Source organism: Meriones unguiculatus, chromosome 1, assembly GCF_030254825.1.
Source record: "Meriones unguiculatus strain TT.TT164.6M chromosome 1, Bangor_MerUng_6.1, whole genome shotgun sequence".
NCBI classification, from domain to species: domain Eukaryota; kingdom Metazoa; phylum Chordata; class Mammalia; order Rodentia; family Muridae; genus Meriones; species Meriones unguiculatus.
The window spans coordinates 134,869,070-134,941,158 of NC_083349.1; the positions used below are offsets into that span (position 1 = coordinate 134,869,070).

The 72,089-nt window shown below is 42.2% G+C and overlaps 1 protein-coding gene across 1 annotated transcript; it reads right to left on the minus strand.

Annotated features, from left to right (window-relative positions):
- Positions 1–426: 426 nt before the first annotated feature.
- On the minus strand, positions 427–45,308 carry Lrrc72 (leucine rich repeat containing 72). Its single transcript, XM_060380203.1, has 9 exons — positions 45,234–45,308; positions 39,051–39,124; positions 31,596–31,665; positions 14,890–14,971; positions 13,690–13,800; positions 6,586–6,675; positions 4,458–4,598; positions 1,520–1,547; positions 427–595 (listed from the first exon to the last, which is right to left on the minus strand). Exons 1-9 carry the CDS (start codon positions 45,306–45,308, stop codon positions 427–429), a joined length of 840 nt encoding a protein of 279 aa, XP_060236186.1.
- Positions 45,309–72,089: the final 26,781 nt, after the last annotated feature.

The following is a 72,089-nucleotide window of genomic DNA, read 5'->3' on the forward strand; positions in this document are numbered from 1 at the left end:
GAAGCCGCCCACGAAGCGGTCATCATCAATGACCACATTTACACAGTTTTCACGATCAAACACTATTCATTTTCTCTCTAGAAATCAGGACAGTGGTTAGTATGGAAGTGCAGATGGCACCTGCTAGCAGGAAGAACAGACTTTTAGAGAGTTGATACGGCTTTATTACTTGACCGATAGTGCCAGGTAGGTTACCTTGTTTATTTAGGGGGAGATGTGTTGTTTACACTTACAATTTTTATATATTCTTATACACATGAACTAGCTTATATGAAATCCCTACATTGTGGAGCCTAACGTGTAGGACTCCTTTTAATCACTGATTCTTCTATGTAAAACTTGAAGTTGCAATGAATGCATAATGTGCTAAGCCGCAGGGACGGTTTGACACATAAGCAAGCAGCAGCGGGATATCTGGACATGCTGTTATCTCAGAGAAATCATGACCATCTGGGCAGAGTCGATCCCTTTCTGCTCCTCGTGCCGCTCCTCTTGTGTTGTTGGGACAGTGTCCCAGTTCATGCACTTGATGCCCATCAGCGATCTCTTCATGGACCTTACAAACACGGCATCTTCGGGGTCAGCAAACACTGTCCTGCAAAGGCAGCAAAAAACCAAGCGTGAGAGCAGCAGGACTTCCTGTGTGTGTGTGTGTGTGTGTGTGTGTGTGTTTGTGGAGGGTGGTGACCAGGGCGTCTCATGATCCTGGGGAACTGCTTTCCATAAAGCCCTGAAGTTCTTATCTAAGTGAATTAATATAAATCAGATACATAATAAATTGCATGAGTTCCAACAAAATTATGGTCTTTACTGACATGACTTTCAGGCCCAGTGAAAAAAGTGGACTTTCTAGATATGTTTTAGGATCTATTATCAAAGTCTCACATGCTCATGTGCTCCTGGTGGAAAACTGGTAAATGACAAACTGGAGACACTTTTTGGTATCATGCATAATAATATTGTAAACATTTTATTTTGAAGTTATTTCCCCTACTTATTTTGTATATTAAGAGAATATTTTTTAACATCGGACCTAAGGAAAACATTCAGACTTAGAAAAGTAATGGTTTTTAAGTTCATTAGTATTCATGAATTTGAAATGTCCTCCACAGAATTAGCGAACTGTTTGCTTTAGAACATTGTAAATTCTAGTGGATGTAAAATGTTAATCTACATGATCATTCTTTTTACTGAAGGTATTTAAGGGCAAAGCAAACAAGCCAATTTCCTCATTTGGAATAGTTAATAGTTCTTAACAAGTTTTAATATTTTATGCATCTAATCATCTGCTTACTTACTTAAGATTATAATAACAACATTAAAATTAAAAGCCTGAACATGTCAAATATGAACTCATTTGTCAAAGAAAAACAACCGTTTTTTCCATCTATTGAAAGGCTAATACCTTTTAATTAATTAAAATCTACTAAAGATAGGTATGATTTAGAGATAAGACAATTATTCTAAAAAGTCTGACAGTTAAAGTAAAGATGTAAAAACAAAGACAAAATCCACTCACTTGTCAACATTATCCCCAAATGCAAAATCTGAAAATAAAATTCTAAATTAGTATTTTTCAAACATTTGATCAGCACTTAAAAATAAAGAAACAATGTTGGCTATTCTTTTCAAGTAAGCTGGCAAAACCACCTTTATAAACTAGAACAAATTTGAGAATTTCCCTCAGGTAATGCATTTTCCTAAGGCTTTGGAGCAGTCTTTAATATAAGACATCTCAAAGCCCTGAAAACAATGTACCAAATCAGCATGGCTGGACTCCATTGTCTCTGATATGTGGGGTTCATACACAGAAGAAACCCTGTTTTCCCTGATGAGTACATGCTTCTGTAAAAGTAGTCAGGACAAGTATCTCGGGCCATCTCAGCCATTTGGACTCTTGGCTTGGACTTCAAAGAAAGAACAAACAAATCCCAGATCACAAGACTCCCATCTTCCAGAGCTTAGTGCTGAAGGGCCAGACCTCATAGCCTGGAGCTCTGGGGGTAGCTGTCAGTCTGCTGTGGGTTTGTTTATTCCTCTTCAGAAGGCCTGGTGCAGGGCCAAAGACAGAACCTTCCTGCACCTGTTGGGCCACTAAAGCCTTGAGCGTGAGCTCTTGCCAGGCCTCAAGAGAGGACACAGCCGAGAGCTGTGGCATCATTCCTTTCCCAAGTGGCTGCCCAAGTCTCCTGGCCCTTCTTCACTTCCCAGGCAGTCCTCCCCCACCTCCACAGCGGTGCTGAGATATAATTGAAAAGTAACAATTAGGCAGATTTATGGTGTGCTACTCGATGTTTTGGCACACACACGCCTGGCATCTCATACAGCTACCGTTTTCTCTTTTGGGTGTGCGTATGATAAGTACATTAAAGGTACCCTCCTTCCTTTTTTTTTTTTTTTTTTTTTTTTTTTTTTTTTTTAGCAGAGTTTTAACCATAGTTATGTTCCATTAGATCCCCAGGAGTTGGTTGCCAAGCACAGCTGAGACTCCTCTTTGACCCAGATCTCCTCCTTTCTCCCTCTGACCAGCAAGACCACCGTTTCCATGGTGATCGCCCAATGCAGTAGAGGGTCGCCCAACACAGCAACAGAGGAAGACACCCCGTGTTCTGACCTAGTGACCATGCATGTGCAAGGACATTCACCACATACACTCTACTTTTGCCTTTAACTACTACAAATACATCATGAGGTAAGTCTATATTGGGGTAGTTTGTGTTGTACAAATGTCAGCTAATACAATATTACCCGTGGCTAACCATTAGAGGTCTCTCCTGCGTTTACTATTAAACAAAGACACTGCAATGAGCAGCCTCATGTTTTTCTTGCCCGCGTGTGCATATACTTGCTCAGGAGAGACTTCAAATTGCATTTTTATGTCATATACTTTGCAGATTCTACCTACTGAAAGGTACCACAGTTTGGTTTCCAAGAAAGTTGACCATGGTTTCAGAAACAGCATGTCATGTGCTTTTGCTTTCTCACTTTTATCCTTTAAAGGTTTTCCCCCTCCGTGTTGGATGAAAATGGTATTTTACTGCTTTGGTTTGTACTTTTTTGGCAATAAGTAAAGATATTCACTGTATCCATTTCTTATTTTCTAGGAATGACTTGTTTATATTCTTTGTTGTTTTATCTACAGGGATTTTATTTTATTTGGCTTTAATCGTGTGTGTGTGTGTGTGTGTGTGTGTGTGTGTGTGTGCACGCACATAGCTACACTCACCTTGCATGTGCATGAGCAGAGCCAGAGGCCTACTTCCATTGTCCTCCTCCGCTGCTCTCCACCTTTTCTTTGAGACAAGGACTCTCACAGGACTGAGCCCAGCGCTGCAGATGAGTGGCTGCCTGCGAGCTTTGGGGATGTATCTGCCTTTCTTTCCCCAGTTCGGGAGTCACTGGCACATGCTGGCACTCTGGGCTGATTTAGGAGTCCCAGCCCCCACATTTGTCCAGCAAACACCTTACTCACTGTCCATGTCCCCAGCCCATCGAGCATTTTGTTGTTACTTGGTGGTTTTACAGAATCATCTTGTCTAGCCAGGCTGACCTGGAACATGATGCTCCTGTCTCAGCCTCCTGGCACAGGAACCCAGCGTGCCCTGGCCTCACAGAAAGTTCCTGTTTTTGTTTTGTTTTGTTTTGTTTTTTGTTTAGTGCTAGAGATCAAACCTGGACTCTGGGCATGCTCAGCAAGCACTTTGCCCCTGGCACCACCTTAGCCCTGCTCCCGGGGTTACACTAAGTGAATTGTGAGAGTCTGTCAGGGTCTGTGAGGATCAGCTTCCACCTGTTGCTCTGCTTCTTCCAGTTTGTGTTTCAATGTTGTCCCCATGCTGCATCAGAGCTTTTACTTTTATGTAGACAAATCTGTCAGTATTTCTTCCAGTATCACAAAACTTTACAGTAACTCTGTTCAATTTGTCCCTGTGTCCTTTGCTGTGTGAGAAAAATAAATCTCTATTTGGACGTTACATAAAATATGTGCCAACTGACAAAGCATAACTGAAATTATCTGTAATATTTCTATATGACACCTTGGATGTGAGTGTAACCAAAATATTGATAGTGTTGATTTTTGGCTGGTAAAATTACAAATGATCTTCATTTCTTCTTAACATTTTTCCTATATGATAAAATGTTAGTCTACCCTTTATTGAGAAAACTGCCATTGGCAATAGCAATGGCAACTTACATTTTTTTTCCTCCTCTGCACTGGATACTGGAGACAGGCTTCATGGTATCCCCTTCACTATTATGGTACTATGTCAGGGAACATGGATGAGTGACGGTTTTACATTATTCACTTTATCAACAGTGGAAAATATGAAGTGAAAATGCAATCTTAGAAATTAATTAGAAGCTACTTCACTACACAAGAAAGTTGCAGTTCTTGGACAATCAAGTGTTCTTAAAGCTCACTGGGTTTTCATCTCATTTTCGTTTTTGCACAGTACCTGAAGGAAGTTTTTGGACTACTTTTTGCCTTGTTGGTGACTTGCGGTCCACTCTTCTTCCAAAGGCTATTGATTGAACAATATGAGCTTTCTTGTGGTCAAAAATGGTAATCATAGATCTTCTCTCTTTCTCTGTAACTTCTAATCAAGGCAGAGAGAGAGAGAGAGAGAGAGAGAGAAAGAGAGAGAGAGAGAGAAAGGCAGGGTATTTAGAATTAACACAAGCATACAGCATGATTAAAAAATTGATCTGAGCCATCTGACCAGCCAAATTGGTGAGGCTCTTGTTTAGGTGAGACCCCGACTCTATACACAAGGAGGAGAGAGATCAAAGAAGACAGACAGCCAGTGACACCCCCTGCCTGATCCCACAAACATGCGTGTGCAACAGCACATACGAGTGTGTCCACACAAGCATATATACATGCACTAACACACACACACACACACACACACACACACACACACACACACACACTGATGTTGGGGTGGTTTTTACGTCAAAATATATTTAAGTAATGTATGACTATTTATTGAAACAGATTTTGTGAAGAGATTTCAAAGGAATTAGTACAGTCTCCCAAGCACTCAGTAGATGGCTTCATGTCACTGGGTGCAGCTCAACCCTGTGGCCTAGCACACTCCTGAGACTCTTATGGCTGACATGGCACCAGGAAGCACCCTTCGTTCACTCCCTCATCACCGTTGGAAAGGAAACGGTCAGGTCTTGATATATCCTCATGGGAAGACTTCACCCAGTAACAACCCATGAGGGATAGTCTTTAAAGTTAGAAAGATAATGGAACACAGACAGATCATATTGTATGAGGGTGAAGTAGGCTTCAAAAGCGCACAATGGGATGCATGCTTTTATATGTGTGTGTGCTAAACATATATATATATATAATGCATGTCATATATATGTGTGTGTGCTAAACATATATATATATAATGCATGTCATATATATGTGTGTGTGTTGTATATGTATAACGCATGTCTTATATAATATGAGTGATATATATATAATGCATGGCTTATATATCTGTGTGCGCATTGTGCTATATGTGTATAATGCATGCTTATATATGTGTGTGTATAGACAAGTGCACCTAGACATGTATAAGAGGTAACTGTTGAGTATGCCAATTTTAATAGTGAACTTATAGAATTTTTAAGAAGATGACTTTTAGAGTTTAGATCTTAAAAAAATTTAGTATAAATCAGTTTTGAAATAAGAAACCAAGCGTCAAGCCAGGCAGTGGTGGTGGTGTACACCTTTAATCCTAGCACTCAGGAGGCAGAAGCAAGTGAATCTGTGGGTTCATGGCCATCCTGGTCTGGAGCTAGGGCTACACAGAGGAACCTTGTCTCAAACAAAAGAAAGAGAAAGAAAGAAAGAAAGAAAGAAAGAAGGAAGGAAGGAAGGAAGGAAGGAAGGAAGGAAGGAAGGAAGAAAAGTGTCCAGGGTAAACAGTTTGGCATTAAGAGCAGGAGAGATGGCTCAGTGATTAGGGAACTGGCTGGTCTTCCATTCCCAACACCCACATGGTGGCTCACAACTATGTGCAACTCCAGTTGTAGGGGCTCTAACATCTTCTGGCCCCTGGGGGCACCAGGCATGTCTGTAATACACAGAGAAAGAGGTAGACAAGCACATCTCCACATAAACATACGAAACCAAAATAAACAATTTGGCATCACCTATGCTAATATCCACAGCCTGACTTGAAGGAGAGGATGGTCCATGCATTAGGCAACAGGCCCAGCCTTGTAAAGTGAAACAGACCTGAGTTCCTGAGCTAGGGCAAGTTTCAGAGGGCATATGTGTCATAGTGGATAACAGAACAGTTCCTACTCACAGCTAACTGGCAGTATTCTTTCGCAAGGGTAAACTGTCACAGGTGTTTAAGGTTAAGAGCACTGGCTGCTCTTCCAGGGTCCTGAGTTCAATTCCCAGCAACCACATGGTGGCTTCCAACCATCTACAATAAGAGCTGGTGCCCTCTTCTGGCGTGCAGGCATACATGCAGACAGAAGATTATATACATAATAAGAAATAAATCTTTTGTAAAAGCACTGATTTACAAGAGAGGTTCTAATGTTTCTACAGGAAAGAGGCATCCTTACGTTTCCCATCAAGCAGCTCAACTTCCGGAAGGTGGTAGATGACATGCAGACGATAGAGGTTATATTGCGATAAAGGGTTTTTGTACAGACCTGCAAAGGAAGGATCCAAAATAAGATGCTAGGTTTTACAATAGTTCCTTTCACCACCTTTGAAGACAGAAGATGCAAGACTCACAGTGCAAAAGGACAATCAGCGCAAGCTGAGCAACTGTGCCAGCTCAGTCCAGCCACCGTCTCGCACCCGTTTCCTTAGCTAGAGCACCTCGCACTTTCTAATCTGTTGGATTCTTTCATTCAAGGTTTACTGGTTGCTACTGCCCATTAGAAATAGTGCTAGCTTGACCCAGACCTGGCACGAATGAGGACATTGTCAAAGTCTGTAGGTAGATGTCACAAGCCATCCCTGGGAATTAGTCTAGTCTCAGATAATGGGGAAGGGGCTGGATGGAGACCGGCAGTGGTACCTCGCTGTCGCTACGTCAGAGGATGCACACACCAACAGCAGTTAGGGACCTCAGAAGGAGCTACCCGGATGTGGATGCTACGGCCTCTCTGCAAGACTCCCGTGGCTAAGGGATGGGTAATGAACCTGACTTTGCAAGACAGTGGTGGGGAAGACGGGGCAGGTGGAGGGTATAGATCCTGGAGCTTCTGAAGTAATCATCCGTCAAAATCAGCCCGGAGGGATAGTTTTAAAACGCGTTAACTAGGAGTTTTGCGTGTTTTATTTTCTGGTGACATTTTTTTTCCTGTTCACTTATTGATAACACGAAATGAGACTGTTTAGATGCACTGTGAAATGAAGTTTTGTGATTTTTCAGCGCAGTATCAAGATGTTTCCTAAAGCAGGCGGCCGCTAGATGGCAGTAGAGCAAAGAGCTCCAGCTACCTCGCAGCTGTGCCACCAGAGAAAATGTGGCTGGTGTTCTCATTTGTTAAATTTAAGGGCACTGCTCTGTAGACTATTCATAACACACAGGGGGTTTTAATCAAGGGTCGACCTATCAAACAGCGGAAGCCCAGAAGAACAGATTAACATTTAGAATGCATAGTTTGTAGCGTAAAGAAGACCGGAGAGGCATGTTTGAAAAACAAGCTCATTAAAAACTGAAGAGAAACAATACCTGGACATACTACTCTCCATCAGTGACAAGACACTGAGATATGTATTTTATCAACACAAGCTCTTCTGGCTTGTCAAATCCTTACATGCGCTTTCTAGACAGAGGAAGTAAGCAATGGCAGAGCTCTCCTACACAATTAAGTGCAAGTTAAGGAATGAGGAAAGGTCAAGGAAAATGTAGAGCCGGTGGCTGGACAGTTAGGTATAGGGGGAAGGAAGGGGAGGTAAAGAAAGAAAAATCCAGACTGTGGCAGCAACAACAAGAGGTTTAAAGTTTGTTCTGATGGGGACCTAAAGTGGGAACAAATCTTTGTGGGTAGGGAAGAGGTACCTGCGTGGACACATGTCGTAAGGAGGCCCACCCCGTAGCTTCAGCCTCTCCTCACGCTCGTAAACACAAAACGCTTTAGTGAGAATTTTGGAGGAGGAAAAAGTCATGAATGTTTTAGAGCAGAAGTCAGCTTCCCAGTGGCTTTCCTGTGGAATCACACGCCCTGTCCCCCTATTCATATAGTTAGTAGAGCCCCTGGGTGGCCAGGCTGCCTATGCGGGCGGGGTGCTGACAGGAAGCCTCTCAGCATCCTTTAATGAAGGGTGCTTAGCGGTCCATATTGTCCTTACCGTCTGAGAACATTACTATTTCACTTGTTTTCTGAAATTTTCTCCTGATCTTTACTCAAATAACTTATTTTCGAAAGTTCATTATGCTTATGTGCGTGCGTGCGTATGTGCATGTGTGTCTCTGTGTATGTGTGTGTGCATGATGCCAGTCCAGGAGTGGGTACCTGTGTGTGAAGGTCAGAGGATAACCTTGGATATCACCCTCAGATATTCTGGTCCTCTTCCTTTGAGACAGGCTCTCCACTGACATGACATGACATGGGTCTGGGGACCCATGGGCTTCTCCGTCCTCTGCTGTCCCAGTGCTGGAATCGCAAGCACGCAGCCCCGCAGTGCAGTTTTCGGTAGGCTCTAGGGACCCAGGCCCTCATGCCCTCATGCCTGTAAGACAAGCCCTTCACTGAGCTACCTCCACCCTCAGCTAAATAAAGCACCACACTCAGAAGGGAACTTGTTCCCTGCTTGTGAGCGAGGTCTAGGTTGTGAACACCCGTGCTCACCGAGGCAGGCTGCCCCTCTCATCTTAAAAAGAAACCGTGTAGCAGCCACCAGAGCAGCCACCCCAGCGGCTGATGACATTGCTTGAGAAAAATAAGCTGGAAGCTATTTCCTCATTATCCCTCACTTTTTCTCTAGCTCCTGTACTTTAGAAGAAAGCAATCTCTTTTTCAGTTCTCCCCACCTACCCCATCCTACACTAGTTAAGTATTAAACATGTTGGATTTATGCATTTTGGATGGCTGGTCCCAAAATTACCATAAATTAACTTTCTGAGATATGAAATCAGTTTCCTGTGTCTGAGTGTTCTGAAAGCTTAGTGTGATGGATGGGCACATTCCTGCAGCAGCTATGAAGCAAAATTGCTTACACTTTCGCTTTCAATAGGTTAATACTATCTAATCCACCTTTCCCTCTAGGCTACTTACGGAGTACACCCCAGTGGCGCCAGCTCTGTCTTGCTTATCTTAATTTGGAAGTCAGAGTCTACGAAATTTGCATCTACCCAACAATATATCACAGTGTCTCTGCCACTGTGCCGCAGAGGCTTGCGTTGGATGAGTCACCGTGTGGAGCTTCTCAATGAAAGACAAGAGGAAGACAGAAAACGATAGAGTCATCTAAATAATTGGCTCCCATTGACTTTAAAAGTTTAACAAGAACTTAAGAGTCCTCATGGAAGCAGACTCAAATTGACTTGGCCTTTTGGTTGTGAGCCTTGGCCTTGAACAGCTGAGGCGTCTCTCCAGCCCAAGGACCCAACTGTCCTTAAAGGACTTTAGGAGAAAGCTGATATGGCTGGGCTTGTACGGAAGTCCTGTGTTCAGCCCTCGGCACTACATGAAGCCAGGTGTAGTGATAGACACCGGTAATAAGGCACAGTGGAGGTGGAGGCAGGACGAGCTCAATTTCAAGGCCAACCTTGGCTACATTTGGAGTTAGATGCCAGCCGAGGCTACATGTGAGACCCTGTCTGAAAGGAAAGGAAGTGCTATCATCGACAATGCCTCTGTTTTAGCAGATGGGGAAAATGATACTAAGGAAGAGCATCCCACGGAAGGACGTTCAGCTTGCTAATCAGCGAGCAGGCGTCTGGATTTTGCAGTCCTGCCAAGCTGGGCCACCATCTCTCCTGTTAGCAGCCCCCCTCCCCCGCTTCTAAATTTGTGAACTGCAACACAACACACGAAGGCAATCACCTTTGATTTAGCGGGAAAACTGCTATAGAGCAGAGATGGAAAGTGCAGTGGGCACAACATTCTCTTTCTCACATAGCTGCTGGGGAAGACCTGGGGGTCCCTTCTGCTTGGTAGATCCTCTTGAGCCCACCCTCAAGGGCATTCCAGATAGACTTAGAAAAAGAGGCTTGGAGGCCCACCTCTCTCCCAGCATCCTTCTTTTCCTTGCTCTTTCTCAACAGCACGGAATAGCGCATTGCTGATGACAGGAAGAGAAAATGTTGAAGGACCTGGAAGTCACGCTCTCTAACAAGGTTTGTCCCTGAAGCTCCAGTAGGAAGGTCTTGCCTGTGATGAAAGGCAAGTTGCTAAGTGTACTCAGGGAAATGAAGAACTTGTGAGAGCAGAGTTTAAGAGCAAGAGAATGGGCTAAGAACCTTGTTGATGTTTTTCGCTGTTGCGTGCTGGCTTGTTTTGTTTCAACCTGACACAAACTAGATTTATCTGAGAGGAGGGAACCTCAGCCGAAAAAATGCCTCCATAACATCAGGCTATGGGCAAGCATTTTCTTAATTAGTACGTAATGTGGGAAGGGCCAGCCCAGTTTGGACGGTGCCATCCCTGGGCTGGTGGTCCTGGACTCTATCAGAAAGCAGGTTGAGCAAGCTAGGAGGAGCAAGCTAAGTAAGCCGCACCCACCATGGCCTCTGCATCATGTCTGGCCTCCAGGTTCCGGCCCTGAGTTCATGTTCTGACTTCCTTCAGTGATGAAATATACATGTGAAAGTGTAAGCCAACCAAACCCTTCCCTCTCCAACTTGCTTTTGGTCATGGTGTTTGTTTCACCACAGCAGTGGAAACCATAACTAAGATAGGCTGCTAGAGGGGCAGGAGACCGATGGGGAGAGGAACTCGTTTCTGGTGCAGTGGATGGAGATATGGGAGGGTTCCCTTTTGCAGAGTTTGGAGGGCAGAAGTGGGGATGACAGAACTGTGCAGGGAGGGTGTGGAAAGGTAGACCTCCTGGAGAGATGAGGTGGGGCCCTGCCTGGCCTGGAACACAGGAATTCCAGGCACCAGGACCTCACACTCTGCTGCTGGCTTCAGGCCTCCCTGAAGCTCCCAGCCCTCTGTCTCCTGGGCAATTGCTGGCAATTTTTCTCATAAATGCCAGAGGAGGGTGCAGTGCTGAAATGGTTGGAGCCTTACCCCCAGGCTATTTTCTCACCCTCAGAAGAACTTGTGACTGAAGTAATAACACTTTAGATTTTTACATGGTTTTCTTACTTGAAAAGAGAGGAATTATAACATTTGAAAATGTATGGTTTTCTCATTTTAATGAGCCAAGTCTATTCTGAGATGGCAAACGAGGCTCCGAAGAACCTAGTGTGAGGACACCACTGTACAAATGTCAGCCGTCTGCTGAGAGCAAACTTGTTTCCTCACGGAGTGTCTGTAGCCGGAACCCGTGCACTGCTACCAAGCCCTTCCAGAAATGCTCTCTTTTTAACCGACTGCAAGGAAATGACCGACCCCACGACAGGCTTCTCAAGTTACCATAACTTGTTACCGAAACTTGAATGATATCACCCTTGTGTTACGTAGAGATGATTTTAACCATCACAACATGTAATAATACGGATATTTTATGACCAGCCTGGCCTCTGAAGAGCACGAGGGTTTCATCCCTAACTCAGGTCCCACAATTGTGTGCTCAGATGTTCCCTGACAAGTAGGACCTGGGTTGGATTGCAGGTCCATTGAGTTCTGAACAAGGCATCTTGGTTCAATGGCCAGCCCTGTTCCATACTAAGGCTAACATTGCATACTGTTTCATAACTGTACAAATAGTTTTGTACTGTGTTCCTTCAACAAATCTAAATAATGAGACTGCAAGTTATAAAACTGTAAACCCAATTAAAGGCCAGATCATGATTTTCTTCTTCAACTTGGGCATTTGTTAATAAATACAGAATCTGACAGTGAATGAGTGATTTCCTATACCCAGAATGAATTATAAACATCGAATGAATGAGTCCATCAATTAAAAAATGGATGTGTTTTAACACAAGTAATTGGTAAATCTCTGAGCTTTGCATCTTTACCACAGTTAAGAGAATAATACCTTAGCAAGAAAGACATCAGACATATAGGGATTATTATTTAAAACACCAGTTATACTGAATCTATTTATCTCTTAGCAACATTTCTAGACTCTAAGCAACTTCTTAATTATTTTATTTATGTCCGACTTATATAATAATTTTCTTTTCCTGTTTCATATTCATATCAGTAACAAGAACTTTTTCTTAAGAATTGCTTTGGATGGGGCTAGGACAAAGATGTAAAGTGAATAATGCTCTGGAAAGCTATCTCAGTGGCTGAAGGGATTCTGAGTGGTAGCTGTGAGCCATTTCATAGAAAAACAAAGTAAGAGGCCTGGATCTAACCTACCCCTTTAATTGCAGAAACATTCGATTGATATGGAAGGATTAGATAAGTAGGCAGACCAATCCAAGTCTCTGATGGAATATCAGAATTCAGAAAATTTCTAATGGCAGGTGGCCTTAGCACGTCTTTAATCATGGACTTACCAAGATCTTTGTGTAATTTTGTGATTTTTTTTTTTTTTTTGTATTTGGACTTTGCAAAATCTATTTTTTGTCACGAGTCATTTCTCCTTAGGCACCTGAGACATTCCTGATAACAGTGAAAAGCTTCGGAAACTTTAGTTCCTCTGTTGGTCTGATTAGAACCTTCACCATCAGCCAATACTAGTTTACGCAGATTCAGGCAGTTCTTAAAGTGGAATAAGGGAATGTCCTGTGTCTTGACCACCAGAGGTCTCCAAGCTCAGGTCTACAAACTTCCTCATTGGTCAGAAGGCCTTCTACCAGGGACACCTGGGATCGTCTGTCTTGTCTTCCAGGTCTGTGCGTGTTTATTAGCCCTTCAACCTTCAGCATATTGAGAAATGAACTTTACACACTGATTGTTTTTAATCATTTCCTAAATATGTACTGCTCTTCATTTCAGCAGTCAGTGTCTTGCAGGGCATGACCCAATAGATGTTAAAGAAGGTTGTTTCTCACACGTATGAAAACTTGGGCATTCTCTCTTTGATAACTTACTTTATAAGTATACACTATCTCCTGCCACATATATTTACCCACTTAAAATTAACAATTTATGCATATTCAGTCTAGGAAATGATTTGAACCACTTATCACCATAGTCAGTTTTTAAAACATTTTATCATCCCCCCCCAAAGAAACACCATACCTCCTTCATTTCACCCATCAACCCTAGGTCTCTCTTGTCCCCAGCCCTGCGTGGGTACACACATGCAAGAAGAGCCACCTCTCAGGTCTGCCTCTGCAGGAGGGTGTGTGAGGGATAGCCCTATAACTTGAATGCCACCACTCACTTCTGACGTAACATCGAAAGAGTAGATTTGGACACCCGCAACCTTATTTGTTACTTTTGTCATCTTCATCCTACGTGACATCCTACCAAAAAAATGTTTTCAAAAGCATGTGCAAAGAAAGAATAGAATCTAGTCACGTTCTAGGGAGCGGGCTACACACTCCAGCGGCAAGCCCACTTCTCCAGGCTTGAGCTGCGGAAAGGAGAACAAATGTGCCATGCCTCCCCCGTCTTAATCGATAGGCGCGCAGCGTGTACTTAGGATCTTCAGGCTGTGCATTCCCTTTAGCTCCTTCATGGTGGCATCAAGGTTGGTCAGCTCATTGTGGTGTAACAGGAGAGTGTGCAGCGAGGGCAAGTTACGCAGGCCTAAAGAACAAAAGTGGGTTTGCAAGATTTTCCACATTTGTGGATGAATTTTACTTTCTTTAATTGACAAATACAAATAAGAATCTTTTCATAGTAATTAGATATTATAACAAAGCAAGAGAATGCATTATGGCTGGTAAGAAGAGCAATGCCTGTTAATGATATCTGTGATTAAGTGCCTATTAATGATAATTGTGATTAAGCATACAACAATAAAAACTGACTGTCATGTGGGACCAGAGGGGCTTTTTTTTTTCCTGCTGCTACTGCTTTGGCAAACAAGCAATGAGTTCGCTTGTTTGAATTTCCAGTTTGTTATATTCTGTCTCTTTGCACATGTGAACCTATGTTACTTAGAATTATAATGCAAATTAAAGAGTAATTTCTCATCCATTCAATACATTCTTTTTAAATGGCTCAGCTATTTGTAGAATGGAAAACCATATATTCATTTTTTTCTTGAGCAACACATTTTAATTCATTTTAAAAAGCATAAACGAATGCAGAGTTAATCTGTGTGATAACCAAATCATAGTTAAATTGGAATGCTTTCTTCCTTAACAGTACAAGGCCTTATCATGGGTGTTAAAATGTCTGACATTTTCATTACGATGCATTATTTTAAAGCCTCGTGCGCCTCCAGCAGTTTGTTATGTCTCCTGATCGTGACCTGTCACACACTTATTCCTGACTGACTTGACACTGTTCGTGTAGAGACCATTATAAAATTAATTCAGTGGAAACAGGGACCTGGTTGATAAAATCACAACCAATAAGAAATTTTAAGGCAATGTGTAGTTTTTATTATTCTTATTCCTAACTATTTCTTGTTTTCTACAGTAGCTAGTTGTGTCCAACTAGACAGTATAATGGTGATACTATAAAAAAAATACTCCTCTTAAATTTTGGGCAAGACATATAATATTGACCTAGAAAGTGGTCTAACATATTTTTAAATTACATGTACAGACATTCACTTAAAATAAACATGATGAAATAGACTTTTATATGTTGTTAGTAATCATTACAGTTGAAAGTTATTACTTAATTGAAAAATCATTTAACCAACAAAGAAAGTTTGAGACATACCTTCTATCTCAAAGATTTCATTGTTGTTTAGATACAGCTCTGCCAGACAATAGTTTCTGGTTAAAAAGGCTATCCCATGTAGCTGAAAGTGAAAAATGACACATTATTTTTCTAGTCTCAAGACAACGTAAGTGTGGCTTTTAACAACCATTGTTATTTGTGGCCTTTTGGACTGAGCTACAAGTTGTACCTGAACTATTATTTTTCCACAGATGTGTGACAGGAAGAGTGTTTTGAACCAACTTACCAGCAAAGCTTTCTGAGCATTTCTGAGACAAACTGCTGGCTGCAGATCTTGTTCCTAACAGTATTTCCAGAGCGTGGTGACATCACTGGACATCCACTCACCAAGCCTTTATCTGTTACTGTGAGCCAAGGTCTCTCTGAGATAACACACAGCCACACCTGCGTCTGCCGGGGCGCTGTTTTCCCTCTGCCCCCACATCCTTCCTTTCTGGTACATTACATTTTTGAGTATGTATAGGAATTAGACCTAGACCAGCAAAACATACCAAACCATGCCATGGTGCATTTTCACAATTCTGGAGAGTGTCTAAAACCATTCTTTGATCTTCCTGCATCTTCCAATAAATCACTGTGGTTTTGGCCATCTTTTGTTTCTCTGAACTTCTCTCTGGTCAGTTAGTAATGGCCTAATGCCAAGCTTTCTTCTTTCCCTGTTGTACAAAACATCTCCTCTGCTGTTTCAATATCCTTTGCATCTGCAGACCCAAAGTCCTCTTTGGCCTGAGTAAAAGGCAAGTGTGCTAAGCAGGGCTGGGGCTAAGAGCTCAGCAAGGTCCCAGCTACAGCTGGAGCACCTCTCTCATGACGTGCTCCAGCTCCTTGTTTTGCGCTTTGTTGTTCTCCTCGAGGTCTTCCTGTGAGTCTGTCTTTTTGATCATGCCCACATTTAACAGGTACCATTAATCACTCCAATTCTGTGTCTTCTAATGATGGGGTTTAACTGCACCTTGGCTGTGTGCATGTACTCACGTGTGTAAGTTCTGGTGTGCCAGGACCCGCATGTAGAGAGAAGAGAACGACCTGTGGGGTCCAGTCCCACTATCTACTGTGTTTGCCACAGTCTCATTGTTCATGGTTGGGTTTCCCAGGCTATCATTCCTCTGAACTTCCTCTGCCTCCCATCTTCCACCCCTGAGCACTGAGGTCACAACTGTGTCCAGCCTTGCGTGGACTTCACCCCATGCAGCTGGAGTTACAGGATATGAGCCACCATGTGGATGCTGAGAACTGCACCCAGGCCTTCTACAGGAACAAGTACCCCAAACCACTGGGCCATCACTTCAGCACCCCCTCCCTGGCCCCAGCCTATATCTTACATTTAACATTTGTTTCAAAATTCAAAAAGCCAAAAATACTCTTGTAAATATCTCAGATGCACTGTTTTTATATGTATGTGTGTGTGTGTGTGAGTGTGTGTGTGTGTATATATACACACACACACATGTCTATATGATATGATATGGATACTCAGTACCAAGTCACATGTCAGGCTTGTATTATCTGCAAAGGGAACAGTGTTACTTTAGAAATCTCATTTAAACTTTTTCTCACTCTTTAATTAATTTTTGTGAGTATGTATGGGTGCATGTGTGGAAGTCAGAGGAGAACTTGTAGAAGTTGCTTCTCTCCTTTCACCATGTCTGCCCTGGGGACTGAGGGCAGATGGTCAGGCTTGGTAGCCTTTACTCCCTGAGCCATCTCACTGACCCCACTTATACAATTCCCCCCTAAATGTACTTCTTTGTTTGAATTGTGGTGAGATACAGTAGAGCCAATCCTGACACCTCTCCTGAACTGTAGAATTATAGTTTTCCCAAGAATATTAACATTTATGGGTCATGATTAACCAAGTTATTAAGAGGTTTCTGTGTTTTGAGGCGAGGGAAATAAAGTCGAAAGGAAAGAAACAAGGCCAGATAAGGATGATGCTGGGAAGCTAGTCAAAAACATGGAGGAGGAGAGCCTTGTCACCCAGTTTGGGGTCAAAGAAAATGTCCAGGTAAACAGTGTATCAGCAGGAGATAAATCAGGAAGGTGATTTAGAAGAACACATAAGAGCCAAAAGTAAACTAATGGGGCTGGAAGAAAATGAGATGGTTCCAAGGTATAATTCACGTAATTTAAATGATATGGAAACTTAATAGGTTGTTAAAGCCAGAAACTAAATGAGACAATTATGATACTGAAGTCACTATTAAAATAAACTGTTAGCACAGTTACTCATTAAAAATCTACACTTTTGCTTCTAAAGAATTCAATGATAATAAAATTTATATTTATTGCAACATTCACAAATCACAGACCTTAATTCAAAGCTTGGCATTTATATGTATTACATTATAGCAAGTAATTTTCCTTTGCGATTTAACCATTATTATTAATTCATATGAGCTCTTGCATGTAAATTACTTTTAGGAGGCTTCTGGGGAAAACGAAGACCAGCATGAATCTAACATGAAGCGAGTAGGAGAGCTGGCCTCACTCCTCCCTGGACAAGTGGTGGTGTGGGCATGGGAGAGATCCCCTTCACTCACTGGTGGCGTGGTTGTGGGAGCATTAATAGCGTAGCAGAAACCAGAGGCCTCGAAACAGATCAATGAGTCAATACAATGAACATTTACCAAGTAAAACTGTTTGTATGTGACACACTGTGACACACCACAGCTTCCACAGTGAGATTTTTAATTTTTTTATTATTTCATTTTATTGTTTTTATTTTTATTTTTTGTTTTCTTTGAGGGGGGAGGTTGCCAAGGGCAGAGGGCAGAGATGGAGGGCAGAGATGAGTAGGTATAGTTTGAATAGGATATTCATATTCATATTCATATCCATATCCATGGATTTCTGTGTTTGAAAGCTTGGCTATGGGGGTTGGCACTATTAGGAGATGCGGCCTTGTTGGAGGAAGTGTGTCACCGTGAGGGCAAGACTGACGGTCTCCCATGCTCAGGCTCCACCAGGTGTGGAACACAGTCTCTCCTTGCTGCCTTCAGTACAGACATAGAGCGCCCAGCTGTGTCTACAACACTGTGAACGAATGTCTGCATGCCACCGTGCTTTCCACCGAGGTGACAGTGGATAGATCCTCAGAAACCGTAACCAGCCCCAATTCCATGTTTTCCTTTATAAGAGTTGCCATGGTCACAAGTGTCTCTTCACAGCAATAAAACTCTAACTAAGGCAGAAGTTGGTACCAGGAGTGGGGTTTTGCTGTAATAGGCCAGACTATGCTTTTCTTTGGAGGAATGTGGATTTGAGATTTTGGATTAGAAAAACACTTGACCCCTTTAAGCATCGCTTAATGGGCCGTACTGGTAGAAGCATGGAGCAGTATAGTGCTGAGGGTGATTTGAACTGGGGGAGCCTGCAGCTTGTCTCAGATGCCCCCTCCCACCAGTTCTTATTTCTCTGCAGGCCTTCTGTCCCCTCATCCCTAATCTGCCTGCACACTGCCATGTTTCCTGCCATGATGATAATGGACTAAACCTTTGAACTGTGAGCCAGCCCCAGTTAAATGTTTTTCTTTAGAAGAGTTGCCGTGGTCACTGTGTCTCCTCACAGCAACAGAAGCCCCAACTAAGACAATGGGACTAGAGAGCATGATGTGAACTTCACAAAGAATCAATAGAAAGTTTTTAAAAAACATACACACAAAACTCTTAGTAGATTGGATTTTCACGGGATGAACCTCGATTTACTACATACATGATGAACTCCAGACATCAAAAGCTGAAAGCTTGTTCTCAAGTATGAAAGACCCATGTTCTTATCACTTCCCACAAACTAACAGAAGTCCTAAAACAGAAGGCCTCTTCATAGAAGAGGAAGAAATGACATTATCTTTATAGGCCGATGACAGGATCTTCAGTGTGGAAGTACTGAAGACCAACTGCAGCAAACCCCTGTTCAAATCATTCATTACGTACCTGTGCAAAGACATCATATTGAAATCCAGCATTATGTATAATTAATATATACTGACAAAAGTGTTTTAAAAACCTGGTAAGACTGGTCAAGGGGTTTAAACAAAGTTATAGGATACAAAATAACCACACAAAGCTAGTTAGACTTCTACGTACTAATAAGGCTGGAGATGTGGCTCAGTAGTCGAACATTTGCCTGGCATATACAGGGCTCTGAGCTCAGTCTCCAACACTACAAGAAAACAAGACAAAATCAACATCTGGATACTAATAAGAAACTATCCCAAAGGGAGATTAAGAAAATAATAGTACGCAAAGTAGGAAAAATAGTAAAATAGTTATATATAAGTTTAATCAAAGAGGCAAAAATAACTTTTTATGGGAAACTGAAGAAAACATGACAAGAGAATTAATCGTGTGAAAATGTCCACACCACCCAAAGCAATGCAATTTCTATTAATTTCCCATTGATGATTTTAAAGATAGGAAAAAGAGAAATGTACCATCAAAAGGCCCCAAATAGCCAAAATCTCTCAAACAAAATGATAAAGGTGAGACATTGTACCCCTTAATTTAAAACACTACATAAAGCAACGGTCACCAACATAAACTGAGAAACACTGAACAATTAAAACAACCCAGAAATAAACTCGTATATTTATTTCTATTAATATTTTAAAATTAATTTATATTTTGTGTGTATGTAGTTTTGCCTGCATGTAGGCCTGTGCGCCCCTGCATGCAGTGCCCCAGAGGCCTAAAGAGCACATCAGATCCCTTGGAACTGGAGTTATGGAGGTTATGAGCCGCCACATGGCTATTGAGAAGAGAAGCCAGTGCTGTCAACTGCTGGGCCATCTCTCCAGCCACTCAGCTGATTTTTGAGATGAATCCAAAAATACACCCCGGCAAAGGGTAGTCCCTTTAATAAATGTTTTTGGAAAAACTGGCTGCATACCTGTGAAAGAATGGGACTGAATAACTCATCTCAAACCATATACAAATATCCTATCAAAATAAAGATATACTTTTAAGATCTGAAAATAAAATTACTAAAAGAAAACATGGAAACAGCCACTTTCACTGATCCCAAGAGTCGGATCTTTGGTTATAATTTCAAGGTACAGGGAACAAGAGGAAAAACAGACAAATGCAGCACATTAGAATGCTCCACTACAGCAAAAGAAACAATGAACAACATGAACAAACCGCCCACAGTACGGGAGAGGACATCTGAAAATCACAAATCCGATGAAGGGTTAATATGTAGAACATATTAGGAACAAAAAACTAACACATGAGCAGCTGGACTGAACGTGAGCGAGGTGAGCGAGGAAGCGTCGCTGAGGGGCCAATGGAGCGCTACTACAGGAGGCACCCTGTTCCCCACTGGCCCTCCTCAATTGCAGGCAGCCATCAGCTCAGGAACATGGGGGTGGGGGCGGGGGCGGTGGGGGTTGGGGAGAGCAAGGACCTAGAATGAAAGCCACTTTTGGCTGAGCACACCTACATGACAACTACAGGAGTGCTGGCACACCAGGGATGGGCGGGGCCAGGCTTTTGAGGCCATCAAGGTGGCCACCATTTCCAAATGTCCCCCCAGGCCACCTCCTCTGCACAGATCCATTGCAGGCTGGCACAGCCATCTCAGCCATCTCCAGCCTGTTCTTATAGGCTTCCCCTACCCCCTTCTCAATGTGTATCCAAAGGAAGGAGATCAGTATGTTGAAGCATTAACCTGCACTCCCACATTCACTGCTGAATTATTCAAAATAGCCCTGAGGTGAGAAACAACCCAAATGTCCTCGGACAGGGAAAGAAAGGGATTAAAGAAAAGCTGCAGCTTACACACAATGCAACATTAGTGGAATATAAGTCTTCGAATATACAGAAATCCTACAGTGTGACACGTCTGAACATGGAAGATACCATGCTAAGTGAAATAAGACAATCCTGAAAGGACAGAGGCAGTAACACTTTACTCATGAAGTGTCTAAATAGCCAAAATCCCAGAAGCAGAAAGTAGACAGAGATGATTGCTGTAGCCTGGAGCAAGGGAAACAGGAAGTCACTGATCGATGTGTTTAAGTTATAAGACATAAGTAAATTCTAGAACTCTACTGTACATTTAAATATCTTCTAAGGAGGTAAATTTCATATTAAGTATCCTTTGCCCAAGACAAGTAAGCACAACCCACAGGAGCTCAAGGCGGCTTCTTGAGCAAGGTAACCTGGCTTGTGGCAATGGTTTCATGAATTTCTTTCATGTATTTGTTGAAAGTTACTCAGTTGTCCATTTTAAATGTACTTTTTTTTAAGACAGTGTTTCTCTGTGTAGCCCTGGCTGTCCTGTAGCTCTCTGTAGACCAAGCTGGTCTGGAACCCACAGAGAAACGTTTGAGTCTGCTTCCCAAGCACTGGGATTAAAGGCGTGTGCCACCACCACCACCACCAGCTATACATTTTAAAGGTATGCAGTTATTTGTGGATCAGTTATATCTTCATAAAATCGTTAGAAATCTGGGCTAGAGAGATGTCACAGGTTAAAATCACTTGCTGCTCTTGCAGAAGACTGCAGTTTGGTTCTGAGCACCCGTATCTAACAGCTCACAGCTACCTCTATCTCCATCTCTTCTGGCCTCAGCCAGCACCTGCACATTTGTATACATAGATATACACCCATAAAATTAAAATGAATCCTAAAAATATTAAAATGTACAGTATATAATCATGTAACGATCTTTTACATAAAGTACGTTATATAAATACATAATTTTCTGGATTACATATAAGAAGGTATATATAAAATAAATATTTAGGGGTATAGTACAATGAGTAGAGCATTTGCTTTACATGCAGAAAACACTAAGTTTGAACCCAGCACCACAAAAAATTAGGTATGTAATGGTACTGAGTTATTATTATAGGAGACTTGTTTTAAAAAAATAAAAAAAATATGAATAAGAAAATAAATAAACATTTCTATAAAAAGAGCCCTTGAAAATTCAAGATGTAAAAGCAGCCTTTAAAGATTTGCGAGCTGGGGAAAGAAAGATGAAGGGCTGTAGGAAGAAGAATAAAGTGAAGAATGAGAGGAAAATGCAAGCATGCCGACCACAGTTCAGCAGCTGCGTGTGTGTATGCTGAATGTGTATTCATATGTATGTATCCATGTGTGTGTTTGTGTGTATATGTTTATGTGTCTACTTGTCTTCATTTATATATGTGTACATTCCAGAAAGAGAAAGATATACCCAGAAGGGGAAGAAATGAAAATACTTAAGAAAAATTTCCCCAAATCAAAAGACCAGAGGTTTTGGGATTAAAATATCCTCCGATTCAACACAACAGATAAAAATGGGTTCACGCTTCCATAGCTTTCTTCCTGCTGCCCCCTGACAGCCAGCGACCTAAGGGAGAGAGAGGTTATTGTATCCCATGGTGGCAGGGAAGTGGAGGCCCAGGAAATTAAAACAGTTATTCCCATCACCTGCATGGGTAAGCGCAGAGAGAAAGGAGCGTGTGCATACTTGGTGTTCTGCTCCGTCGGTATACCTTGCGGAGGCCACGCCCGGGGACTGGAGCTGCTACAGTGGACCGAGTCTTCATGACAGTCAACATGGGCGGTACAGCCCTCACAGACCTAGGTGCGGGCCAGCCTTCCCAGGTGAGTCCAGCTGTGTCAGATTGAAAATCAAAGCCAGTCGCCACACTTGTCAACACACATCATCGTGAAATGTCAGAACAGTTGAAGAAGAGTATGGGTGGCCAGATCTTTTCAGCCATGTGCACGAGCGCACATGCGCATTACCTCCACTCTCCCCTTCCCACGTCAGGACTCATACGGCTTCAAACTTTTCAGGGGATACATTGGAAAATAAGAAAACAACAAAGGGACATCTTAACAGGAACCCAGAATTCTGCTGGTGAAATATTCCAAACTCTGGGCATTCACCATAAGAAAACACGCATGACCTGCAAAGCCGTATCCAGGTATATGGGGGGGTGGGGGGGGAAGGGGATAGAAAGATGTGCATTACAGGAGATAGGAGATCTTAGATTTCCCTAAGCTGGTGGTGAAGGGGGCAGGAGCTGTACATAGACACCCAGGACAGGCAGCCTGCAGCACACCCACACAGCCTGGGCGAAGGAAGGAGCTGAATGCATGCAGGTCTGTTCATTGACAAAAGTTGGGGTTGAGTAAGTAGTGCTAGGGTCTTAAGAGCACATTAGTTTGCTAGAGGACATTATGGAATGTTTGTCCGAAAAAAAGAAATAAAATCTTCACAGTTGTAGAGGCTGGAAGCCTGGGGCCGAGGTGCTGGTGGGAGTTGGGTGTAGTTCTGAGACCTCTCCGGGCTTGTAGGGGCCACCTTTTCCCTGTCCCCACTGGAGCTCACCCAGTGCATAATAGTATCTCTTTGTGAGCCATAATCTTCTCTTTTATAAAACTGCAAGCATATTGGATCGGGGCCCACCTTGAATACCCCATCTAACTTAATTACTTCTAAACACCCTATCTCCAAAGCAGGACCAGGGATCATGGCTTCTACATATGAATCCAGGAGACAGGATTCCCTCCTTGGGGGAAAATCAAACAAACCAGAGCTCCAGGGAACCAGGAGTACAATAAAGGAAAGCGGGAGTCTAGTGCATGCCTAGCTCTGAAAAGCACACTCTGTCCTAACAATGTAATAAGCGAATATTGATTTAACTGAAATTACACTAGGACCACATCAGGGGACTGGGAAATGGAAAGTATGTATGTGTGTGGTACAAGTGGGAGCGAGAGGAGAAGGAACTAAACTCTCATGCTCCTTAGTGGAAACAGAACAACTGTTGTGCAGAAGAGCAAAATCAAGAAACAGCAGCACCGACCAGGGCTTTGCAGCAGCGCTGGCAGAAATGCTAGGTAAGCAGTGAAGTGCCAGTGCGAACAGAAAGGCGTCGGAGGGCAGCAGATGGGTGAGCTACTGCTCCCCTTGCTACTGCACAGAACTACCGAATTCTGTAAATTTTTGTTATGTGAGTGCACAGTGCTATTAAAATTTGAAAAAAAAAATGCAGAGGGGTAGAAGGCTGAGTCTTATTTATTCTGTTGCTGCGTCTGCGAGCGTTTTGCACTAGTGCTTCACCTATCCCATAACATTTCTTCGTCGTGAGGAACGTTGAAGCAGGCAAGAACACAGCACGTTGCGCGAGCTGTCTAAGGAGCCTTCGGTTCAACAGCTGTTCGCTAACTACTCTTTCCAGGCTATTCGGTCGGGAATCATCATTTCTTTCATTTCTGTTCCTTTAGTGTGTGTATGTGTGTGTCTAAACATTAACGAGTAAAACTTGAGAGATACCATCATTTCTCAGAAGTTGAACCTCTTCTCTCTAACTCCAAAGACCTCCTCAGTGATTCCTAGTAGAAATTAGAGCTTGCTTTCCGTCAGACAAAGCGTTTGCTTTCCCAGCCTTTTCCCAGGTAGACATGTGCAGCATCCAGACCAAGCCATCACAGCCTACCTGCCCTGTACCTCAGTCTGGACACAGCAAGGCAAAACACCCACGGCATCCTTTTGGCAGCAGAGAAGAGACAGGGTTGTGCATAGCAGTGAGCGTGATGTGATGTCAGTGTCGAGAATCTTTCCACAGCGGCTGGTGCTGCTGACACCCACAGGACAAGCGTGGGCTCCCGCTGCTCTGCTAGTGGACACTCATTCTACAATATGGTTTTTAGTTTTTTACTAAGGTTGCATTTGATCCTGGGAATTTTCTCAACTTTATTTTTAAACCTCATAGTATCTACCCAATGTCTGTTCAACAAATACTTTTCTGCTTCTATCAGGAGGACAATACTTCTGTCTTTTCTATTACTTAAATTGGGGACTACATGAAGAAAAGTTCTACTGTGGTGTCTAATAAATAGGAACTAGCACATCAAATTAACAGAACCAAAATGCTGAGGAAAATATCCCTTGCTTTCCTCAAGTCTATAATTGATGACCAAGTACTTGCCATCTGTGATTCACTGACAAATTGGAATTTTTGTATTTATGAGAAAATTCTAGGGTTTTCATTTACTCATCCTTCCATTAAATAGGCAGTGCAAGGCTGCTGAAGTCTGTTGGCACAGCAGCGAGGAAAAACAGACAAAAACCCATTCCTCCCAATGGGTTCCTGGCTTTGTTGTAGTTGAAGAGGAAGATTGAATAAAAATAAAACGCACACACATAAGTAAATTGCCCATTATGGTGTAAGTGGATAAATGCTGTGGGAAAGGCCTGCAGATGGAGAGGCCCTGGACAATACCTCGGGAGAGCTGGCTTCCAGGGAGAGATGCTTGAAAAGGCTCTGTGAAGGAGACAGAGTGGGCGAGTGTGTAGGAGCTGCACTTGGGAGGAACCAGGGCTAGACGGAGAAAGACAGCATGGTGGGTGGGATGGCGGGAACAGAGCTGCGGGGCCGAGCAATAGCTGGGGCCTCTGTCAGGTACTGAAAGTCGCAAGAAGACATCTGGGTTTTGAGCAGAAGGGTGACTTGTTTGCACTTAGGTTTCCACTTGTTTGTTTGTGCTTTTTGTCATATTGAGTGGTTCTTAGTGATTGGGGTGGGCACAGCAATTCCTTCCCTGGCCCAAGGAGTAACTGATAATGTGGAAACCGTTTTGGTTGTGACTCTTGTCAGGGAATGTTCTAGAAACCCATGGGTACTGCAAAATATCTTAAAATGGCCAACTCTCACCATCAAGAACCAAGTTCAGAAAGTCAGTAGCATCACGGCTGAGAAACTCGGAGCAAAGGCACCCCCAGACCAGGGATTCAACAATGCTGGGACAGTCTCAGAAATTCTACATTTGTGTGTATATTAATTGTTTAAGTTATTTATGTTTAATATTGAAATACCATATTTCTTAAAATAGAATTTTAAGTATTAGTCAGAGAGGATTCCTTTTAAATTTTAATTAATTAATTAATTAATTAATTTCATTTGCTTCGAGACAGGGTTTCTCTATGTGGCCTGGGCTGTACTGGACTCACTTTGTAGACCAGGCTGGCCTCGAACTCACAGAGACCTACCTGCCTCTGCCTCCCCAGGTGCTGGGGTTTCAGGTGTTTTATTTATTTATTTAAATTATTTTTAAGTCAGCATGAAAAGTAAAAGGTTTCATCAGGTTATCTTCATACATATGTGTTGTTATACTGTGCTGGTTAGTTTTATGTCAACTTGACAGAATCTGGAGTTATCTGGAAGGAGAGACCTCAATTGAGAAAATATCTTCCTAAGATCCTGTTGTAAGATGTTTTCTTAGTGATTACTAATTGATGGGGTGGTGCCCAGCCCACTGTGGGTGGTGTCATTCCTGGGATCATGGTCCTGGGTTTTGTAAGAAAGCAGGCTTAGCAAGTCATGATGAGAAAGTCAGTAAGCAGCACTCCTCCATGGCCTCTGCATCAGCTCCTGCCTCCAGGCTCCTCCTCTGCTTGATTCCTGTCCTTGACTTCCTTTGATGGTGAGCTGTGATGTGCACATGTAAGCTGAAAGAACCCATTCCTCCCAAGTTGCTTTGGTCATGGTGTTCCATCACAGCGCTAGTGACCATCGCTAAGACACATTGTTTTAATTCATTCCCTTGCCTTACAGCCTTCCCCTTCCTTCCTCTTCCACTCTAGCTGCTCCCCGGCTTTTCTCCAGGTTAGTCCCCATTTTTGCTTTCCTGTCATGCGTATTCCATTACTTTTTGTTTCCCAATTTTCTTAACAACTCTTTTTTTTCCTATTGTGATCTTTAAAAGCATGCCCTTCTCCACAAACCCAAATTCTGTAGGTTAGTGAAAACGTGTAGTATTTCTTTCTGAACCTAGCTTATGTCGTTTCATATATTGATTTTCAGTTCCGCATAAATGTCATGGTTTCATTTTTCTTCATGGCTGTGTAAAATTCCATTCTGCTTATGTAGCACATTCTTTATCCATTAATTGGTTGACGGACATTGAATGGACTCCACTTCCTGGCTATTGTGACTAGAGCAGCAAGGAACACGGATGTACACGTGTCTCTGTAGTATGCTGACTTATGCTCCGTGGGGTGCATACACTGGAGAAGTACATCCGGGTCATCTGGAAATTCAATTTTTGTTTTGTTTGTCGACATTTCACACTGATTTCCATTCTCACTTAGCAGGGTATGAGTTTCTCTTTCTCAACATCCTCACTAGCATCTGTTGTCATTTGTTTCCCTAGTGACAGCCATTCTTGCTGGAGTGGGATGGAATCTTACAGCAATTTAAATTTGCATTTTGCATGGGAGAATTTTAGTAATATAACACGGAGGAATGGGAAATAAATTAAAAACTAATATTCACCCTCTATTTTTAAGTTCACTTCTGTGGTGTTTCTGCCTAATAAATCAAAACGAAACTTTGTACTAGCTTAAACTTGGTGGGGTCCAGTGGTACATGCCTATGATCCTAGCGTTCAGGCAGGCAGAGGCAGGCAGATCTCTGTGAGTTTGAGGCCAACCTGGACTACGTACGAAGTGAGTCTAGGACAACCAAGGCTGCAAAGAGAAACCCTGTCTTGAACCCACGCCACTAAAACAAAAACAAGCATACAAACTTAATCTCTACAAACTAAACTTGAAAATTTTCAGAAATAATTGTATTTAATCAAGTAGATTTTCCATTACATGTTTCCCCTTCCTATTTGCAAATTACTCAAATTTTTATGATAAATTGAAGTTCTTTCTTTAAAAATCACAATCCAAGGGCCGTGGCTCCACAGTTAAAAGCATTGGCTCCTCTCCCAGAGGACGTGGATTTGATTCCCAGCTCCTAACATGGTGGCTCACAACTTCTGTTAACCCCAGTTCCAGAGGGTCTAGTGCCCTCTTCTGGTCTCTGCAGGCACTGCATGCATGTGGTACACCCACGTAAATGTCGACAAAAGACACATACATATATGTAAAATAAAATTGAAAAAAATCAAAAAGTCAAAACTGGGTATATACTGTTCATATCCTTGGATTTCACAGCCACACAGTGAGGTTTATGCTGGTTATTTGTGTTGATTTTCTTTCTATGTTACAAACATTTGGCAAAATATAAGACTTTCAACAAAGTCGATTAAGTGATATAATTAATGCTGCCCTGAGGTAAGAGAGAGTCATCATAAGTGCACAAGTTATGTGGGAGTCATACAGTTAATTTTGTCCATTAATAGCTCTTATATTCAGCATGGAGAAAGGTAAGGTGTTTCCAAATGGATAAATACATATATACAAAGTGATTACGAACAAATCTGAGCGGTATATCCAAAATGTCCGCACTATGCTTACCCAGTCAGTCATCCACCAATAGAAAAATTCATGTTGGCTTAGCTCATTTGCCCATTCCAGGAGCACTTAAGGGCCAGGTGCAGTCACCTTTCCATTACAAGCTACGGAAGAGTGTTCTTTCAAGACAAAGCAAGTGAGGGCTTTATAAAATACACAGTCTGTTGCACGTAAGAAAAAGTCAAGAGAACAGAACGCTGTGTCTCCTTCCATCCCTCCCCACTGCACTCTCTTCAAAAGAAAGGATTCAGGGTTGATAGGCATGAGGCCCCTTGCTCTCTGCACAATCCCTCTGTAGGCCAACTGTGTGGGGAGTCAGTGGGTAGCTGAGGTCGGGCAATCCCCACTCACCAAAAGCCAAGCTCCCCTAATCACGCCTCTTCACGTGGACATGATGCAACAATAGCACATGTTATTCCTTTCAAAAGTGACCACTGCACCGAAAACTAAGATGAGTCAATCTTGCCTGGTCTGATGGTTTCCATCTTGTTTTTAATCAGAAGTCGCTGGTATGACCCGGGGTAATTTCTGGCAGGGTGTTCAGAAGTGTTTTGAACTCTAATACCCTTAAGTGGCATGTGTACTTTCCATTTCAGTTGTTAGTTGCCTGAGCCTTGAAGGTATTTGTATTTTCTTTCTCTGTAGAAATTACTTCAAGATTAAGAGACAGACTGATGCTTACAGTTAATACTGAAAGCAATTTCATTTTCCATTTCTACTCAGTTGGATAAAAAAAAATTGCAATGACATACTGAAATGTTTTCATAAATATAGATGTTTAAAAATTCAGTGTGGTGAGTATATTCTTCTGCATAAAGGCAACTCGCTCTTAGGAAAAGATTGTTATCCTCTGAGTGCTGGTGTTTGGAAGTCTAATTGCAAAATGCTGAGGATGAGTTATCGATGCTGAACAAAACCCAGGCTGTTGGAAAGGCACAGTGAATGCTGAAAGCCATCTTCTAGCCAGTGAACTGTACTTACAGCCTGGGCTTGAGTGCCAGTGTTTTTTTGCTGGGGAAGAGCTGGGAGCCCCTTCCTGAGGCTGTGACTTACAGGCCAGGATGGGCGGCACTTGAAACCCACAGCCTGGAAGGGAAGCTTTGCAGACCGTGGTTCTAAACTGGAGAACGGGCCCCCGAAGCTGGGGACACGGTGGCTTGGTGCCTGATTCTTCCTGAAGAAGCAAAATTCATCTCACTAACAACTGGACTCGCTGGCATCCTTTTGCTTTGACTAAAGCACAAAAGATGTACACATCCGGGGGGGAGGAGGGAATTGAGTGTGAGAGCATATGTAAAAAGCTGATCTGGTCAGAGTTCTTAACGTAAAATCCCTAGGTGACTAGAAGAAAACACCGGGAATGTATTTTAAGACCGGGGCACATGTTTACACAATTTACTGAATGGGACTCTAATAGCTCCAGAAATATTAGCAAGCATTTACAAATAGGATTATGTGAAATAAGAAAGGCTCTGCAAAGTAAACAAACAAACAAACAAAAAACAATTACAGAGCCAAGAGACAGACTGGCATGCCAGCTATTCAACAGAGAACTAATACAGAAAATACAAAAACTGAAAAGAACACCAAAGGAACAAATAATCTAATAATAAATGGTAAAATAAAGTGAGCCAGTCAGCCACACAGTTCCATTATATTAATAAAAAATACAAAAACAACAGATATACTTATATACTCATGCTTACCTTGACACTATTCACAACAGATAAATGGTAAGTAAAATGTGTATATTATTATTACTATTAATGTGTATTATTATAACATTTATGGTAATTATCATATTAACTATTCAGTGTATTAAGTGGTATATTAAACCATCATAGGATGAACAAGATCATGCTGTTTCAAAAAAAAAAAAGAATAGAAAAATACATCGTGTGTTAAATGAAATAAGCCAGAAAATTTGACTAAACAGTACCTGATTTTTCTTATATGTTTGGGTTACAGATTCAAAAAGCAAGACAGGGAGCATAAGGACAACTGTTTGGGATGAGGAGCAGAACCCAGAGAGAAGCAGGCTTGGAGAGGACAACGGGATGTGATATGTTCAATGCATGTGTAAGGATGAATAATAATTTTGTGCAGGTAACATACGCTAATAAAAAGTGTGTAAATGCAATATTAATAAAAGAATGCAGACCTGACACACTTCACCACGGGCGACCGAAGCAAACAATGCCATGGTCCAGAGGCCTCAGATACAAGTAGCATTTGGATAAAGGTAGGGTCAGGAATAACAAGAGGAGAACTGCTCTACAACCAATATGCAGACTGGTATTAGAGAGTGTAGATTTTGGCTGCCATATCTAAATCGATCTGGAGCAAGAATTTATTTTGGCTCCCGAGTTTCAGAGCTTTCATTGTGTTTTCAGTCTGGCTGAAATTTGGCTGACAGGGAGTCAGAACATTGCAAAAGGAGCACGTGGCCGATGAGACTTCTCACGATTGCCAGGAAGCTGAGAGACAGAAAGAGGCTATGGTCCCAACAGATCCTCATCGACATGAGGGGACTTCCACCAGGCCCCGCCTCCTAATGTTCTCCTCACCCTTATTAGCACCATAGGCTGGCAGCCAGGCCCTTACCACAGGAGACCGAGGGTCATGGTGGATGGAAAACGTCACAAGGGACATAGCAGGGAAGCTTCCAGATGACCCAGAGAGTCAAGAGCCAGCCTTGAAAACCTGAGAGAGTTGGTGGATACAAAACAAAGTTTCTCCCTGTCTTCCCTCTCCACTCCACACCCCAGTCCATACCAAACCTGGCTGCACATATGGCTGAGACACTTGCCACCATACCAAACCTGCAGAAGACTAGTGGTGGTGAGGAGGGAGGAAAGTGGGTGACTGCAGATGACCATTCATGGTCATGCCATTCCCAGTACAATGTTTTGGAATGAGATGGCAATAAATTCCTCAGCGATGTAAATTTCATCTCACCAAGGCAGGGTGTGTGTGTGTGTGTGTGTCCATGCCTGTCTGTCTTTCATTTGTAAAGGAAGAATAATATATGACAAATATTTTCACTTAGGAACTATGTCTAAAACATTGTCTAAATGGACCATCCAATTTTGTATTCTTAGGAGAGGAGTGGTGTGACTGTCCAAGCTTTCTTTCATAAAACTTAGGAGGCGGAAATAAAACGTAGCCTGAGAGAACCTCACACATTGTTTTATTCAATATACCAGATGTTCATACAGGTGATAGATTCCTGATATCTCTGTGCCATCGACATGGTGCATACATGGTGTACACACATACACACATATGGTACAGAGATATCATATATATGTATATATGTATAACATATGTTTGTGTGCTTCTTATTTGAAGCTTCGCAAATAATACTTAATATTCTAAATGTTATCTCCATTAAAACATGAAAGTAAGACATTTTAGTAAAGATAAAAGGTAACATTACCTTATTATGATGGAGCCATAAATATTTTAATTTTTTAAATCGAGAAAGATCAATAAGCTCTGTCAGTTCCCTGGAAAGAGAAAAAGAACATGAATACTTGCAACGATTTATTTGCTTATGGAAAAGGCTGGCAGCCCTGGGAAGAACTGGCCAGGCGTGTCCTTTCAGAATTATTGGTGCACTAACCTTCTAATTTCTGAAATAACATCATTTGATTTAAACTCTCACTGCCAGTAAAGTTCATTAAGCTGAAGTTTATATCTCACTGTTGAAGAGTCCATTTCACTCTCATTTCACAGTATTTTACTTGGGGTTGGGGAAGGAGAAAAAAACATGAAGTGGACTCTGGCTTGTCAACTCGATGCTGAAAAACCCTGACTGGATGCTGCTTTAGGGTTGCCTGCAGGTTCTCCCTCTGTGATTGGTCTGGTGTGGACAGACAGGATCCAGGACAGGATGAGGGAGTATACCAGAGACAGAGGCCAAGAAGGAGGCTTTGTTGCTCCCTGATCTACTCAACACATTACCCACCCTTCTTGAACTGCTGGGACTCCTAACTTGGCAGGTAGCTTTGGCAGTCACAGCTGAGGCTCACACGGTGGATGGACACAAGTGGACCGGGCAGAAGGAGCTATCGGCAGAGCCAGAGGGTAGCATCTAGGTGGGGACGTGGCTGTTTGAATCTTCAGATCTCTTTTGAGTTCTCGGGGTATCAAGCACACATGCATACATGTGGCTTTCCTGTTTCAAATCTTGGATAATACACAGTATGCAGGGCACTCATATAAACACTCACTATAGGTGTTAAATACTAATATATGAGATATGTTAGCTCATTTATGGTAACATCTCTCAAAACCTTTTTTGAGTCAGGGTATCAGTATGTTGTGGTTTTAATTTGTTGTGGTTTTCTGTAGTGTCTCCATCTGTTGCAAAAAGTTTCCTTGATGCAGGGCGAAGACTACACTTATCTGTGGGCATACGGGTCTAAATGTTTATAGAATGCTGTTGGGGATTATGCTGCTTTACTAAATTGGAGGTTGTAAATTCTCCTGCTATGACCGTAACTTCACTAGCTTGTACTAGTTATTTAGGCTTCTAGTGCCAGGCACAATTTCCTACTTGTTGAGTGTGACTTAAGTCTAATTAGTGAGCTGTGATTTTCACCAAGGTATGCATGGCACCACTGTGTCCTTACTGTTATCCATCGGTTCTGGCCATGGAGTCTGCACCATAGCACCATAAGCATCGTAGCTGGGCAGGACAGTTGGTTGCCTCCCTCTTTTGGAATCATGCCTGGTGCCTCCTGGTTCCATGAAAGCTAGTCCTTTCAGCTCAGGGGTCTCTGGGCTCTGTTCCTGAAGCGCATTGTGACTTTATTTGTTGTGAACTGCCTGATGTGGGTGCTGGGAACTGAATTCAGGCCCTCTGCAAGAGTACTACACACTCTTAACTGGTAGGCCATCTTTCCAGCTCCAAATACTGTTAAAAATACATCACTAACAGTTATAAAAACGGCATGGTATTGGCATAAAAACAGAAAGGAAGATCAATGGAACCACATAGAAGACCCAGAAGTAAACCCACACACCTATGAATACTCGATTTTTAACAAAGATGCCAAAACCATACAGTGGAAAAAAGATAGCATCTTCAACAAATGGTGCTGCTCTAACTGGATGTCTACATGCAGAAAAATGCAAATAGATCCATACTTATCACCCAGCACAAAACTAAAGTCCAAGTGGATCAAAGACCTCAACATAAAATCAGACACATTAAATCAGTTAGAAGAAAAAGTGGGGAAAACCCTAGAACTCATTGGTACAGGAGATAACTTCCTGAACAGAACACCAACAGCACAGGCTCTAAGAGCAACAACCAATAAATGGGACCTCATGAAACTGAAAAGCTTCTGTAAAGCAAAGGACACTGTCATCAAAACAAAGCGACTGCCTACAGATTGGGAAAGAATCTTCACCAACCCTTTATCTGACAGAGGGCTAATATCCAGTATATATAAAGAACTAAAGAAGCTGAAAAGCAGCAAACCAAGTAATCTAATTAAAAAATGGGGAACAGAGCTAAACAGAGAATTCTCGATAGAGGATTATCAAATGGCAGAGAAATACTTAAAGAAATGCTCAACGTCATTAGCCATCAGGGAAATGCAAATCAAAACAACCCTGAGATTTCACCTTACACCCATCAAAATGGTCAAGATCAAAAACTCAAGTGACAACACATGCTGGAGAGGTTGTGGAGAAAGGGGAACCCTCCTCCACTGCTGGTGGGAATGTAAACTTGTACAACCACTCTGGAAATCAATCTGGCGCTTTCTCAGACAACTAGGAATAGCGCTTCCTCAAGATCCAGCCATAACACTCCTAGGCATATATCCAAAAGAGGCTCAAGTACACAATAAGGTAATTTGCTCAACCATGTTTGTAGCAGCTTTATTTGTAATATCCAGAAGCTGGAAACAGCCCAGATGCCCCTCAACTGAAGAGTGGATGCAGAAATTGTGGTACATCTACACAGTGGAATATTACTCAGCAATGAAAAATAAGGAAATCATGAAATTTGCAGGTAAATGGTGGGATCTGGAAAGGATCATCCTGAGTGAGCTGTCCCAGAAGCAGAAAGACACACATGGTATATATTCAGTCATATAGACATATAACATAGGATAAACCTACTAAAATCTGTCCATATAAAGAAACTAATCAAGACAGAGGACTCTGACTAAAATGCTCAATCCCCATCCCGAAAGGCAAAAAGGATGGACATCATAAAAAGAAGAAAACAGGAAACAATCTAGGAACCTGCCACAGAGGGCCTCTGAAAGGCTCTGCCCTGCAGACTATCAAAGCAGATGCTGAGACTTATGGCCAACTGTTGGACAAAGTGCATGGAATCTTATGTAATAAATGGGAAATAGTAAGATCTGGAGAGGACACAAGGAGAGCAACAGAACCAGAAAACTTGAACACAGGGGTCTTCCCATAGACTCATACTCCAACCAAGTACCAGGCATGGAGATAACCTAGAACCCCTGCACAGATGTAGCCCATGGTAGTTTAGTGTCCAAGTGGGTTATATAGTAATGGGAAGAGGGACTGCCTCTGACCTAAACTGATTGGCCTGCTCTTTGATCACCTCCCCCTGAGGGGGGAGCAGCCTTACCAGGCCACAGAAGATGACAATGCAACCACTCCTGATGAGATCTGATAAACTAAGATCAGAAGGAAGGAGAGGAGGACCTCCCCTATCACTGGACTTGGGGAGGGGCATGCGTGAAGAGAGGGGAGGGAGGGTGGGATCGGGAGGGGAGGAGGGAGGGGCTTATGGGGGATACAAAGTGAATAAAGTGTAATTAATAAAATAAAATTATTTAAAAAATACATCACTATATGTGTGTGTGAGTGTGTGTGTGTGTGTGTGTTTGAGTCTGTGTGTAATTTTCCTGTAGTAATTTGAAAATAAGGCTTTTTATTGCAGGCCCATTGTTCCTAAATAGCTCAGTATACATAGCTTCCAAACTAAAATATTCTTCTGCAAGTCCTAATACCACTATCATTCTTAAGGATATTTAGTTTAATTCAGCAAAGTAAACCATCAAATAAATTATTCACACCCCACATTTCCTTTATTGCTTGTTTTTGCCTTCTCAGTATTCAGACAGTATATTTAGTTGACCTAACTCTAGCCATCTTCAGTTCACGTTTGCTGAAGTCTCCCCTGTTAGCATACGTACACTTTGAAAGGTCCCAGACAACTAGCCAGCAGCATGGCCCCGTTCCTGATACAGCTCCCTAACAGCTATATTTCAGACGTATCACCTTAGTGACATTAGTGGAAATTCTGTGTTATATTAGAAGGTAAATGTTGTCCGTTTGTCCCACTCTTGGTAAAACTAAGTCCTGTTATTTCTTTATGTCCTGCCACGTCTCTATTATAATTGTGTAAATGTTGTAATAAAATGCTAACGTGTCAGGCCCAACTCTGACCTCACATCTTGCTGCCATCATGGTTACCTTCAATTGGTGACCCTTTCTTCATTTGGCTTTGCAGTTTTTTCCCCTAATAGCCTCATTCTTCTTACATTCGTTAGCTTTTCTTTTTACAGAAAGCATCCTTTCTCTTTTTCCTCTCCTTTATTTTTCTTCTCCATCCTCTGCAGTCACATACCCCTCCACACACACTTCCCCTAGTACAGCAACATATACCAGGCCTCGCCAAAGCAACTTTCGATGGGAAGTGAATACCACTAATGCATTCTCACTCTTTGTAGGAGCCCCAAGGCCATGATGCAGCCTGACTACTGCACTAGCAAGTGATGACAGCATGCTAATTTCAACTCCTCGTGTGGTGTCATAAAAACAACCCATAGTTAGAACTATAAAGGTCTTGAGCCTCACTTTGGAAATTTTCTGTAAATTTTAATCCAGTGGTACATTATCAATGAGCCCATCTTTGTCAGTTTTCTCATAGCAATGATACGAATGCTAAAAATCTGGTTATTGCATAATGTAACAGAGTAATTCACTTTTTTAAAAAAGTGCTTTCAAGCTGGGAATGTTATTCTGCACACAAACCTGGCCTACATTAAGAATAAGATGTTATATTTTAAGGTGGGGCCAAAAAAGGCCATGAGGTGTAAACCTTCCACTAATGGAACTTTACATCAGTGCGTGTTACAGAGCATATGCTCTGCAGTTACCAAGAGACACGGATAAGACTGCTGCCACGGCAACAAGGACTTAAGAAAAGGAGCAGCTCCCCTCGTTTATGCATGTAGATGTGAAATATTTTTTGGCCCGACCCTGCTATCCTTCATTTAAAAAGACCACTAATCACCCACATTCAGGGGTCTATATTTCTAATTTTTCAAGTGTTTTAAAGCTATCCTCTATCTACTCACTCATGTGATCAATAGTGTGCCAGTGTTGGAGTGACAAAAGGCTTAGTAATGCAACATTTTGAACATATAAATTTTATTATCTTATAAATCTAATTGATTTCTAAGAAGGCTCAAAGCATGACCTTGAACATGTCCAAATTCTTTGCCATATCTATTATATTCTAAAATATTTATTTATTTACTTCCTTTAGTTTTAAAGCTTAGGACCAAACCCAAGGCCATGCTGGGCAAAATGCTTTGCCAATGATTTATTAAATTTCAAATGGAGCATCTCTTTATTCTGTTACCAACAAGAACATAGGAGCCACTTTAAAAAAAATACAACTTCTTCTGTAATAATAAATTTAAAATAAATATTTAATACAACCAAAGAAATGTACTTATTAATGACTAATTTCTCAAATCACTGTAAACAAAGTGATTAAACTCATTGTTAAACTAGGCTGTTTCATTAAAGCGAGGCTGGATTTCAAAGATTTTAAATAAGTAAATATATGTCATGCCTTCTATATAATAAGACACAAATTATTCACAGCCAGTGAAGACCAAGAAAGAAAAATCAAGAGTAGGAGCATAGGGCCAGTGAAATGTCACACAGGTAAAAAGCCAGTCTGAAGGCTTGAGAAGAGAGAATTCATTTTCTAAACTTGTTTTCTACTCAGCTCTCAATACCAATAAATATGACAAGTTAACAAAAAGGAATGCCAATACAGCCTTTGTCCATTTTGTTTCCCTGTAACCCACTACCTGAAAGTGGGTACTTTGTAAAGAACAGACTTGACAAGCCTCAGGATAGAAACAAGGCAGGAGATGAATCTTTTGTCTCTTCCTCAGGCTCTATCAGAAAGGAAAAAAAAAAAAAAAGATCTCCTCCCCATTTTTTTTCCCCAGTCGGAGTATGATCCTGACAATGACAGAGATATGTTTCTATGGCGCGTGTTCCCACTTGCATGGTCACCTGTTTATTTTGATGAGCTAACAGCCAATGGTGTACCCTGGTTGACTGCAACTTCTGGACTATCTTTAACATTCTAGGGGGTTTTCATGATCTGGGTTCTTTCCCATGTGCAAAGCACAACACTCAACGTCTGCCCATCTTAGCTATAGAACACATCTGTGCCTGGCACAGTGCTCACTAACAGGAATGACTCTTGCTGGCCTCACGGAGGAGCTGTGTTTCTAAGCACTGTAACTGTGGGGATGCCTTTCTTGCCCTGGCCCTGATAGTGAAGACTAACAGACCCAAGGACCTGAAGGAAAGTGACTAGCAGAAAGGGGGACAAAGACATCCACAAACCAGCTCACAGGATGGTAGAAATGGCATGCTTTGCCTGAAAAGAGGAAGGCAGTGCAGAGCAGTGGCATGATCAAACATACTTGGGAATGGTATGATACCCTTGCGGATAATTCTGCTCTTATTCCTCTTCTTTCCCTACTCCCACCCTCAACCACAGAGAAAGGACAAAGACATATAATTCCTACAGTTCTGGAGGCTGCTAAGCCCAAGGTCAAGATACTATCTGGTCTTCCTGCTGTATTATGATACAGTGAAGATGTGTGTAGGTTGGGGACCAAACTTGCTTTCATCAGGATCTCGCCTCTGCAACAATGAGCCTCTTTTGGTAACAATGGCATTAAGCCATGAATGAAATGCAGCACTCTCGTGACCCATTCTTAATAGCCTTGCTTCTTAGCACAGCTCCATTAAAGGTTTAGCTTCTCAAGTCTGAATTTTGAGGATGTATATGAGTCAGAGTGGTGTTATTGCTATTAAAACATGAACAGTGGCCATGCAGGATGTCATTTATTGGCCAGTAGAAATGCAGTGTGGCCAGAGTCCAACCATAGCCATCACTTCCTCTCCCTCTTACACTTGGGTTCTGTCACAGACACCAGGGTTACTGTGTTTTATAGAACAGCTCTTTGATGTAACGGAGAGATTTTCCTGATTGGTAACAAAATTAATATGATTTTAGAAGTTATAGTAAAATAGTGGGTTTTATATTATGAAAGCAATGAGCCATTATTCATCATCATCATCATTATAGTTCTAATGATAGCTGAGTGTTTACTATGTACTAGATCTCTCTTTAGTTTCTAACTCTCCTACATGTCCCAACAATCCTATAAAAAAAGTTGTAGTATTATGCAAGGGTAGAATTGCTGAATGAAATAAAGAGTAATATGGTTAATATTTGCAGTTTTTGAGAAATAAATATTGTCTGGAACATAGTGATACTAAAAATTATGTTCACCATTTTTCTAACATTCATATTCATCTGGTATTCTATTTGCTTTTAAATGTTGTAATCCTAGGAGAAAAGTTACATAACACATCAAGATTATAACCTCTGCATTTTACCCTTTTCTGTGTCTTGCCTCTTCAGTATAAGTGTCAGACACTCAAAAGTGGTAATGTAATCAGACTGTGGTTGCCAACAGAGTCCTTGAAGGGGTAATGAAAAAACTGCCTCTACAAAACATAAAATGATACTCTTCTGGTTTTTATTTTTTCCATAAAGCACACTTACTTTTTAGAAAGGAACAGCTCAAAGACATCAGAATCCCTCTTGTGGCCACATATCTTTAGCTGATCTTCAACTGCCTGATAACATATAATTAATCTGTCAAAGCACATTCCAATGAGCAAAAATACCGAGACATTTGCAGTCAATAACAATATGTCTACAGGGAGATCAAAAGAAAGGCAAATATGGAGGCAACCACTCTAAATTGATAAATTCCAACACTACAATTATATATTATTTACTCATCTTTGTGGTTGAATCTCATTATTTTTAACCTTAGGCACAGATGTGTAAATAACTTTTAACCAGGGAGGAAAAAAAAATACGAATGTGTGTATTCATACCACAATGAAGTTAATTCTTTATGAGGTAGGGTATTTTGGCTCTTTAACAGATATTCTTAAATGTTCCTTCATACATTAAAAATTAGAGTTTGACAGGATTTTGGATTTATAGAAAATACTAGAGCCAGGTTAGAGGCAGAAAGAGTAAAATATAATGTACATTTTCAGAGATGTTCTTTCAATGGCCCACTTCAGTAAATTTTCTGCAAGTATCAAACAAGTGATAAATGTTTTTTTTTTCCCCTCTGAGTAAATTAATACATTTGCCATTTTATTACCACAGGCTTTATTTTAAAGTACAGGCCTGCAGCAGCTATAACGTCCGTTGCTTTTTCTTTAATAATTACCACATAAACATTTGTAGGCCACCCAACTGAGAATAATATGGAAAAATTACAGCCTGGCTATAATGGGCCATGAAAGAGCAGAGCTAACAAGATGCAACAAAAGTGAAGGGGTCACTGTGCGGTTCTGGAGCCCACAAACATCGTAATTATCAGAATCAAAACAATCAGAGATTTTCCATGGGGATTTGTTGTGGGTGGTAAGACTGCAATGACAGAACGTGGTTTACAAGGTTTTGAGAGTGGATTTACTACTCAGTAGAGAACTTTAAGAAGCTAGAGTGTGAGTGGGATGAATACTTAAGGAACTGAGAAAGGCAAATATCCTAGTGAAGGAGAATGACTATAAACTCCTAGTCCCTCACTTCCCTGGATTCTTTGTCCAATAAGCTGAGGTGGGGGTTGGGAGAATTTCTAGGCATGGGTGCAAGTTTTCCAATACCTGGGATTATATTTTACACTTACACAAAACAAATCTTAAAAGAAGTCATTGGGTCAAACTTAGACGTCCTCAGCTCGGTGTTTCAGCTCACACATCTAAACTCTCAGCCTGCAGTACCTGTAGTCAATCACAATACTGCAAAGCGAGGTAGGCCCAAAGTAGAATAAAATTTTTATTCTGTTAAAGTTATAATCATTCTTTTAGCTTCATCTAGCCATCATTACTGAGAGGCACAGTTAAGTTTGCACAGAGAAACATATTATTGTTAATCTCAGCATACTTCTCTGTGGCAATAAAATATTTCCAATAATTGGATTGTCAGTTAAGGTGTTCTCACAGTGGAATAGTTGCCTAGGCATTTAAAAATACAGAGAAGGGTCTAAAGATAAATTTTATGTGTTGACTTGACTGGGCCAAAAGATGCCCAGGAGGCTGTTAAAACATTGTAAGAATTGGTGAGTGTGTCTCCATAAGAGACGGATTTGGACTGTCAATCTGAGCAACAACAACAAGAAAAGCTGATTCTCGGTGATATGCTGGACATGACCCAGTCCACTGAGTGCTGAAAAGAGAAGAGAAAGGCAAAGATACGCATGTTCATTTTTACTTATGGAGCTGGACCATCTTCCTCTCCTCCTGGACATCTTCCCTCTCAGCCATCCGCCACTGGACCTGCACGGGAACTAGGCTATGGCCTTTCTAGGACTTCCAGCTTGCAGACCCCAGGTTCTGAGAGTTCCAGTTCTTCTCCCCAGGTGAGCCAACCCCTGCTAGTAAATCTCTGCCTGTGTTTATGTATTTTATTGGCTCTGTTTCCCTGGAGACCAATAATAGAGACAGATATCTAGACATACATTTTTTGTTTTTGAGTAAAAAGTCTTCATAGCAGCTTTATTTGTAACAGACAGAATCTGGAAACAACCTATATGTCCCTCAACTGAAGACTGGATAAAGAAAATGTGGTACAATGGAATACTACTCAACTATTAGAAACAAGGAAATCATGAAATTTGCAGGCAAATGGATGGAACTAGAAAAGATCATCCTGAATGAGGTAACCCAGAACCAGAAAGACACACATGGAATATACTCACTTATAAGTGGATATGAGCCATATAAGACAGGATAGACATACTATAATCCATAGACCCAAAGAAGCTAAATAACAAGGAAGACCCTAGGGAGGATGCTTAATTCTCATTCAGAAAGGCAAATGGGCTAGACACCAGAAGTGGTTGAAGAGAGGGAACAGGACAGGAGCTTACCACAGATGTGCTCTGAAAGACTCCATCATTGCCAGGCCACAGAGGAAGAGGATGCAGGCAGCCCTAATGAGACTTGATAGGCTGGAGTCAAGATGGTAGAGAGAAGGAGGACTCCCCATTTCTGAGAAATAAGGGAAGGGAATAGGGGGGAAGAGGGATGGAGGGTAGTACTGGGAAGAAACAAGGGAGGGGGTTACAATTGGGATGTGGAGTGAATAAATTATAAAAAAGTAAAAAGTCATTGCCAATGTAATTTGTGTAAGTCAACATTAACTGTTTCCTTTTTAAAAAGTACCTATAAAATATACGTGCCCCAAAAGGAAAACAATAGCCATCATGGGACTATGAGGAAGTTTTGCTTTCTAGAATACATATTATATATGAATACATATGTGCTACATATAAAATAAATGTGTGTGTTGAGATGGGGTCTTGCTATGTTATACAGGCTGGTCTTGAACTCCTGATGAAAGTGACTCTCCCACCTTAGCTTCCTGAGTAGCTGGGGCTGTTGGCCATGCCAGAGTGCCTAGCTCAAGGTCACGCATTAAGTGCTTGAATATATTATAATAAACGTGTTAGCTTGATGACCAGAAGGTATTATGTATTCTCAAACTTTTAGCCACAGAAGAAATATTTAAGGCTCTAAAAACTTTAGAAAAAGTAAGAGATGAATGGGAATATTGCAGATGTCACCATAAGTTGCAAATCACAGGCAAAATTAATCACTTTTTATATGGCATGTTTCTTTTCATTCAGTAATTTTGTAGGACTCCACTACAATGTTTGAATACCAAAGTGCCACCAAAGTGTGGTGTGCAGTTTCAGGTGTCATTGAGCTGTGGTCGGCAGTTTCCTAGCTAGCAGCATCTCCCCGCCCCCAAGAGCTTCACTGGCAGTGCGTCCATTCCTTCCCTTAAAAGGTCTTCCAGCATCCTTGCCTGATGATTTTTGTATTATGGTAAAACACACACATTTTACTACTTTTGCTATTTTCAGATTTATAGCTCTGTAGAATCAGGGATAGCCTCAAGGACTTTCGTCCGCACAGCTTTTAACCATCATTACTGTCTTTTTCCAGAACCTTCCCTCCATGTTTAACTGAAGCTGCCCCCTTCACATGCTTCCTGCACCCAAGCACTGGCAGGCAGGTATCACTCTGTGCCCTGATTCTGTGAGAGTCTGTCTACAGTCCTCTGCAGCACTGGGCCATGGGTGACTGGTTTATTTCAGTCAGCAGATGGCCTTTAAGATTTATATGGTAAAGCTGGGAGTGGTGGCTCAGGCTGTTATCCAAGCACTAGGGAAGGCAAAGGCAGGTGGATCTCTGTGAGTTTGAGGACAGCCTAGTCTACAAAGCTAGTTCAGGACAGCCAGGGCTACACAGAGAAACCCTGTCTTGAAAAAGAAACAAGCCAAGCCAAACTAAAGCCAAAACCAAACCAAACCAAAACAAAAAAAGATGTATATGGTAGTATGTATCAGAGATTTGCTTTGTAAAGCTCATTGACAGTCTACTGTATCTATATGTTTATATAGACAGACAAGTGGGTAGATCGACTTTTTTTCTTATGGCCAAAATACCCCTCCCTTCCACTTCACTTAGATAAAGATGCAGAAGTGATACAGTAATTCTGATCCCCCGCTTTTTTGTTTGTTTGTTTGTTTGTTTGTTTTTGCTGTATTTTTATGTCATTTTCTATGATGAATAGACATGGCAGACATTCTTTAAAAGAAACATTTAAAAAAAGCCATAGATCCCAATACAGTCACTCAACCACCAATTGAAACTCCTAGAGACTAGTCAGTTGAGGCTGTGACTATTCTGTAAGTTTACCTGGTAAAGCAAGGGATAAGTTCGGTAAGACACCTGCCATCTATGAACAGATCTTTAAGTTGGTCACAGAAAGGGCTATCTAGTGAGATACAGCAAGGCAGCAAATGAAAGGGAGTAAGAAAGGGAGATACATTGCAGCAAAGGTAGAGGAAGGAAAAATTCCTCTCTTCTGGCTGATGAGGTTTCAGGGCAGAACCAAGAGGCTGGGCTTAAAGAATGACAAGAAAAGAACCAGGATTTTGGTGGAAGGAGGGGCAGAGTACTCAGGGCACACAAGACATAAAGAGTGAAAGCCATCATTAGCACTGCATAGCCTTCCGTGTAAAGGGAAGGCCTATGGAAGGCAAGCAGGAGAGTAAGTTAAGGAAGGTGTTTGGGAATCATATTACGAGCATTAACTTTGAAATTTAGATTTGTAAGTGTGCACTTAATTATTGCCCAAATAAAACTTTTATGGGCTTCAATACCTAGAACTGAAAACCACATATTTTCTGTACAACGTCACTTGATACTAACGTAATATCATATGGTCTATACACACACATATATGTATACAAATTAACTACCTGGTAAAAGCCAAAAAGAAAGTCTAATGAAGGTTTACTTTTTTCATATGACAGCTACATCAGTGTCTTTCAGTGATGTCCCGTGGGAACGTTTCATTATTTCAAAGGCTTGTTTATTTCTCCTTTGGTGCCCTGCCCTTGTTGGTACCTAAAACGTGGGCTTAGTCAACTCTTGCAAATTGTGGCTCTGGACTTAACACGGAATGGGACGAGCATCTTACTGAGTCTTTGGACTGAAGAAAGGTTGTGACAGGCTTGCAAAAGAGTTCTCTAACAGGCTAGGGTGCACAGAGAGGTACAGATGGGAAGCAAAGCCGCCTCAGAGAAATCCAGAATGCCTGGGTGACAGGGAGTGGGAGTTAGCAGTGGAGAATATCACACGCTGTGTTGATAAAGAAGCAGGAAACAGGAAGGAGGCTAGTGCAAATGGTAGCGGTAACGGCGGGCCGATAAAGACAGTATCATGATAACCTGCTTGATGAGGAGAAAAAGCGCCTGGAAGGAAGAGGCAGACATCTGGGAGAGCCTTGAAACTTTGTTCTATATACAATACAGGTCAAGGTGTCCAAAGGAAAACTATTGAGCGTGAATGAACGCAGGTCCCATCAGAAACTCAAGGGTGAATCTGCAGACCTGGCTGAGTCACTCCAGAGGGAGAGAAAAGGACACATGTAAGGTCATGGCAAAGTGTAGGATCATGGGAAAGCAGGAAGGAAGCAAGCTGAGGGGGGAAAGGACACAAAGGTGGAGAAAACACTGGCACAGAGTGAGCCCAGGTAGGACTTTTAAGAAGGTAGCATTTAGGTCTGCAGTATTGTACCAAGTGGGAGCCGTTGTTATTCGGGAATGATGTCGAATTGGGAACTGTTTCAGCATCTTGCTTGGGCTGATGGGTGGGAGTGTATCTGTGTGTGTGGGTGCTCTGATTTCAAGTTAATTAGTACTTTACCAAGAAAATGAAAACAATCCAATAAAGATTCGCCATCGGAGGTTCCCTCAGAGAGAGAACAGCAGCTTTCTCCTCTACCCACTGTCTCAGAATTTAGATACAGGAAGATAATATTTTGAAATTTCAGAATGCTTAAGTGTTACACTAAAACCTTCCGAAAACATCTCTGGTTATTAATTCCTGCGCGCACGCACACACACACACCCGTGCAACACAGTCTAAGTTCGAATTTAGCGTGGCGCCCTAGCCGTCCCCAAACCACGATGACTGTTGCTCTGCAGCTTAGCTAGAGGGAGTTGGGGTTAGCTGAGTGGAGTTTAGCACTGCAGAGGGCCCCTTACCAGGACCCCAGGGCCAGCCTCCAGGAGAGCAGAGCACCGTTTTACACCTCCTGCCCCCAGCCGAACCTGGGTGCCAGGCCGTTGATCTAGTCTTTTACCTTGAGACTTCGGGGAACTTTTGCCTTGCGGCCAGAGCTAGGACTGAGCGAGGGGGTCTTCTGGCTTCTGGACATCAGGACAGTTATGGCGGCGTGGGGCACCAGCAGTCCACCGGGCTTGGCCAAGGCCGCATGTTCCTTCCCACCGTCGGGTCAGCTAAAGGCCCATGCAAATGAGGCAGGGCCTGGAACCAGACGCTCTGTGACGTTCTCAGCGCCTCGTGCGCCCGCTCGCTCTCCCGCGGGGTGTGCAGGCCACTGAGCCAGCGACCGGGCGTGGGCAGTGAGGGTCAGAACAAGCAGCCGCCCCGCAATAATTTCAGAGCGGGCTAGTGAGCAGCACCGTGTGTGGGAGTGAGTTACCCCTGGCAGCTGTGGGAGGGAGGAGGCAGGCCGTTCTCTGCCGCATCCCCACACTTACGAGAAAAACGTTACGATTCCGTTCTTACACAAAATTTAACCTTTTGCTCATCGTGGGTTATTATTTTACATAGATTTTGAGTTGAAAGCGCAGCACTAGGGTTTTCTTTTTAATTCCAAACGCTGAGGTTGGGATACCCCTAACATCTGCTCTACGGCCTCATGATGCCCCAGACCTAGGATGGAAAGTGAGGCAGGCTGACGGTGTCGAGGTTCCCCAAACGTCCAAGCACACAGGAAAACAGAGCCTCCTGCTGACATCAGCCTCAAGTGGACAAACCTCTTGTAACACAGCTTTTATTTTTACTGTTGTTGCTGTGTCCGTCCGTTGCCTCGGAACCAGTCAGGTCGACTTCTCTTTGCAGAGTTCTCTCGGCTGCTGCACGGGGCGAACTGTTAAACCAGGATCCAGTTGGTGGTGTCGCTTGTCTTCTGCCAGGACGTAATGCACCGCGTTAATAAATTTTGATTGAACTGAAGGAGCTGGTTTCTCGTCTCCAAATTTGAACCTGACGTCGAGAAATCAAATGTGGTTTTCTGAAATGGATCCAGTTGCTCTGTATTTAAAAAAAATGGTGTTGGAATAGAGAGAGCACTGGAGATGTGTTCCATTGAGGAATAAAGGGCCTGGGGCTGGAATTAACACGGAGGGGGTAATCCCCTGGCTGTTTAGGTGGTTATTATGCCTGAAATAAGACGAGAGATACAGCTCATCAAAGAAGTATATAAAAAGTGAATAAACTAATTTATTGGCCTGTCTTCCATTTTTGCATTTATTGTATTTAAGCATTTCAGGTATCATTAATATAGTTGCGTGGAGAAATAACATTTGTTCAGCTTTGTAGATCTCACATAGTTTTAAAACCACAGGCAAAAAAAAAAAAAAAAGAGAGAGAGAGAAACTTGTACAAACATCTTCCATTTAATTTCTACTAAAATTGTATTTGAAAAAATATCTTTTTTAATCTTATGACATTTTAGTTTTTATCAAGCGTAGTTAAAAATAAAATTTTATAAATGCTACAAAATTTTTTTTTTTAGAAATGAGGCTTCAGAATCACTATAAGATCTTTAAAAAAACATTCCTAATTTTGTATGTGAGGGAGGGAGATAGAAAGAACAGTGGATGTTTCTTCTCTCCTTCTACCATGTGGGTCCCAGGGATAGAACTCATGCTGTTAGGCAAGCACCCTGCCTTGCGCCCTCATTGACTCACCTCTCTGCGGTGTTTTGAAAAAGGTTACTACTTAGCGATTGTGTGGGTTAAAACAATGCAAACCTAACTACAGAAGGTCAGAGACAGAGGCTACAGAGGATGCTTTAGCATAAAAACCCTTTCACAGATGTCTTTATGTTAGTGAAATATTATTATTCATTTAGCAAGCATCCCTGGCAGGGCCAGCAGAAGGCTTTTCCATCCCGTGCTAGGATGAGAGCCACCAGAATCCAGCCTGAAGTCTTAAAAATTCATTTCGAATGTGCAGCCTCCTTTATAATCAATCTTGTTTTAATAAAAATAAAGTGGTTCCCCTAACTCTTCTCAAATCTTTGAGTAATATTTACACTGAAGCAAGACGCCCTGTGTTTATCCTGTGGCTTCACCTCCCTGGCATCCTGCCATTGCCTGCAGCGGTGTGCATACCCCAGTTTGAAAGCTCTCTCCCATCGTGCGTGTGGGTTTGGAGGAGAAGAAAGGGCCTGTGCACCAAGTTGGGGCATGTGGGGCTTAGCCTCACATTAACTAGTTGTTGGCCAACTAGTTCAAGTCACTTAGTGTCACTGGATCTCACATTGTTATTTTAAACAAAATTAAGAAGTTGAAAATTCGCTTAAAATTTTTATTATTCAATTGCACGATCCTATGAAGATTGGTTGTAGTGTTTACGTGAAACTTACTTTGGAGACTGTTGAAATTTAGAGGTGGTGGCATTTAAAAAGAAGTGTTCTGCAGTAAAAAGTATGTGAGAAAAACTATTTCAGTGACGGTCTACTATTAAACCCACACGGCTTAAAAAGTCTCTGGTGTTTCCTTAGATAATTCCAATGATTAGCTTGCATACCTTTTTTTGTTGTTGTTGTTTAACTGAGTAAAAAGTATTTAGTAGATACAATGACTGTTAACTCCCACTTTCTACCATGCCGACCAAAGGGCGAGAACACAAATCTCAATCACATAATCACATTTTACGGCCGTTTCCTGTTTTGATGTCCTTGATTGTGACGCCACCTGTGGTGGTGTCATCTACATTATGGTGTCACCTGAGGGTTTTGACCAGGGTTACTTTTTTTTTTTTTTTGAGCTTACCAGGGTGGTGGTTGGTTCCGAGTTGCAACAGGAAACATGAGTCTCCCTGCACCTCCTTTCCCCATCTTTGGAGGACACTGCCCACGTGCAGTTCTCTTCAGTCAAGCAGCCATCCCGACTTTCTTTCATGCTTTCTTCCTTACCAGCGTTCATTTGTGATTCTCAAAGGCCTGTTCTGCACAGGAAAAGGAAGCGATTCTTGTTCAGAAACAGTTCTATGTTGTCTGGAGGAGAGAGAGAGAGAGAGAGAGAGAGAGAGAGAGAGAGAGAGAGAGCTCACACACAAAAGCAACCAAATAATTTTCAGTTGCAAACTTGTGCCTGATTCAGGCTTTTCCTGTTCTAAGTAAGCAATCATTTCTACTGTTGGGATCAGTAAGCAGGCACTTCTACAGGCAGCCCCAAGGGAACTGACAGACCAGTTATCAGGCATTTGTGAAGACACCCAGACCACCTGCTGACCACCTGGAACTACCTGTGCATGCCCTGGGTCACCCTATAAGAGAACTGGAGCCCTCCTCTCTCTCTCTCTTACTTTTCCTCTCTTACTCTCTCTCTCTCTCTCTGCAACCCCCTTCCCCTAATAAACCTCCCACGTGGAACCGATCTCGTGGTGTGATTTGTGAACCTGCCTGGAACCTCCACAGGCGCACGTTTCCTAACATTCCTGCATTGATACTAACATCTACCCTTTGGGTCTAAGGGAGCATGAAGGGCTCCAGCAGGCCCAAGTATGGCAAACATGGTGCCAGAGGTTTGGCCTTTTACCTCTCTCTCTCTATTCCTATCTTTAGGGATAGTCACCAAGGTCTATTCCCTTATTTCCCCACTGACTCATTCCCCAGAGTGATCACCAACTATCAAAACATCAATAGTCCAGCAATCAAAATTCATTGGTTTGACTAACCTAATTAAAATACCTGATCAGATCTTTCCAACATGTCCTTACTCATTCTAGCACAGACCTTCCCCTTCTCCCTCTTATAATTAACACTTGCAAAGCTGTTTGCTGCTGTTTCTGATTCTGCCACCTTTTCCCTTGCCTTCCTTAATAAAGGTTCTCTTTGCATTTGATTGATTGCATTTGCAATTGATTGGAGGGGTGTGGCCTGTCCCCTCATGCAGAGTCCAGAGAGGAGCGCACCCCACTGTAGGAGAGTTCCTTCAGAGTACACCTGCAGCATTTCAAATCCCTAAGAACAGAGTTAAAACAGCACAAAGCAGGAGCTCAGTAGGTACATAGCTGGATGCCATGGGAGTGGGGCAGAGTCACATGAGGAGGACCAAAGCAAGGTCTTCTCAGTAAGCATGCCAAGAACAGGACTCTTGCCTGAAACTGGAGAATATGTAGGGTGAAAATCACAGTTTATAAAAATTAGCCTCAACGGTACAATTTAAATGTGTGAAGTCAATGGAATTACCTATCCTCGCTTTTCAGTTTGGGCTTTTTGAGAGTTGCCAAAGATTTCCCTAAGTCTTATTAATGCTGGCAGGGAAGTTGCACCTTATCACAGTGGTGTAATAATCAGACACTTGAAGCATATATCTTCTGTGTGAATATGTATGCACATATCCATGTGTACACAGATGTCTTTGTGTTTATCTCTAGGTATGCACATTCCCAGACACACAGGTAGCCAGGAAAGTGTTGTAGTTTGACTATGTGTTGTAGTTTCGGTGCTCAGAGTACTAGTGTTACTTGTGGTGAGGAAGTGAACTTTCAAGAGGTGGAGACTAATGGAGACTGTTAGGTCACTGATGGCACACCTCCAGAAGGCTTCAGGCATTTCTCCTGGAACCTGGAAGATTGCTAACTGAGTGACATGTAAAAATGTAGACTCTGGCCCCTGGATTGTCTTTGGACTTTTATCTCATGATATGACCTTCCCAGCCAAGACACTATCACCACAAGACATCCAGCAAAAGCCAAAAAAGTACAGCCACCTCACATTACACACTCAGCCTCCCAAACTATAAGCCAAATAAATCTCTTTTCTCTATTTGCTATTTCCCCTCTGGTATTTTACTACAGCAATGAAAAAATGGACCGAATTAGAGAGCAACCTTCACTGCCTCAATGATACTTATCTCTTGGTCTTCACATCCTTGTATGGTCCCTTCTCTTCACATGTGTGGATTTGTGTATTTTTGTTTGTTTGTTTGTTTTTGTCATGAGCTTTGTAGTCCAGAATCTATGATTTCATGATGGCAACGACCCTGAGGCAGCCAGGGTAGGAAAGAACATTGACCTCCAATGTCTAATCACATTAGTATAGGTGGTGGGTCTGTAGGAAGTGCTGGCATGGGTTGTAACCCAGGACATAAGGCCAGTTTCACTGAAGCCTGATTGATACCCTTAGACTGATTCTTAATTTTTAGTTTAATTGATTTTTAATTTCCCAATATATGTTATTACCAAAGCAAAGAGTATTTTTCTCACCTCTTTATGAAAAGGCTTCAGATGAGCCGTATGCTTAAAAAACAACAGAGCAGCTGTGTAAAGCATGGTCATTCTGTCAAATTCGAGACATTTTTTATCAACATACTTTGATTTAGCTACATATGGATTTCTTTCTCTCTCTTTCTTTCCCTCTCTCTGTTTCATAAAGATTCTAGCTAGAGCATCTGAGGGTACTCGGATTTTCTTCTGGATACTTTTATCCATTGTTAGGTAATTTTCAGAATGAAGATTCATTCTAGAAACAACTTCACGGTTTTACAGCTGACCATGTTAGATGGACATCCAGCAGTCTTGGAAACAGTGTTTGGGCCTCTCATCTTCATCCCAATGTAGCAGGAAGCACCTTGAATGCCAGGACATCAGGAAGGCTATGACCATGGATTGCCTACCCTGGTACCCACCATTGGTTCCCTTTATTTGGTCAGGCAGGCAGTGAAGCCGAGTCCCCAAGCCAGGGCCTGTGGATCTGAATAAGAGACTCCAAAAGCAGACGTTAGAAAACCCCTAGCTTGCTGCTCACAGCTCTAAATGGACTTTAATTGTGTTTGTTGTTCTTGGTGTTGACTGGCAATCAAATGGCTCATTAAAGATGTTGCTGTTATTTGCTTAGAACCTAATGTACTTTGTGTAATCCCAGTGCCTTCGTGGCCACATTAACTGGGCTGCCTGTGGCCCTTAGTGGCTGGATTCTGGTTTATAACGCATTTATTGCCACCTTCTCACGTAAAACAAGAGGCAGAGGGAAGTCCAACACTCATTTTAATTAGAGGCGCTACATCTTGGAAAAGAATTCAAATAAAATGATTTCCATAAAAACTGTAAAGGCGTCAAGAAGCTGTGACAGTGTAAGTGTAAGGCTTCTACAGTCTTAGGAAATAATTTTCATTTCATGAACTCATTTGTGGTTTCAACAAAGTGAGACAAACAGTTTCCACAACAAGGGCGCATTAGCTGAGACCTTTGGCATTTCCCAAAAACATGGGTAGGAGTGATAGACTAAAAGTCCTTTTAGGCTTCACCCAGTACTTCACTTTGCCTGATGAGATAGAAATTCAAAAATTAGAAATCAGGTAGAAGGGAACCAGAAACTCACTGCTTCTAAAATTAAGAGCTTTAAATGGCCCTTGTAGGCATAGGCCATTAAATGTGTGTGTGTGTGTGTGTGTGTGTGTGTGTGTGTGTGTGTGTGGTGAGGGGTGCTGGTCTGGTGGCTTTAAGGTAAAATATTCGCCTTGTAAGTTTGTGAACCTGATTGTGGTCGTGGAGTCAGTGTTTGAAAGCAGCAGCCAAGTGTGGTGGGGCACATTTGTGCTCCCAGCACTCACTAAGAGAGACAGGAAGATCTCTGCTATCACTGCTCAGGCATCTCAGTCTGAATACGCTGAGTTTGTGATTTTCCATGCCAACAAAATAGCCCGTCTCAGAAAAGAAGTCCAGCGGCTTCATGTCCCCTTCCTTCTTCTCCTGCAGGCTGGATCTCCAGGCTGGCCAACCATCCAAACAAATCCATTCCACGTTGGTCTTACTCATTTCAAACTGTAGGTTTCTGTCCCTGCCAGGCGGCCAAGTTAGTCACCCAGTCCAGCCTTACCTTCCTGTAGGAGCTAGGAGCCACCAGCTCCCTTGATATTACAAAGGTGTTTCCCCTCACAATGGTTCACCCACAGGTTTCCCGTGCTTTGTGGTGTCCTCCCTTCGCAGCTGTGAACGTGATCACCGATGCAGAACGGGGGACTTCAGGCAAGGTAGTTTGTGCTGATGTGTGGTTCCTGCCTCCCGTTACCAACAAGCGTCTGCTTTCTCTACGTTCTCCTCAACCCCCCCTTTCCCTCAGAGCTAGTTTGAGAGGGCTTCTTTCAATGGCATCAGAAGCTTAACAGATAGAGACTGGCGGGATGATTCAGGGGTTGGGGTTGCCTACGCTTATGGTGCATTCATGAGAACAGGGTTCACATCCCAGAAACAATCTAACAAGGCAGGCTTCCTCTGCACGGAGTAATTCCATCTCCAAGGTATCTGTTGCCTCCTTTTGGCATCCATGTGCTTCAGGCACAAACACACCCACACACGCATGCACCCACTCACCCAAACATACCTCTAAAATGTTTAATGGACGCAAATAGCAAGAGAAGAAAGAGAAGGGGGGAAAAAGAGCTGTGTGTGGCAAGTTGGAATAAGACTTAAAGTACCTCAGAATTCAGGAAGTCATGTTAATCGGCTTTATTGAAAGGAATTAGTAGTCTTTTCATTCGTAAGCACAGAAACGGGACATTTCCCCCATTAGCACGAATGCCCATTTTCACTTGCTGTTTTAAGAGTTCTTTAGGTGTTTTGAACACTGGACCCTGCTTATACATGATTTGCATTCCACAGATTGTCTTCATAACCCTATGTTTGTTAAGACTATTTCTCTAACTAATCATTTCTCCAATAGATACTCAATATCCATTTCTTGACCTCATCTAAGTGGGAAGCGTTGGAGAGCCAGTGGCTGACAACAAGGTCTGCATAACTCTTCTGTATTCACTGCCTCAGCCTGTGAGGAAAGGGTAGGAACCTAAACTTGGAGGGGACCTTATAGCCTTAGCCACAGATTTTTGTCCAAATTAGACCAGCCAGAACCCTTTCCCAGGCTTTTTCCATGGTGCTATCAGTGTATGAACCTAGAAGCTGCCATCAGCCGTAGTTCTTGCTAGATAGTGTGCTGCCATGGAGGGAATCACAGTAACACTCAGAGAAATGGAAGCCTGAGGGTGGTTGAGTCCTTGGTCCTAGCTAGTGCCAAGCTTCCTATTTTACTGTTGAGTTATGCAAAGCCAAGTAGTGTAGGGTTTTTCGTTTGTTTGTCTGTTTTTCAACTTCATGTCCGAGTATGTCTGAGTCTGGCAAGGAGGTAGCATTACCTTGTAGGCGTATCTCATAGTGCACTGTCCTCACACTTGCCCGTTATTTCTGAGGTATAGATCTCACCCACACTGCTCCTCGCTTTTGTTGTCCTGCTTTCCCAGCACTCAGATCTGTTGGTGTCTCTCGCCACATTAAAAACTAATAAGAAAAATTTTTAAAAAAGTATTCCCACTGGAACTTCTTATTGCATTTTCTCTTTAAAAAAATATTACATTAAAATCATTGGCCAGCTGCCAAGAGCTTGAAGTACAGCTGCATTTTGTAAGTTAATTAAATGCCATAAGCCTGTTCGCAGTTTTTCAGTCACTGGATGGATTGCTATAAAAAGCATACCCACTGGAAGGAATGTGTTGTGTAATCTAGTGTATGTTAGATGTAGGTGGTCTGAAAACTATTTCTCTGCATTCTTACCTTCACCGAGGAGGTTTGAAAATACTGTCACTAACGTGTAGGTGCCATTCAAGCAAAGGAAGTCGGCTAAGCCCTTTCCATGACATTGTGTGATCTAATCCTCTCTGTGTTTTCTGAGTCAGAGTGTGGAGTTAGCTGGTCTGCCCCTATTGGGCACCGGGCAGAGAAGACGCCACACATCCTGTCTCTGCTATAATTACATACATTCCTTTGCATTTCCTTTTGTTGACTTTCGTTAGATTTTGTATCATAGCTTTAGTAACTGGGATGTCTTTGGGGTGAAGAAAATCCCCTGTTTCCGATCTTTGTCATTTGTAAGTTGATGACTCACAGCGCTCTGTGTGCTCTTCCACAAATGTTTGTCTTGGTGTGGCCTGAGATGAGCATGGCTTCCGGTAGCAACTACAGCGTCCCCTTTCCAGAGAACGTAGCAAGATCACACAGAATTGGTAAACTTCACAATTCCTTTGCTAAGATATTCTAGCTTTTGTAGCTTTTTTTTTTTTTTTTTTTTTTTTTTTAGCTGTCAGATACTTTTCTTCTGGTTCATTTGTTTTTCCATAAAAACAAAATTGTTTTTATTTATTTTTTACATTTTTGGTTAATTTACCTGTATATGCGTTGTGCCTGGGTGCGTTGTGCATGGCATGCCTGTGGAGGTCTAAAGCAAATCTTGGGAGTCAGTTCTCTCTATGAATTGGCTCCTGGGAATCCAAGTCAGGGTGTCAGGCTGGGTGGCAACAAATGAGCTAACCTGCTGAGCCACCTCTCTGGGCAAGTGATATTGTGTGAACAAACTTCTCTAGTAGCTTCATTTTGTTATTGAAATAGGGATCACACTTAAATTGTGTAGCTGTGGTAGCAACTCTACACTTGATACTTTGTATTAATTACAAACATTTAATGAGCATCATTTAAGTGGTGAAATGACTTTGGAGTCTTTTCTGGAGTTTTCCACATAAGGGAGCACAGGGAAATTTAATATCTGCTTCTGGATTTCTCCCAGCTAATGACGCAGCTTCCAAGCTTTGAATTCTTGTACTGGGAACTGAACCCAGGACCTTGCTGTTGGGAGGCAAAGCAAGCTATGATGAAACTGAATTCCTGACCTCCTGGGATGTTTGTCCTTACAAAGTCAGATCACATGGTTCTTTGCCCCATGTCACCCCTCTATCACAAAAGAGCAGCGGCAGTTCCATGTTTGACGTCCTGATAAATGTGCAAGTCACAGCATTGGCAGAAAAATGGTCTATAGTCCACTGTCATGATAGGAGAGGGTAAAGCTTTCCTTAAGTCTGGGCCAGGCATCATTTACCAGCACGGAGTCAAGCGTTCACCCAGAAGCAATCTTTGGCAAGGGAGCAGTATTTCTTTCACTGGTACTAATCAAGGTTCTCTTATTGGAGTTGGAGATGACTGGGCAAATTGGGAAGACCGTTGAGCAAAGAGATCAGGCTTAAGCTGGGCCACAGAGAACTAGGTGGAGTAGAAGGTGACATTCCCTCTCCCCGCCATTGTCTATTCTGCTCTGAAAAGAACACACATTTGCTTTACCGCACTGTTATTCTATTCCACAGCAGTAGAAAATCCTGATTGCAGAGGTCTTCCCATGTCAAGCAGACCCCTGATGCTTGATTTTCATAAATTCATAAAGCTCAGTGACTGGAAGGAGAGGAGGTTTTTTTTGTTTTTGTTTTTGTTTTTTTGTTTTTTTTTTTTTTTTTTTTCCTTCTAATGCCCTTTCTATTTGGACACATCAAGAACAGAGCCAGAGAGCAGTATGAAACCATTTGCATGGTTTCAAGGACACTATATCTATCCTCTGTTTGTGCTATTACAAGACAATGCCACGAACTGGCTGTTTCAAACAAACAAACAAACAACTAGGAAATTTCTTCTCACAGTTAAGTACCCTGGAAGTCTGAGGCCAGGAGGGCAGTGTAGTCAGGCTTCAGGGACCCCCGCCCCCGTCATTTGGGTTGCAGAGGGTGGCCTTTCCGCTGCCCTCACATGGCACAGAACAGATAGAGCACTCTTGTTTGCTCTGTTCTCTTTCCCTTTTTACGTATTCTTCTCTCATGTAGTACATCCTGAGTGCAGTTCCCCCACCCTCCCCTCATCCAGCCTCTCTCTCCCACCTCCCCTTTTCCCCCAGATCTACCCCACTCACTTTACCCCCCTTCAGAAAAGAGCAGGCCTCCCTGGGACATCCACCAAATACGGCATAACAAGTTACAACAAGACCAAGTGTATACTCTGCCATCAAGGCTGGAAGAATCAACCCAGCAGGACAAAACCGGTCCCAAAGGCTCATGGGAAAAAAATAGAAATTGTAAGAATAAAGCCCTGCTGTGGGTGTAGTCTTTGTCATATGTAATACGGCATTTGAGTGGGTCTTCACCAACAAAATTGCATATACTTGTTTTCTTCTCGCAGCAACAGTTATCTCACGTCACAGAAACAGACAAGGAAACTCTGAAATGACACGCTAACTCGCAGGAATCAGTGGTAATAGCAATTAGAAGTATGAAATACAAGAATCAGTCTTTTCTCATAACCAAACCTCCAGCAGAATGCAGGGAATAAAAAAAAAAGGGGGGTGGAGGGGGAGTTAACACAACCTGGAGAGGACAGGAGTTCCACAAGGACCAAATATATCTGGGCACATTGGTTGTTTTTTATGAGACTGTTTCTCCAAACAAGGACTATGTATGGATACAACCTAGAGCCCCTGCTCAGAAGTAGCCCTTGGTAGCTCAGTATCCAAGTGGGTACCCTAATAAGGGGAACAGGGACTGTTTCTGACATGAACTCAATGGCAGGTTTTGACACACCCCTTCCCCCAAGGGAGGAGCAGCCTTGCTAGACCACAGAGGAGGACTTTGCAGCCACTCCTGAAGACACCTGATAAACCAGTATCAGATGAAAGGGGAGGAGGTCCTCCTCAATCAGTGGACTTGGAAAGGGGCATGGAGGAGATGAGGGTGGGAGGGTGGGATTGAGAGGGAAAGAGGGAGTGGGATACAGCAGGGATACAAAGTTAACAAACTGTAACTAATATTAAAAAATAAAAAGAAAAAAGAATCAGTCTTTCTTTTCAGACACCAATTTTAAATAGAAGAGTTACCTTTTAGAAGTTAAACACTGGAATACTTTGGACTAATAGTTGACATAACTGCACCTTTTTTGCCAGCAGAAGGCTCTCACTGTGGCAATGCCCCTTTTATTCTGTTTTATCATCTGCAAGATATCCACAGTGAGGGTTGTATTAATCAACGTTGCATTATTATAAGATAACAGACGAAGTTGGATGACTTTATAAGAAAACGAGATTTATTTTGGCATATGGCTCTAGAGGTCTGATGTCAGGGATTACATCGGTGATGCCTTTTTTTTTCTGTCAGAATATTGAGTTGGCATAGACTATCGGACAGCAAGCTACCAATAGTCAGCAGACAGGAGAGTGAGGGCAAGAAGAGGCTGCTCTCTGGGGCCACACTACAAGGATTAACCTCTGCCAAGGCCTGCTATCAGCAGGCATCATACTGGGTCTGGAAAATCCTTGCAAGTTCCCAGGACTCTGTGCTATGTACCAGCTTCTCCATTTCTCTTCAGCTCTATGAAATTAAATCTATTGTTATGGCAATAAATGCATAAGTGTCAAAGCCGGGTGGACAGTAAGGGAGACACAGAGCTTGGCAAGATTTCAGACTGGAGTTGGGAATTAGAGGAAAGGCAATAAGAATATGAAATTGTACACACATAATGGAACAAATAGGCTGGAATCCTAGTGTTAAAGGAAGCAATGATGGAGGCTCCACAGTGTCAGTCCCAGGAGGCTGGGGGAAGTTCCCAACTCTTCTAAGAACCTTCACTCAGCTAAGACTAGATCCTTGGCTATGTCAGAAAAAACTTTCAGGATGACCCAATATAAAACAGGCTTAGAGTTTATTAAAAAGCATTTTCTTAAAAAAAAAAAAAAAACAACTCAGACAACACAAGAAACAAATGCTGGAGAAGAGTCTGAGATGCTCCTGAGAGTGTCAGAGAAGAGCCACAGTCCGTAGCCTCAAATACTCAAGGACTGGCAGTCTTGGAAGTTCTGATCATCAAAGCATTTCAAAGGAATCTTAAAGGATTCCTTCACAGGGAGGTTTTGCAGACAGAGCAGGCAGAATTACACCAAGAAGATGGCAGGGATGAAGGAAGTTAGGGTGTCTTCTGTGGAAACAATGTTTTTTGTTTTGTTTTGTTTTGTGTTGTTTGTTTTGTTTTGCTTTGCGCAGGTTAGTTTTTGTGCCATCTTGACACAGGTTGGAGTCATTTGGGAAGGGAGAACTTCTGGTGAGAAGATACCCCGACAGGACTGGCCCCTGGGCAAGCCTCTGCGACCTTTTCTTAATTAGTGATTGATGCAGGAGGGCCCAGTCCATTGTGGGTGGTGCCATCCCTGGGCAGGTGGTTGTGGGGTACAGAAGGAATCAGGCCGAGCAAGCCATGAAGAGCACGCCAGTCAGCAACATTGCACCATGGCCTCTGTTTCAGACCCCATCTCTGGGTTCCTGGCCGGACTTCCCTGGAAGATGAATGACAACTTTGCTTGTGTTCACGGTGTTTTATTACAGTGATAGAAACTGTAAGACAGTTTGTCTGTGAAAGTCCCAGCAAATAACCAAAAGCATCAGTTGCAACCCAAGCTCGTGTACATTCTGTACTTGAGCCTGGCTCCTTGCTGTTACAGCAGAAGAAATGCCTTTGTGCCTTTGTTAATTTTAAGAACACACTATTTTGCAGTGAATGCTGTTCATTGTGATGGAATTTTTGCCTCTCAGATGACAGGTGACTTCAAGCAGAATCTGGACTGAAGGGATTCTCTCCCCTTCCATAATCTGCATAACCTTTCCTGTCTTTCTTGCCTCACCAGCTTCTTTCTTAGAATAGCCATCTGCATAGAGTTTGATGAGTCTGAACAGGTGAAAGGCAGGAAATGGCAAATGACATATTTTGAAAAAACAAAAACAAAGTAATAAGACAATTTTTGGTGGGCAAAATTTTCTTCTGTATTTTTTGAATAATGAAAACGGATATGTGATAAATTAGTTGGAATATTATATTTATTTCCAAGAGGCAAATCTAAACCATTATTTAGCTCATAAAGACACATCTTATAGAGGAGATGCCTTTAGCTTCCCTGGTCATTATACCTCACTTTCATTTTCCCATGTGTGCCAGATGTGAAATGTAGATGGACTCCATATAAAAGGTAGAGGCAGGCACTCAGCAGGCTGTGGCAGCTTTCTCCCTTTCACCTGAACATCCTTCCAAACTACGCCTTCTTTTTCTTTTGCTCGCCGTCTGCCCTCATTGTTTGAGCCTTTTCCCCTGGGCCGCATGGCTGCCATGGCCACCGCCCCTTTCAATCCCACATTAGGCTGCTCCCTCTATGTACTCATCTTGTCATTAGCATGCATTCTTACCTCTAAGGTCTAGGCTCCACTCATGAGGATTTTGCTTCTGTTCCTTTTCACCATTCAGAAGCTTTTCCAAAAGAGTATGACTTCATGTCTGTTACCTCTAACAAGACTCCCTGAAAAGCCCCTAGCTGAGGCTCTGGCCTCTGGCTGAGGCCAGATTTCTCTGGGACTCCTTACGGTGACATAACCAGGGACTTTTTGTTCAGTGAGTTCAAGAAATGAGTCACCAGAGTTCTCCACTTGTCTCAGGAGTGAGGACGTTGGGGTGGGGGAGGGGAAATGCTACCTAAGCCTGAATTCTGTACATTTCAGTGGAAAGTTTCATTGTTTTCCCTCCTTCATAGTCTTGCAGACTAGCTTCTTGTTCTGCCTGCTTAGGTAGACCACAGACTGAATGGAGAATCTGTCTGGGCATGAGATCCTTGACGCCTCATTGTCTATAGCTTGTCAGTGGGAAAATGGCGTGGCCGTGGGTAGTGGAATGTGATGGTGACTCCCACATTTGTTTTGTTTATATTTCTCATTTGTTGATGCCTCAAGACCCTTGGCCTCTCTGCTTTGGTTGTTATTTTCCTTCCAATTAAATGGAGATGGTCACTTTAACATTAGGGAGTGGGTGGGAGGGAGAAAATACAAAATCTTGGGATCTCTGAATGAGGGAAGTACTTTGAAAATGGTTGACACTATGTTAAGTAAGCTATGATATATTTCAAAATGAGCCAGAGCCTTCCATCTTCTTTACAATTTTTGAATATTACTTTTCTTGTGAGCAAACACCTGACAAGAAGCAACCAGAGAAAGCAAAGGTTTATTGTGGCTCAGTTCAAGGGCTTCAGAGCACCAAGGCAGAAAAAGCATGGCAACAAAAGCATGGAAGCAGGTGCAGGGAGGAGCTGAAGCAGCAGGAAGCTGAACGGGGAGGCTGGTGCTCACACCTCTTTCTCCTCCCTCCTTTTAAGTTCTGTCTGGGACTCAGCCTTTGGGATGGTGCTGTCAACACTCCTTTCTCAGTTGTTTCTGGAAACACCCGCACAGATTATATTCACAGGTGTGCTTCGTTTAGGCCATTGGGTTTCTTAGTTCAATTAAACTGATAATCAAAATTAAGTGCCAAAGTCATGCTTCACTCACTTCATATCAGCTTATTGTGAATATTTGTAAAGTGACCCATTTTTTTCTCAAAATAAGATTGTCTTATTGCTTAATGCAAAATTCCTTTCTGGGGTGACTTTAATCACAGAACAAATGATTGAATCCTTATCAGGCAGATAAACACTCCAATATATTTTTCTGACATTTTCCCTGTGTGCTGTTATTGAAGGACCACCTCTGTTTTATAGCTAATGAAGACTGCCCAAGCGCTCCCACAGTTTGTTGACATTAAGGAAATGTCTGTATTCCTCCTTGCCTGGTGCCTTTCTTCTCCTTGACTCATGACAGTTCCCCCATTGTTTCTTCTTTAATAAAATTTTCATATGTGCAGATACATGGAATAGAATCTTATTAATCTTTTACCTGTCTCGCCAGCTTTTTTCTGAAGGTCTTTAGAGTAAATTCCAAATACCATATCGTTTCCCTTGTAAAGTACTTGGTATGTGGCTGTAAGAAAGAAGGTGTTTGAAGTTTTTAAGTATACACAATGCTACTACCACACTACTTTTAATAAGACTTGACATCAAAATTTAAATTTCTTCAACAATTTTAAAAGATATCTTTTCACAATTCTTTTTTTGTCACTGTGCAGTTGAAGAAGTCACACATTTAGGGTTTGCATAATGTGTTTATATCTATTTTAATCTGTTTCCATTTATTGCCCTTCACATTCTTAATATCCTTTAGTTTTTGAATGACTCCATAATTTGTTCTTAAAATGTTCTTTAAATTTTGGTGAGGAATGTTTTTATTTATTTGCAAGTTTTTATTTTAATAATGAAGTTTATAGATTTATTTTCTTTTGAAATTTTATTTTAAAAAGTCCTATCATGAGTTTGGTTGCTTGCTTCCTTATGGTACAGTAATGCCGTGCTGTTAGCATCTGTATTTTCTGCATACTGTCAGGCAGACTTGAGAGGTGTCTTACTTAGGGTTTCTGTTGCTGCAACAAAACACATTGAGCAAATAGAAAGTTGAGGGAGAAAAGGGTTTATTCAACTTACACTTCCACATGGCACAAAGGAAGTCAGGACAGGAACTCAAGCAGGGCAGAAACTTAGAGGCAGGAACTGATGCAGAGGTCATGGAGAGAGGTTGCTTACTGACTTGCTCTTCAAGGCTTGCTCAGCCTACTTTCTTAGAAAATCCAGGACCACCATCCAAAGGATGGCACCACCAGCAATGGGCTATGCTCTCCCACATCTATCAGTAATTGAGAAAATGCCCTACAGCTGGATCCCATGAAGGCATTTCCTCAGTTGAGGCTCCTTTCTCTCTTATGTCTCTAGCTGTGTCAAGCGAACAAAAAACCAGAGGCACCATGGGCTTGATTTAAAGCCTACCTTGCAGAATGCTTTACAAATGGCATATATCCTCCTTGAGATGTCATTCAGGGCACCGACAATCTCTTCTGTTGCTCTTTTGGCGATGCTGAAATTGATCTGTCATTTCCTGGTTTATCAACCTGATCTGTTTTTATGATGCTCCCCATGGAAATTTCACCGAGTCAAGTAAGCAGCCTTCGATGTTTGTCTACTTTATCTGGTTAGTGATTATAAAGCAGAGGTATGTGAGGGGTGGTGATTTTTTTTTCTGTTTTCTGTGCATTTACTAACTGCCATTCTTCTCAGTTACTCTCTCTTGCCAATGATTTAGCCACGCTGATGAACAGCTTCATGAAGAAACAGGGCTGGCTTTAGTTTTCCCCAGTCTCCTCCTCTTCTTCCTCTTTCTCCTCCTCCTACTATTTCTCCTCCTTCTCCCCTTTTTTCTCCTTCTCTTCTTTTTCCTTCTCCTCCTCTTCTCTTCTTTTTATTGATTCTTTGTGAATTTCACATCATGCAATCCCACTCATCTGCCCCATCCTTCCATGTCTGCCCTATGCTCTCACAACCTCTCTCCCAAAAGGAAATAATTAGTTAATTAGTTTTTAAAAATCTCTCTGTGGAAGCTTTGGTGTGTCACACTGTGTCACACAGTATACTCTTTTCCCCAAACAGCTTCACTTGCAAATGTTCACTGCAGTGAGTCATTGGTCTGGTTCGAGGCCTCTGGCTTCTTCTACACCATCAATTCTGGATCCTCACCTGGACTCCTCTAGGATATTCTGTTGTTGCCCTGTGTCATAGAGAGCCTGCAGCCTTGGATCTGTAGGACTGGTCCCTCACACGCTCTAGTAGTTCATAGGTGGGGTAGATGTTGGGGTGGGCCAACTTAAAGCCCTGGATCTGGGCCTGGGCAGTAGCTGAGTTGGTCAGTCTGCCAGCTGCCCCATCCCCGTGCCATTGAAGCCATCTCTCCCACTGTTACGCCCTGGGGCCAGCTCTCCCATGCTCCACTCATTAGGTCCAGCTCTACCTCCCCTAGACCAGGCCTTTGGTGGTAACATGGGCCACAGACATTGGCACAGACCCCCACTGCTGCAGGGACATGGACACAGACGTGGTCCTCAGTGGCAGCACAGGCCAGGACCCCACCATGGCCTTGGTTGTAGCACGTTACACACATCAGGCTGTTCCTCACCACCCTTCTGTCTCCAGTCCCACCCCTCTTCATTGTGCTTTCTGCTTCTCTTCCCCTCCCATCTCTCCACTACTTAATCTTAGTGGGGCCCAGGCAGTCTGGATAGGGGCCCTGTCATCTCTTCATGAGAAGGTTGAACTGGGACATGGCAAGATGGCTCAGCTGGTGCAAGTGCTATTGCCAAGGCTGACAACGATGGTTTCATTCCTGGAAAGTGCACAGTAGTAAAAGAAAACCAGTTCCCACTCTTGTTCTCTGACCTCTGCCAGCACCCCACAGCTACCTCATACCCATACACAAACAGAATAAAAAATAAAAGTAAACTTGAAAGAATGATGAATTGAAAACATGCATCTCCAATGACAACTGAATGTTTTTGTTCAAGTCTACTATCAATCTTTTCTCCAATGTTTGAGTTATTATAATCCATACTCATCATCATTAGTTTATTCTTATACTTTAAATATACATAACATATACATACATATTTTAATATATAAATATATATAAAATATAATATACAAATATACACAAAATATAATATACATAAAATATATAAATATGCATAAAATATAATATACATAAAATATAAAGCTTTTTCAAATTTTTATGTCTTTTGGGAATACAATGCTACTTAGCAGAGATTCTCAAAACCCCTCAACCCCTCCTGTGTGATGCTGTGGGGAGTAAGGGCTGGCAGTTTTATGGTTATCAAAACAGGCTTGATGTGGTGCAATCACAAGTGTACATTATAGTTGTGTGTAATATATATATATATGTATATGTATATAAATATATATATGATAAAATAACAGAAAAGGTGGAGAGGAATGGACACTTGGTTTTAAAAGGAACTCACTGAGTGTCTTTTCTTGTTGTTTGGTTTTTTTTTTCAAGACAAGATTTCTCTGTGTAGCCCTGGCTGTACTGGAACTCATTATGCAGATCTAGGTGGCCTCGAACTCAGAGAGATGTGCCTACCTCTGCCTCCCAAGTACTGGAACTAAAGGTGTGTACCACCACCAGCACCCTAACTGAACAGTGACAAAACCAAAGAACACTCATAGCTGCAAAAACCATCATAAGTAGAGGACTTCTTGGTTTTTGTTTTGGGGTTAGAAATTTTAATCATAAATAAAAAAAATACAGTGAATTTTGCAGAAATACTGGTTTCTACACCATCCTAAAGAAGCTGAGTGTTTGGAATTAAAAAAGAAAAGTGGAGAATCTTATGTTGTAAAAATAAGTACAGAATGTCCAGAGTTCTGAAAGCAGAACTCATTTATGCAATAGACGTAAGGAAAGACTACTGTGTAGCTTTTTTTTTTTATGTTTTTTAAAGAAGAAAAACTTTGCTTAAGGGTTGCATATTTTCATTGGAGTAAGTCAGAATGACTCTCCTCCTTCTTTGGAGTAAAACTGGTGATTACTAGTTTGTATTTGTATTTAGCTTCTGGTTGGAATTTGGAAAAAAAAAACTAAATAAAATAGGGTAGAGCTTAAAAAAAAGAGAAAGAAAGACAAAGAAACTTAGCGAGTGAAGACGTTTAGAACCTCGCTGCCACACAGGGAAAGGGAAGCGGTGCCTGAGGTTCTGCATCTAGGTGAACCACAGCAGTCACTATCTCTCTCTCCATTAGGGCCGCAACATTTTAAAAAAATGGTGCATTCAGCTACATTGTCTGTTGACCTCTGGCATTTTCAAATGAAATCAAGACAATTTAACTATGTAAGGATAAAACAGTCTTGATTTGTTTGAGAAACCCATTTGGAAACATTATGATGAACTTTAATGGGAAACACACTTGTATAGAGGCCTGGGCATGAGATTGAAATTGATCATCTCATTGTTTGTTTAGAAAAGAAAACATAACATTCACAGACTATATTAGAAGCATTGGGTTTCTTCACATGAGAACACACACATCGACAATGACAAGGCTTGGAGCAAGCATCAGTTACAGATTTTTTTTCCTCTCTTCCTTAAGAGTGTTGAAGTTTAAAAACATACGTATATCATTGCATACACTAAAAGTTAATTAGGACATTTTTCATGGGGAATGCTTTTGAAAAAAAAAAAAAGAACGAAAGCAAGCAAGAAAGAAAAAATCCAAAGCAATAGAAACTCTTTTTAAAAAGTACAAATGACCAGACTTTGCAAATAATTCTACAGACGAACAATGAAGATGACAGACAATTCGCAGCAGGGCAAATATGTAGATTTTAGGTGGCAGCCTATCATTGCTCTGCCTGGGTGGTCCCCCGCTTCCCAGAAGAGGGGGTCCTCGAGCTTTGAGATATTGTCACCAAATATTCTGCACCTAAGGGGCCTTTGCAGAGAGGCAATGGGTAAAATTTAAATAGTCATGGAAGAGTGTCAAAGAAGCATACAGGAAACCCTGTGAAGTTATATAAACCAATTCACTTGCCCCCGAGAAAAACCACACCTAAATTCTTCCAGACAGATTAGAATCTATCCTGTTTCTAAGGACCTCCTGAGAAGGAGTTTCCATTTCCCCGAGTCAGTATTTAACAAACTTGCCTGTTAAATCCTTCCTAATTCTGCCAACAACTTTATTTGTTCTAATCCTGTCAGCGAAGGTCAGCCCAGTGAGTTTGCTTCCAGCGTTGTATCTCTGCTCCCCCTTCCCCCACAAGCTCATTCCTTTAAGCCAGGCACTGAGAGCATTTTTTAGTGAACAGGTAGATCCTATATAATTTGTAGGATTTAGGACTGTAGGAAAATACAGAAAATTAGCACGCGTTAATTTAAGAAGCAAAGCTGGGACCTGGTGGCCCAGCGAGACCCCTGATCCTCTGAAGGCATTTATCTCTGTTAGTAAATGCACTGATTAACATGACTTGGATAGAATCCCGCTCAAGGGTGGCTCCCTGGCATTGTGGCTTTACATCTTTCCAAGCAGGGGGCTTGGCAGGAAATTTGCCTATGGAGACAAGGGGAAAACAGGCTTAATTCAGTTTTAACAAAAGGTGGCTCTTGCTTGTATTCTCTAGTGTAGCCAGCAATATTGTAGCATGCCTTTTCTGGCCACAAACATCGCATGTGGTACTAATACATGAATTAGCTACAAGATGGCTCCCCAATAAGCCTGTCTGGCAGGGTTACCCCTTTATGTAGGCGCTCTCCTCTTGTAATCAGTACAATAGGATGTTGTGAAAGGGATGGTGTGAGGCTTCTGATTCTAGGCCTTGTAAGATATGGAAACTTTGTGCTACGCGAGCACCATGCTGTGAAGGGCCTCAGGTGGCTCTTGGCAGAAGATCTGGGGCCAGCTCAATAAGAGAGCAACCTCATGATGGCGTCTCCAAAGCACAAGACTTCGCACGATAATACGAGCAGCTAACTTGACTTCAGGGGCTCCGGGGCTCCAGGTGAGGACAGGCCCTTCCGCTGTTCCCAGCCAAGAGGGATTTGACTTAGAAAGTGTTTATCGTCGTTTTCATCTGCCGTATTTCAGGAGTGAACGGTTAGGCAGCAACGCATGATGAACAGATTTGGCAGCCTTCCAGCGAGATGAGCCTCCATCGCTGCAGGCCACTTCAGCGGTGGAGCAGCCTCTTCAGCCCGGGTCACCTACCTCTTTCAGGTGTCTTGGTAGTGGGAGAGGAACGTAGCCCTGAGAGCTATTAGAAAGCAGGTGACTTTATGTGGGTGGACACCAAGCCTACTTTGAATTGCAGCTCGGCAGTAGCTGATAGTAAGTGAGGCTGTACTGTGTGGTGCTGCTGTGCCTTGGGCTCTTCCTAAGTTGTTTTCATGGCGCTTCACAGGAAAGTTCAAAGGGAGCACCCGTTGCCATGGTTCCCAGTTTCTAACCTGGAAACTATAAGGAGCTGGAGTCAGCTATGTCTAAGCAGTTGTTCTCATAAAGCACAGCTCTCGTCTCAGTAGGGATAAGACTTTATTCTAGAACCAAATGTAAGTGACTAGGACCCTAGAGCACAGACTCCGTTTGCTCAGAATAACATGTTCCACCCTGGTAAGAGGTTCATGAAGTTTCTGTAATTACGTAGTGTGGCGGCTAGAGTAAGAACAGTCCCCGTGGGCTCGTACATTCGAATGTTTCGTAGTCAGGGAGGGACACTACTTGAGAATTATTAAGAGGTGTGGCCTTGTTGGATGAAGTGTGTAACTGGGGGTATGCTTTGAAGCCAGGCCTGGTTTTGCTCTCTTTCTGCTGCCTGGACGTAGAACTCTCAGCTTTCTCCAGCACCGTGTCTGCCTGCGCGCTGTCATGTGCCCAGCCATGATGGTAATGGACTAAGTCTCCGAAACTGTAAGCAAGCCCCCAATTAAATGTTTTCTTTCACGAGAGTTGCTTTGGTCATGGTGTCCCTTCACAGAAGTAGAACAGTGACCAGGACACAGAGGAATGACAGAAAATCAAATCACTTCTCAAAAACCCTGCTGGAAGCTCCGGTAGGCAGTACAGCAGAGCTCAGGGGTTTCTCCTATCGGTTTTAGGTGTTGCCTCATTACATTCTTGGCTTTTAGGTTCCTGGAAACTAGTAGCCTGTTACTTTATCTTAAAGGGTCTTTCTCACATGATATTTTATAAAGACATACAAGTGGACAATAATTAAGAGAGGTAATAGTAGTCCGAGTTAATGTGGCTTTAGATCAGCAATATTAAACTTGCCACAGTTAGGAAGTTATGATGCCGTCAATTAGAATGATGGAATCTTTAACTCAGGTGCTTCCCCTCCCACTACTGGAACTTCAGTTCACATAGTGATTTGAAAAACAGTGCTGCGAAATTTGTGTCTAAAACATCTCAGCAAATCTGAGGTTTCACGTTTACTTAAATGTCAGGAATAGCAACATCAAGCATCTTCAAAATCAACTTCAGTGTTCTATTGCTGTGCAGAAACACCACGACCAAGTCAACACTTACAAAAGGAAACATTTCAGTGGGAGCTTGCTTACAGTTGCAGAGACTTAATCCATTTTTGTCATGGTGGGAAGCAGACAGGCACGGCAATGGAGGAGTAACTGAGAGCTTTACACCCCAATCTACAGGCAGCAGGAACAGAGAGACTCTGGGTCTGGCTTGGGCTTTTGAAACCTCAAGCCCTCTCCAGGGAAATTTGATGAAAGCTGATCTGATATCAAATTCATCCTCCTCCATAGTAACCATGGGTAAAGATAGACATGGTAATCAATTGGCTCAGATATTAATTATATAATGTAGACATATGCCGAATCATTAGATTACACACCTTGAATACATACAGTACACATTTGCTAAGTAACTTTTAAAATGAATCCACAAATGGTAGTCATAGATGCTTTCTCCTGTCTCGTTACGCTTGCCTCTCTTATCAGTGCTCCTTCCAGGCTCTTCCTCAGTTTCTCCCTCTATCTTTTGTACACGTGTCATTGTTCCTCACACATCTCATATGTAGACAGGGGCATGATTTGGCCTCTGCTTCTTAGACTGCCTGGACCAACATTTGTGAAACAGAATGGTACACAGAAATAGAAAAGTGAAGGCTAGGGGTCCTGAGGAGCCTCGGAGGATATAAGTAAAGTGTTGTGTAATTTGATAAAGTAGAGATGTGCTGCACAGGATCTGAGGAAAAGGACTGTGAGTCTATGGGACACGTCTTCCATCCGTGAGGGGAATACTGACTAAACACAGTGATGCATGCCAGTGAGTCTGGTTGTCTGAACGGGAAGAGAAAATGGATTGGTCTTCATGAAAAACAATGGTAGGCGTGGAGGACAGGAAGCTTTCAAGGCTTCTAGTGCTTCCCTTTGACCAGGCAGACATTCTAGGAAGCAGAAGAACTAGGAAAAGAAACTTGTTTTTAATTTTCTTGAAGATAGATTTTTTTCTCATATAATATATCCCCATTACAGTTGCCCCCTCTTGTCTTCCCAGCTCCTCTCCATCTCCTCTCCCATTTGATCCATGCCTTTTCTGTCTCTCATTAGAAAACAAACATGCTTCTGAGGGATTATAATAATATAATTATAGAATAAATAATAAAACAAAAAATAATACATTGAAATAGTACAAAACAAGAAAACAAACAAACAGAAGAACCCAAGCAAAGGCACAAGAAACAAATGTAGACATAAACACACATTTGTTCACATACTCAAAATTCCCAAAAAAAACAAAAAATGGAAGCCACAATATATATTAAAGGACATGGAGAGCTAAAAAAATGAAAAAAAAAAAAACCAAGAATATACAAATAAAATTAAAAAATAGATAAAATTAAATAAAGCCCTGACATGACATTACAAGACAAGGAACCTCCAAAGATGCCATTTTCTGTTCATTTTCAAGTTCATTTTCTGTTGTCTACCTAAAACTAGGCATTCAGTCCCTTGAGAACTCTTTGTTTCCCCAGTGAGACTCCCTTGGAGACAAATAGATCTTCATTTGCAAGTGGTTTTCAGTTAGAGATATGTTCTGGGTTAGAGATGTGGGCATGTGTATACTTCTCCTTTTAGCTCTAGGATCCCATCTGGTGCAGGCCTTTGCATTCCCTGCTGCTTCTCTCCCTGTGAGTTCATACGTGTGTTGATACTGCTGATTTAGAAGGCCTTGTCTCCTTGCTGTCTTCCATCCCCTCTGGGTCTTACATTTTTCTTTTTTTAATTTTAATTTAATTTTATTTTTAATTACATTTTATTTACTTTGTATCCCCCTTCTAGTTCCCTCCCTCCTCCCCTCCGAATCCTTCCCTTCCTCTCCCTTCTCCACGAATGCCCCTCCCCTAGTCCACTGGTAGGGGAGGGTTTCTTTTTCTTCCTTCTGATCTTAGTCTGTTAGGTCTCATCAGGAGTGGCTGCATTGTCTTCCTCTGTGGCCTGGTAAGGCTGCTCCCCACTCAGGGCAAGGTGATCAAAGGGCAGGCCAATCAGTTCGTGTCAGAAGCAGTCCCTGTTCCCATTACTATGGAACCCACTTGGACACTAAACTGCCATGGGCTACATCTGTGCAGGGGTTCTAAGTTATCTCCATGCATGGTATTTGGTTGGAGTATGTGTCTCAGGAAAGACCCCTGTGTTCAAAATTTTTGGTTCTGTTGTTCTCCGTGTGGACCTTCTCTTCTCTGGAGATCTTACTATTTCCCACTTCTTTCATAAGCTTCCCTGCATTCTGCCCAAAGTTTGGCCATAAGTCTCAACAACTGCTTTGATAGTCTGCAGGGCAGAGCCTTTCAGAGGCCCTCTGTGGGAGGCTCCTAACTTGTTTCCTGTTTTCTTCTTCTTCTGATGTCCATCCTCTTTGTTTTTCTCAGTGGGGATTGAGCATTTCAGCCAGAGTCCTCCCTCTAGATTAGTTTCTTTAGGTGTACAGATTTTAGTAGGTTTATCCTATATTATATGTCTATATGAGGAGTATATACTATGTGTGTCTTTCTGCTTCTCAAGTACACAATAAGGACATTTGCTCAACCATGTTTGTAGCAGCTTTATTTGTAACAGCCAGAAGCTGGAGACAACCCAGATGCCCCTCAACTGAAGAATGGTTGCAGAAATTGTGGTACATTTACACAATGGAGTATTACTCAGCAATGAAAAATAAGGAAATCATGAAATTCGCAGGTAAATGGTGGGAACTGGAAAGGATCATCCTGAGTGGAGTCTTACATTCTTTTGCCTCCTGTGCAGAGTTTCCTGAGCACTGCGGGGAGGGATTTGATGGAGAGATCCCTTTTAGGGCTGACTGTTCCAAAGTTTCTCACTGTATAACGTCTGGCTGTGGGCCTCTGTATTTTTTTTCATTTCTGATGATGGCTGAGCACGGCAAGACACACCTATGATTACAGTAGAGTATCATTAGGAGTCTTGCAGGACTATCCACAAGACAGGGGTAATAGGAGGAGATAGAGAATAGAGAAACATAGTGAGAGAAAGAGGAGTTGAGCAGAGAGCGCACAGCGAGAATAGCAAGGGAGTGAAGCCCATGAGCAGGATGGAGTTTTGGGTAGGGAAAAAGGTGAGAAGAGCAGGATGCGTGTTGGGTTTGAAATGTGTGATGTGCGGGAGCCTGGAGGCCAGCATGAGCTTTGATACGCTGATAGGTGCCAGAGGTAGCCTTGTTTCCCTTCTGCTGGAGATACGGAAATAATTCCTCTTAGTAGAGAGGAACAGTTTCACAAGTTCCTGAGGCATGATGGATTTTATCTAACTTCCAGAAATCATTCTACAGTCCCGGGTGAGTTCAGTTCTGGATATTTGATCTGCTTTTGGGAGTTTTGGAGAATTGGAATTTCTTTTGGACCAGACACCCAACAATTCAATTAGATGTAAAATTTCTCAATAATAGGCCCTTTATTCAGTGCCAAGAAATGCCCAGCTAGAACTCTGTGTCCCACGTTATTTAGTGATTTCATTTAGATCACCTTCATAAACGTGTATATTTTAGGAAGATTATACTGTATTAGTTTGCAATACCAGCCCTTATTTTAAGTGACTCTCTCCGTATTTCATCCCATATTCTCCTCCTTTGTCTCCCTCTTCGCTTGATTCTCCCATTTCAGCCCCTTCTCCCCATCCATGCATAAATATCTTTTTTACTTCCCTTTCGTAGGGAGATGTACCTGGGCTCTGTAGTTCCTTACTCTACCTAACCTCTGTGGTTCTCTGAATTGTAGCTTGGTTATCACTGGCTTAACAACTAATATTCACATATAAGAGAATGCATACTGTATTTGTCTTTCCTCATCTGGGTTGCCTCACACAGGTTGAGTTTTCTAGCTCTATTCATCGACCTGCAAATTTCATAATGTTACTTTTTGTAATAGCTGAGTAATATTCCATTTTGTAAATGTACCATATTTACTTTATCCACCCATTCACTGATGGAAAGGTCAGTAATTTTCAACTTCTGGCTGTTATGAATACAGGAGTAATGACCACAGTTGAGCAAGTCTCTATGACATATGGTGAAGCGTCCTTTGGGTGGCATCGAGTCTGACCTTCCCGAGGAACTGCCACACTGATTTCCATAGTGGCTGTATGAGTTCACAGTTCCAGCAGCAATGAATCAGGGTTCTCCTTATGCTATAACCTCTGAGCATAAGCTGTCATTAGTTTTATTAATCTTATCCATTCTACTGGGTGTAAGATGAAGATTCAAAGTACTTTTGATTCGCATTTTCCTGATTGCTAAGGATATTGAACATTTAAGTGTTTCTCATCCACTCCAGGTTCCTTT

Excerpts from the sequence above, each read along its gene's own strand:
- Lrrc72 (XM_060380203.1), bottom strand. The coding sequence starts at position 45,308 with ATGTCCAGAAGCCAGAAGACCCCCTCGCTCAGTCCTAGCTCTGGCCGC. Across the intron at positions 31,666-39,050 it reads GAGCTGTTCCTTTCTAAAAA|GGAACTGACAGAGCTTATTG; the intron begins GTAAGTGTGCTT and ends TTCTCTTTCCAG. Across the intron at positions 13,801-14,889 it reads TGAAATCTTTGAGATAGAAG|GCCTGCGTAACTTGCCCTCG; the intron begins GTATGTCTCAAA and ends TTTGTTCTTTAG.